General features: G+C 44.1%; 1 protein-coding gene and 1 pseudogene across 1 annotated transcript; both read left to right on the top strand.

Annotated features, from left to right (window-relative positions):
• Positions 1–12,582: 12,582 nt before the first annotated feature.
• On the top strand, positions 12,583–48,459 carry LOC135515518 (focadhesin-like; annotated as a pseudogene).
• On the top strand, positions 15,915–17,032 carry LOC135516554 (cadherin-related family member 5-like). Its single transcript, XM_064940906.1, has 3 exons — positions 15,915–16,038; positions 16,863–16,928; positions 17,028–17,032. The coding sequence occupies exons 1-3, from the start codon at positions 15,915–15,917 to the stop codon at positions 17,030–17,032; spliced, it is 195 nt and encodes a 64-aa protein (XP_064796978.1).
• Positions 48,460–65,128: the final 16,669 nt, after the last annotated feature.

Consider the following 65,128-nt stretch of genomic DNA (forward strand, 5'->3'; position numbering starts at 1 on the left):
AAATTAAAAAATTAAAAAGTTGACAGCTGCGCCACACAGGTTACAAATAAATGGGAGGAGATTTTCGATGTACCAATTCCGTGGCATATGGTTTATGAACTGATACAAAAAAACTACACTTAATTCAACATTTTGAGTTTTTCAATGTAAATGATAATATAAAATTCTTGCCAAAATTCTTGCCACCAACAGAATGCTACATTTATTTTGGAGCATACAACAATCTCAGCTCTGTAGATTTTGCTGCGAAGAGACAAAATCAATAGTTCATTTATTCTGGTATTTCCCATCTGTAGCTTGTTTCTGGCCACAGGTTCAGGAATGGTTAAAAAAATCATAACATGCACCTAAAATGATTTGGAAAGCCATAGTCAGTCAATAAATAATATACTAATACCCATAGGAAAGGTTTTCATCTTTAGCTCACAATCTTTGGATAACATATGATTAGAAAGGTTCCAACAATTTGTAAAACATCACAGCACAATTAAAAATATATGGCACATGGAAACCAAACGAGGGTGGTCTATGGTGATAGGTGGGATGGGCTGAGAGGGCGGTCTATGGTGGTAGGTGGGATGGTCTGAGAGTGGCTGAGGGTTGGGATCAAAGAGCTTATGTTTGGTAATATATTATTGGTATGTGACTGCTTTATATAAAAGTTACAATTTTTATTTATTTACTTCACCTTTATTTAACCAGGTAAGCTAGTTGAGAACAAGTTCTCAATTACAACTGCGACCAGGCCAAGATAAAGCAAAGCAGTTTGACACATACAAAAACACAGAGTTACACATGGAATAAACAAACATACAGTAAATAAATACAATAGAGAAAGTGTGTGCAAATGTGTGCAAATGAGGTAAAATAAGGGGGTGAGGCAATAAATAGGCCATAGTGGCAAATTAAACACTGGGGTGTTAGATGTGCAGAAGATGAGTGTGCAAGTAGCGGTACGGGGGTGCAAAGGAGCAAAATAAAAAATAACAATATGGTGATGAGGAAGTTGGATGGGCTATTTACAGATTGGCTATGTACAGGTGCAGTGATCTGTGAGCTGCTCTGACAGCTGGTGCTTAAAGCTAGAGAGGGAGATATGAGTCTCCAGCTTCAGTGATTTTTGCAGTTCGTTCCAGTCATTGGCAGCAGAGAACTGGAAGGAAAGGCGGCCAAAGGAGGAATTGGCTTTGGGGTGACCAGTGAAATATACCTGCTGGAGCACGTGCTGGGGGGGGGGATGCTATGGTGACCAGTGAGCTGAGATAAGGTGGGGCTTTACCTAGCAACGACTTATATATGACCTGGAGCCAGTGGGTTTGGCGAAGGATATGAAGCGAGGGCCAGCCAACGAGAGCATACAGGTCGCAGTGGTGGGTAGTATATGGGGCTTTGGTGACAAAACAGATGGCACTGTGATAGACTGCATCCAATTTGTTGGAGGCTATTTTGTAAATGACATCGCCGAAGTCAAGGATCGGTAGGATAGTCAGTTTTACGAGCGTATGTATGGCAGCATGAGTGAAAGATTCTTTGTTGCGAAATAGGAAACCAAATCTAGATTTAATTTTGGATTGGAGATGCTTAATGTGAGTCTGGAAGGAGAGTTTACAGTCTAACCAGACACCTAGTTATTTGTAATAGTCCACATATTCTAAGTCAGAACCGTCTAGAGTAGTGATGCTGGACCGGTGGCTAGGTGTGGGCAGTGATTGGTTGAAAAGCATGCATTTAGTTTTGCTTGCATTTAAGAGCAGTTGGAGGCCACGGAAGGAGAGTTGTATGGCATTGAAGCTCGTCTGGAGGTCAGTTAACACAGAGTCCAAAGAAGGGCCAGAAGTATACAGAATGATGTCGTCCGTGTAGAGGTGGATCAGAGAATCACCAGCATCAAGAGCAACATCATTGATGTATACAGAAAAGAGAGTCGGCCTGAGGATTGAACCCTGTGGCACCCCCATAGTGGAGTCTGCCACTAGCACAGTCAGTGTAGTCAGCTCAGCTATCACCATTGAGACCGTGTCTGTGCCTCGACCTAGGTTGGGCAAAACTAAACATGGCGTTGTTCGCCTTAGTAATCTCACTAGGATAAAGACCACCTCCATTCCTGTCATTATTGAAAGAGATCATGATACCTCACATCTCAAAATAGGGCTACTTAATGTTAGATCCCTTACTTCAAAGGCAATTATAGTCAATGAACTAATCACTGATCATAATATTGATGTGATTGGCCTGACTGAAACATGGCTTAAGCCTGATGAATTTACTGTGTTAAATGAGGCCTCACCTCCTGGCTACACTAGTGACCATATCCCCCGTGCATCCCGCAAAGGCGGAGGTGTTGCTAACATTTACGATAGCAAATTTCAATTTACAAAAAAAAAATGACGTTTTCGTCTTTTGAGCTTCTAGTCATGAAATCTATGCAGCCTACTCAATCACTTTTTATAGCTACTGTTTACAGACCTCCTGGGCCATATACAGCGTTCCTCACTGAGTTCCCTGAATTCCTATCGGACCTTGTAGTCATAGCAGATAATATTCTAATCTTTGGTGACTTTAATATTCACATGGAAAAGTCCACAGACCCACTCCAAAAGGCTTTCGGAGCCATCATCGACTCAGTGGGTTTTGTCCAACATGTCTCTGGACCCACTCACTGTCACAGTCATACGCTGGACCTAGTTTTGCCCCATGGAATAAATGTTGTGGATCTTAATGTTTTTCCTCATAATCCTGGACTATCGGACCACCATTTTATTACGTTTGCAATTGCAACAAATAATCTGCTCAGACCCCAACCAAGGAACATCAAAAGTCGTGCTATAAATTCACAGACAACACAAAGATTCCTTGATGTCCTTCCAGATTCCCTCTGTCTACCCAATGACGCCAGAGGACAAAAATCAGTTAACCACCTAACTGAGGAACTCAATTTAACCTTGCGCAATACCCTAGATGCAGTTGCACCCCTAAAAACTAAAATCATTTCTCATAAGAAACTAGCTCCCTGGTACACAGAAAAAACACCGAGCTCTGAAGCAAGCTTCCAGAAAATTGGAACGGAAATGGCGCCACACCAAACTGGAAGTCTTCCGACTAGCTTGGAAAGACAGTACCGTGCAGTATCGAAGAGCCCTTACTGCTGCTCGATCATCCTATTTTTCTATCTTAATTGAGGAAAATAAGAACAATCCGAAATTCCTTTTTGATACTGTCGCAAAACTAACTAAAAAGCAGCATTCCCCAAGAGACGATGACTTTCACTTCAGCAGTGAAAAATTCATGAACTTCTTTGAGGAAAAAATTATGCTTATTAGAAAGCATATGACAGACTCCTCTTTAAATCGGCGTATTCCTTCAAAGCTCAGTTGTCCTGAGTCTGCACAACTCTGCCAGGACCTAGGATCAAGAGAGACGCTCAAGTGTTTTAGTACTATATCTCTTGACACAATGATGAAAATAATCATGGCCTCTAAACCTTCAAGCTGCATACTGGACCCTATTCCAACTAAACTACTGAAAGAGCTGCTTCCTGTGCTTGGCCCTCCTATGTTGAACATAATAAACGGCTCTCTATCCACCGGATGTGTACCAAACTCACTAAAAGTGGCAGTAATAAAGCCTCTCTTGAAAAAGCCAAACCTTGACCCAGAAAATATAAAAAACTATCGGCCTATATCGAATCTTCCATTCCTCTCAAAAATTTTAGAAAAGGCTGTTGCGCAGCAACTCACTGCCTTCCTGAAGACAAACAATGTATACGAAATGCTTCAGTCTGGTTTTAGACCCCATCGTAGCACTGAGACGGCACTTGTGAAGGTGGTAAATTACATTTTAATGGCATCGGACCGAGGCTCTGCATCTGTCCTCGTGCTCCTAGACCTTAGTGCTGCTTTTGATACCATCGATCACCACATTCTTTTGGAGAGATTGGAAACCCAAATTGGTCTACACCGACAAGTTCTGGCCTGGTTTAGATCTTATCTGTCGGAAAGATATCAGTTTGTCTCTGTGAATGGTTTGTCCTCTGACAAATCAACTGTAAATTTCGGTGTTCCTCAAGGTTCCGTTTTAGGACCATTATTGTTTTCACTATATATCTTACCTCTTGGGGATGCTATTCGAAAACATAATGTTAACTTTCACTGCTATGCGGATGACACACAGCTGTACATTTCAATGAAACATGGTGAAGCCCCAAAACTGCCCTAGAAGCATGTGTTTCAGACATAAGGAAGTGGATGGCTGCAAACGTTCTACTTTTAAACTCGGACAAAACAGAGATGCTTGTTCGAGGTCCCAAGAAACAAAGAGATCTTCTGTTGAATCTGACAATTAATCTTAATGGTTGTACAGTCGTCTCAAATAAAACTGTGAAGGACCTCAGCGTTACTCTGGACCCTGATCTCTCTTTTGAAGACAATATCAAGACCATTTCAAGGACAGCTTTTTTCCATCTACGTAACATTGCAAAAATCAGAAACTTTCTGTCCAAAAATGATGCAGAAAAATTAATCCATGCTTTTGTCACTTCTAGGTTAGACTACTGCAATGCTCTACTTTCCGGCCACCCGGATAAAGCACTAAATAAACTTCAGTTAGTGCTAAATACGGCTGCTAGAATCCTGACTAGAACCAAAATATTTGATCATATTACTCCAGTGCTAGCCTCCCTACACTGGCTTCCTGTCAAAGCAAGGGCTGATTTCAAGGATTTACTGCTAACCTACAAAGCAGTACATGGACTTGCTCCTACCTATCTCTCTGATTTGGTCCTGCCGTACATACCTACACGTACGCTACGGTCACAAGACGCAGGCCTCCTAATTGTCCCTAGAATTTCTAAGCAAACAGCTGGAGGCAGGGCTTTCTCCTATAGAGCTCCATTTTTATGGAACGGTCTGCCTACCCATGTCAGAGACGCAAACTCGGTCTCAACCTTTAAGTCTTTACTGAAGACTCATCTCTTCAGTGAGTCTTATGATTGAGTGTAGTCTGGCCCAGGAGTGGGAAGGTGAACGGAAAGGCTCTGGAGCAATGAACCGCCCTTGCTGTCTCTGCCTGGCCGGTTCCCCTCTTTCCACTGGGATTCTCTGCCTCTAACCCTATTACAGGGGCTGAGTCACTGGCTTACTGGGGCTCTCTCATGCCGTCCCTGGAAGGGGTGCGTCACCTGAGTGGGTTGATTCACTGCTGTGGTCATCCTGTCTGGGTTGGCGCCCCCCCTTGGGTTGTGCCATGGCGGAGATCTTTGTGGGCTATACTCAGCTTTGTCTCAGGATGGTAAGTTGGTGGTTGAAGATATCCCTCTAGTGGTGTGGGGGCTGTGCTTTGGCAAAGTGGGTGGGGTTATATCCTTCCTGTTTGGCCCTGTCCGGGGTGTCCTCGGATGCCACAGTGTCTCCTGACCCCTCCTGTCTCAGCCTCCAGTATTTATGCTGCAGTAGTTTATGTGTCGGGGGGCTGGGGTCAGTTTGTTATATCTGGAGTACTTCTCCTGTCCAATTCGGTGTCCTGTGTGAATCTAAGTGTGCGTTCTCTAATTCTCTCCTTCTCTCTCTTTTTCTCTCTCTCGGAGGACCTGAGCCCTAGGACCATGCCCCAGGACTACCTGACATGATGACTCCTTGCTGTCCCCAGTCCACCTGGCCGTGCTGCTGCTCCAGATTCAACTGTTCTGCCTTATTATTATTTGACCATGCTGGTCATTTATGAACATTTGAACATCTTGGCCATGTTCTGTTATAATCTCCACCTGGCACAGCCGGAAGAGGACTGGCCACCCCACATATTCTCTCTCTAATTCTCTTTCTTTCTCTCTCTCGGAGGACCTGAGCCCTAGGACCAGGCCCCAGGACTACCTGACATGACGACTCCTTGCTGTCCCCAGTCCACCTGGCCATGCTGCTCCAGTTTCAACTGTTCTGCCTTATTATTATTCGACCATGCTGGTCATTTATGAACATTTGAACATCTTGTCCATGTTCTGTTATAATCTCTACCCGGCACAACCAGAAGAGGACTGGCCACCCCACATAGCCTGGTTCCTCTCTAGGTTTCTTCCTAGGTTTTGGCCTTTCTAGGGAGTTTTTCCTAACCACCGTGCTTCTACACCTGCATTGCTTGCTGTTTGGGGTTTTAGGCTGGGTTTCTGTACAGCACTTTGAGATATCAGCTGATGTACGTATGGCTATATAAATAAATTTGATTTGATAGAGACTGCAAGAGGTCCTCCGATTTGACATACTGAACTCCTCCTCCTCATCATCATCCTCCTCCTCCATCTCCTCCTCATCATCATCATCATCATTCAAAGCTAGATCCAAATCAATGCACATTTAAATATATGTATGCAATAATAATGAATGTCAGAAAAATAGGAAACTTTTTTATTTAATTTTAACTTCATTCTTTATTCAAATAAGATTTCATGACATAGTATGGAACTGTCAATTAGTTTCCCATACCCATTTGACCCTTACTGCATACCGTAACTGTGTTTTTGGCAGATTTGAACCAGAGGTCCAGTCTGAAAATATAGATATTGGTCATAGAGAATGATAGAGATCTCTAGTGGCCAATCTATTTTAGCATGGGCAGCGCCATTGAGGGCTTCCATCATTTTAATGTAGTCAACTGGGTGGTACTTACATCTTCATTGGCTGATCCCTCCTGGTGACCCTGTTGTAGTCAGATGTCCAGATGTCTTCTATCTATCTCTATGATATTGTTTTAACTTTTTTAGCTTGAAAGTTTAAATCTGTAATGTAAAATTATATGAGTTATAAATACTGTATGTTTTGTGTTTAGTTCAACTGGAATATGCTTTCGTGTGCACCGGTGATATTGCAGAAGTTCTACAAGCTAGCTAACATTATTTAACAGTGGCCAGCTAGCTAACTTAGCAAGCTTGACAAATGCATCAAATTTAGTTATAATTTACACATATGATCTGTTAGTTTGTACTGACAACTGTGCATGTTCTTTGCAAGTTATCAAGTCCTCAAAATTATGAACCTAGCTGAAAGTGAAAGTGATCTACGACATAAAGTTAGCTGTAGCTTAATAGCTAGCTAGCTCAGCTACATATACTTTGTATTTGCAAGCATCAACAGTGGAAGAGGCGGAGCGAGAGGTTTTACTTCGCCCAACATCTGTTCACGAAAATATGCCCACTAGATGAGGATTTCTTTCTAATGGAGGTGAATGAGAGTGTCGAATTTGGTAAATAAATAATGTAATAGCTAATTTGCTATATGAGGCTTATTTGATTGAACAGAAGTGTTGTAATTGTTAGGTTGTTATGAATGGACTGATATAAGTGGACACACAAGGCATTTTGGCAACTTAGCCAAATCACCCATTTTAGCGTGGCCATTGCAATTGGGGGCTTCCACCATTTTAAATTAGTCAACTAGGTGGGGATTCCTATGAGTTGGGAACAATCAGCCAATGAAGAAGAAAATTGACTACTTTAAAATGGATATAGACTCAATGGCCCATGCTGTCCCAGATGTAAATGGCACAGATACAAAGTCCTCTACCTAGCTCTATGGCCTGTTGTTCACACGTATCCACCCTCTCAAAGGCTAGAATGGTCCCACCTGATCTCACGTCTTAACGCCTGCCTTCCATCTTTGAGGACATGTATTTCCGTTGTTAAAGCGGTCATTTAAATATCTTGTCAATATAAAAGACAATCTTTGGCATATGAGAACTTAGCTCTGTTCCAGGAAACTCATCATGATGTTATAGATATACAGTACATTCGGAACGTTTTCAGACCCCTTGACTTTTTCCACATTTGTTACGTTACAGCTTTATTCTAAAATTGATTAAATTGTTTTATTTCCTCATCAAACTTCACACAATATCCCATAATGACGAAGCAAAAACTGTTTTTTAGAACATTTAAAAAACGCAAATGTCACATTTACTTAAGTATTCAGACCCTTTACTCAGTACTTTGTTGAAGCACCATTAGCAGTGATTACAGCCTCGAGTCTTCTTGGGTATGTCGCTACAAGCTTGGCACACCTGTATTTGGGGAGTTTATCTCATTCTTCTCTGCATATCCTCTCAAGCTCTGTCAAGTTGGATGGGGCGTGTTGCTGCATAGCTATTTTCAGGTCTCCAGAGATGTTCGATCGGGTTCAAATCCAAGCTCTGGCTGGGCCACTCAAAGACATTCAGAGACATGTCCCGAAGCCACTCCTGCGTTGTCTTGGCTGTATGCTTAGGGTCGTTGTCCTGTTGGAAGGTGAACCTTCGCACCAGTCTGAGGTCCTGAGCGCTCTGGAGCAGGTTTTCATCAAGGATCTCTCTGTTCATCTATGCCTTAATCCTGACTTGTCTCCCAGTCCCTGTCGCTGAAAAACATCCCAACAGCAAGATGCTGCCACCACAATGTTTCACCATAGGGATGATGCCAGGTTTCCTCCAGACGTGAGTCTTTGCGTTCAGGCCAAAGAGTTCAATCTTGGTTTCAACAGACCAGAGAATCTTGTTTCTCATGGTCTAAGAGTGTTTCGGTGCCTTTTTGCAAACTCCAAGCGGGCTGTCATGTGCCTTTACTGAGGAGTGGCTTCCGTCTGGCCACTCTACCATAAAGGCCTGATTGGTGGAGTGCTGCAGAGATGGTTGTCCTTCTGGAAGGTGTTCCTATCTCCACAGAGGAACTGCTCTGTCAGAGGGAACATCGGTTTCTTGATCGACTACCTGACCAAGGCCCTTCTCCCCCGATTGCTCAGTTTGGCCAGGCGGCCAGATCTAAGAAGTGTGGTTCCAAACTTCTTCCATTTAAGAATGATGGAGGCCACTGGATGGAGGCCACTGTATTCTTGGAGACCTTCAATGCTGCAGAAATGTTTTGGTACCCTTCCCCAGATCTGTGCCTCAACGCTATCCTATCTTGGACATCTCTGGACAATTCCTTCGACCTCATGGCTTTGTTTTTGCTCTGATATGAACTGGCAACTGTGGGACCTTATATAGACAGGTGTGTTTATTTCCAAATCATGTCCAATCAATTGAATTCACATCAAGTTGTACAAACATCTCAAGGATGAGCAATGGAAACAGGATGCACCTGAGTTCAATTTCAAGTCTCATATCAAAGGGTCTGAATAGTTAAGTAAATAAGATCTTTCTGTTTTTTTATTTTCAATACATAAGCAAATATTTCTAAAAACTGTTTTAACTTAGTCATTACGGGGTATTGTGTGTAGAATGCTGAGGATGTTTTTTATTTAATCCATTTTAGAATAAGGCTATAATGTAACAAAATGTGGAAAAGTCAACGGGTGTGAATACTTTCCAAAGGCACTGTATATATATACATCTGTGGAGACTGCTGAGGGGAGGACGGCTCATAATAATGTCTGGGATGAAGTATTATGCCTGTGTTTGACACCATTCCATTCCAGCAATTATTATGAGCCATCCTCCCCTCAGCAGCCTCCACTGAAATCTATTGTGTCTCTAGTAACCCCAGGCGCAGCAGTAAGACAGATAGCTAAATTAGGCCACTGTACAGTCAATGCTACACTGTTGGTAGAGTTTGTGGTGATTCTATCAAATGTATCCCATTGGAAATGTAAAGAGAATGTCCTATGTGTTCTGCCTGCCTTAACCAGTAACTAAATCGTTTTGGAGGACAAGCAACAAGCTATGTATTATTCTGCTGTCCACAAGCGGCAGGACTGTCACTTTCAAAGGCACAGGATTGACCATTTAAACAATGTAACATTGTTTACACTGGCAATGCCGAGCTAGCAGGACAGACCTGTCTACATTGTTAGTGAACAAGTTAAAGGCAGTCTAGAAACCCCTGGAATAGTTTCATTTACATGTGTTTTGTTGAGTATTATCCCTCTTTGAGTTTGGAAAATGTGCTATGCAGCACAAGTGAAATAACATAGATTTATGTACTATCTGGGGGTCAAAGCTCGACATAGACATTACATTTAACATTTTAGTAGAAACTCTTATCCATATCGACTTACAGGAGCAATTAGGGTTAAGTGATTTGCTCAAGGGCACATCCAACAGATTTTTCACCTAGACGGCTCAGGATTTGAGCCAGTGACATTTCAGTTACTTGCCCAACGCTCTTTTACCACTAGGCTGCCTGCCACTAAGCTAGACTAGACTAGCAAGGTGAATGTTTGAATGTCGTCATTTCAATCCATAAATTATTGAACACCATCTGTCTTAGGCCTAATTCAACAACCACAAATGTGGTTTTCTACTCAAAGAATATGAATGTTAGTTTATTCCTCTAATTGTCTCGTATCCACATTTAACTACACACCGCACACAATTTTGTTCTACATTTCAAACCCTTCACAACAAAATGTAATTTTATGGAACGGAACACCTTGTGCAGTGTAATAACAGTGTGGTGGATTCTATCCTCTTTTTAACACAAAGTCAAAGACACTTAACAAAGAAAGGCCTATGATCAGGTTCAACCGTAAACACCAACTTGTAGAAGACAGTTGTTAGAAACCTACTTTTATCATTGAATATGAGGACCTTACCGGGTCATAAGCTTGGGCTGCAGTCGTGTGGATGCTGCTGTGGCTGCTTTGTTAAGTCGTTGGGAGTGAATGTTGTAGCTGCGTCAGAGGCTGTGAATTGGCTGTTGCACACTGTCGGCCTGTCACTTATCAGTACTATAATATAGGGGGAACGGGTGGGGCTGGGGTGGGGTAGGGTGCAGTGGGTGGGGGGGCGTCGCTACATTGTTTCCCCCTCTGTTCAGATAACATGCAGATCTCCCTCTGGCTATCAGCCAGCCAGGCAGCCAGGGTTCGGCCCTGAGAGTAACCATCTGGTGGTCAGTCCACTCCACTCGTCTGTCCTCTCTGCCTCATTGTCCTTCTATAATGGGAAGACAACCTGAGATGGTCAAAGTTGCAATGCATTCAATGTAGCAACTAGCAAACTGCTTAGGAGCATGTCATCTTTCTGTATTTGGGAAGGTCAAGGAGTCTTGTGAACAATGCATTAAATGCATTCAAAATTATGTCAGTGGCTGTAGGCCAGTGTCACCTGTCAGAGCATTAGTTTACACTGCAGGGGACATCTTTCAAATGGATGCAGGGACAGTACCTGCTAGGGGTACCTGCATTAGGTTAGTTGTATATGACACAGCAGATGGCTCCATTCTATTTGAGTTTTAAGTTATTTGAAAGCACAAAAACAGGAATATTTATCTTCTAGGCCTAATCTTTCTCTCTCCCTCCCTCACTCCCTCCCTTACAAGCAGGGATGGCCAGAGGCCCTCTGATGCCGTGGTGCTCCTGGTAGAGCAGGCCACGCCGACAGCATCCTCAACCTCCTGCTCTCCACCAGGTACTACACACACACACACACACACACACACACACACACACACACACACACACACACACACACACACACACACACACACACACACACACACACACACACACACACACACACACACACACACACACACACACACACACACACACACACACACACACACACACACACACACACACACACACACACACACACACACACACACACACACACACACACACACACACACAGACACACACACACAGACACACACTGTCAAAACACATAATTATTAAAATGTTGTTCTCCTGCTACGACAGCCTCCCTGCCCCACCCTGTAGAGGTCTTAACATATCTTATCCATACTGTCAGACATGTCCCTCCTCTATCTCTATGTGGTTCAACACTGATAAGGACATCCTGCTACACAGCACTGTCACGTCATACTGTAGAGCAGCTGATCATTTTATACTGAAAGTCATTATGAAACTCAACCTAGCTCTCCTATAAGCCTTATTGAGACATCACTCAATCATATAAATCATGCTATATTATTCACTATAGGAAGAAAAGAAAACACAGTGCACTCCACGTGTATAGGCCTAGTGGTCATATCTGTGTAGAATCATCACTATGGTTACTATGATTCACTGTATGACACTGATGCATACGTTGTTGTTTATTTTATTTGTATTCTTTTTTTTACACCACTTTCATTAAGGTCTGTCACCATGTTAACACATTTAACGATGGTCATTTACTTGAGTCTGGGCACCTTGCCCTGTTCTTTTTACATTGTTCGGACACACCATGGGTAGTCTCACTGTAAACAAGGTGATGACAGTCATTTCACTGAGGAAGGGACACGCTGTCCTTGCTACTCCCCAGGCTGCTGCTGCTGACTATTGATCTTGCTTAGGTAATGGCCTTCACAGCAGGAAATGGAACGTCAATCAGCTTGTGACCTTTCCAGCCTCGGATATTATGGCATGCGCCGTCTAACATCATTGTGTAAATGTACAGTGTTCTTCTATTACTGAGTCAGTCATGAAGCGTGCGTTGAGACTGAGAGGGACTGGTTGGTATTTAACATCCCAGATGAAGAGGGATGTGTCTGAGTGTTTGTCAGACTGACTCAGACTGTCAGTCCTCAATGTAAAATAGTTTATTTTTGGGTCAAATTACAACGTAACAGAGATGCAGTGTTTGTATAGTGCTCTGTGGGCCAGTGTTTAAATGTTTTTCAAAATGAAGATTGGAGCTGTTTCTTCCCCATGTGCTCTCACTCATGAAGGTCCAGTATACTGTAAGTAAGTGGTTTCCAACCTTTTTCAGTTACTGTTCCACTAACTGAATTTATCTCTGCCCAGAGAACGCCTGAAGTACCTCCTCATGTGCATATTACCAGTAGGCCTACTGTCTCATGAGTCTTCTCAAGTAGCCCCTGTGGATAGGGCAAGTATAGGCTGGTTTTCTGTAAATTGCTAGTTATATCCCTGACCTGATTATTTTTTTCTTCTGTTTATTGTGGACAGAAATGTGCAGGGGTTGATAAAAGTGATAGGAAGGTTTCTCCAGATGCAAGTGGACTAGAGAGACAATGGAGCAAGCTTTCACATGTCCCTACTCCATCAGGTCAGTCCACTTTACATGCACCTACTTCATCAGGTCAGTTCACTTCACTTGTCCCTACTCCATCAGGTCAGTCCACTTCACTTGTCCCTACTCCATCAGGTCAGTCCACTTTACATGTCCCTACTCCATCAGGTCAGTCCACTTTACATGTCCCTACTCCATCAGGTCAGTCCACTTTACATGTCCCTACTCCACCAGATCAGTCCATGTTACTTGTACCTACTCAATCAGGTCAGTCCACCTCACATGTCCCTACTTCATCAGGTCAGTCCACCTCACATGTCCCTACTCCATCAGGTCAGTCCACCTCACATGTCCCTACTCCATCAAGTCAGTCCACCTCACATGTCCCTACTCCATCAGGTCAGTCCACCTCGCATGTCCCTACTCCATCAGGTCAGTCCACTTTACTTGTCCCTACTCCATCAGGTCAATCCACTTTACTTGTCCCTACTCCATCAGGTCAGTCCACCTCACATGTCCCTACTCCATCAGGTCAGTCCACCTCACATGTCCCTACTAAATCAGGTCAGTCCACCTCACATGTCCCTACTCCATCAGGTCAGTCCACTTTACTTGTCCCTACTCCATCAGGTCAATCCACTTTACTTGTCCCTACTCCGTCAGGTCAGTCCTTCTCACATGTCCCTACTCCATCAGGTCAGTCCACCTCACATGTCCCTACTCCACCAGATCAGTCCATGTTACTTGTCCCTACTCCATCAGGTCAGTCCACCTCACATGTCCCTACTCCATCAGGTCAGTCCACTTTACATGTCCCTACTTCATCAGGTCAGTCCACTTTACATGTCCCTACTCCATCAGGTCAGTCCACTTTACATGTCCCTACTCCACCAGATCAGTCCACTTTACTTGTCCCTACTCCACCAGATCAGTCCACTTTACATGTCCCTACTCCACCAGATCAGTCCACATTATATGTCCCTACTCCACCAGATCAATCCACTTTACTCGTCCCTACTCCATCAGGTCAGTCCGCTTTACTTGTCTCTACTCCATCAGGTCAGTTCACTTTACTTGTCCCTACTCCACCAGATCAGTCCACTTTACATGTCCCTACTCGACCAGATCAGTCCACTTTACATGTCCCTACTCCACCAGATCAATCCACTTTACTTGTCCCTACTCCATCAGGTCAGTCCACCTCACATGTCCCTACTCCATCAGGTCAGTCCACCTCACATGTCCCTACTCAATCAGGTCAGTCCACCTCACATGTCCCTACTCCATCAGGTCAGTCCACTTTACTTGTCCCTACTCCATCAGGTCAATCCACTTTACTTGTCCCTACTCCATCAGGTCAGTCCACCTCACATGTCCCTACTCCATCAGGTCAGTCCATGTTACTTGTCCCTACTCCATCAGGTCAGTCCACCTCACATGTCCCTACTCCATCAGGTCAGTCCACTTTACATGTCCCTACTCCATCAGGTTAGTCCGCTTTACTTGTCTCTACTCCACCAGGTCAGTCCACTTTACATGTCCCTACTCCATCAGGTCAGTCCACTTTACATGTCCCTACTTCATCAGGTCAGTCCACTTTACATGTCCCTACTCCATCAGGTCAGTCCACTTTACATGTCCCTACTCCACCAGATCAATCCACTTTACTCGTCCCTACTCCATCAGGTCAGTCCGCTTTACTTGTCTCTACTCCATCAGGTCAGTCCACTTTACATGTCCCTACTCCATCAGGTCAGTCCACTTTACATGTCCCTACTTCATCAGGTCAGTCCACCTCACATGCCCCTACTCCATCAGGTCAGTCCACCTCACATGCCCCTACTCCATCAGGTCAGTCCACCTCACATGCCCTTACTTCATCAGGTCAGTCCACCTCACATGTCCCTACTCCACCAGATCAGTCCACTTTACACGTCCCTACTCCACCAGATCAGTCCACTTTACACGTCCCTACTCCATCAGGTCAGTCCACCTCACATGTCCCTACTCCATCAGGTCAGTCCACCTCACATGTCCCTACTCCATCAGGTCAGTCCACTTTAGATGTCCCTACTCCATCAGGTCAGTCCACTTTACATGTCCCTACTCCACCAGATCAGTCCATGTTATGTGTCCCTACTCCATCAGGTCAGTCCACCTCACATGTCCCTACTCCATCAGGTCAGTCCACTTTACTTGTCTCTACTCCATCAGGTCAATCCACTTTACTTGTCCCTACTCCATCAGGTCAGTCCACGTCACATGTCCCTACTCCATCAGGTCAGTCCACCTCACATGTCCCTACTTCATCAGGTCAGTCCACTTTACATGTCCCTACTCCATCAGGTCAGTCCTCTTCACTTGTCCCTACTCCATCAGGTCAGACCACTTTACTTGTCCCTACTCCATCAGGTCAGTCCACTTTACTTGTCCCTACTCCACCAGATCAGTCCACTTTACATGTCCCTACTCCATCAGATCAGTCCACTTTACATGTCCATACTCCATCAGGTCAGTCCACTTTACATGTCCCTACTCCATCATGTCAGTCCACTTTACATGTTCCTACTCCACCAGATCAGTCCATGTTACTTGTCCCTACTCCATCAGGTCAGTCGACCTCACATGTCCCTACTCCATCAGGTCAGCCCACTTTACTTGTCCCTACTCCATCAGGTCAGTCCACCTCACGTGTCCCTACTCCATCAGGTCAGTCCACTTTACGTGTCCCTACTCCATCAGGTCAATCCACTTTACTTGTCCCTACTCCATCAGGTCAGTCCACCTCACATGCCCCTACTCCATCAGGTCAGTCCACTTTACTTGTCTCTACTCCATCAGGTCAGTCCACCTCACGTGTCCCTACTCCATCAGGTCAGTCCACTTTACGTGTCCCTACTCCATCAGGTCAATCCACTTTACTTGTCCCTACTCCATCAGGTCAGTCCACCTCACATGTCCCTACTCCACCAGATCAGTCCATGTTACTTGTCCCTACTCCATCAGGTCAGTCCACATCACATGTCCCTACTCCATCAGGTCAGTCCACTTTACATGTCCCTACTCCACCAGATCAGTCCACCCCACTTGTCCCTACCCCATCAGGTCAGTCCACTTCACTTGTCCCTTCTCCATCAGGTCAGTCCATGTTACTTGTCCCTACTCCATCAGGTCAGTCCACCTCACATGTCCCTACTCCATCATGTCAGTCTACCTCGCATGTCCCTACTCCATCAGGTCAGTCCACCTCACATGTCCCTACTCCGTCAGGTCAGTCCATTTTACATGTCCCTACTCCATCAGGTCAGTCCACTTCACTTGTCCCTTCTCCATCAGGTCAGTCCACTTTACTTGTCCCTACTCCATCAGGTCAGTCCACTTTACTTGTCCCTACTCCACCAGATCAGTCCACTTTACATGTCCCTACTCCACCAGATCAGTCCACTTTACTATTCCCTACTCCACCAGATCAGTCCACTTTACATGTCCCTACTTCACCAGATCAGTCCACTTTACATATCCCTAATTCATCAGGTCAGTCCACTTTACATATCCCTACTTCATCAGCTCAGTCCACTTCACTTGTCCCTACTCCATCAGGTCAGTCCACTTTACATATCCCTACTTCATCAGGTCAGTCCACTTTACATGTCCCTACTTCATCAGGTCAGTCCATTTTACTTGTCCCTACTCCACCAGATCAGTCCACTTTACTTGTCCCTACTCCATCAGGTCAGTCCACTTTACATGTCCCTACTCCATCAGGTCAGTAAACTTTAACTGTCCCTACTCCATCAGATCAGTCCACGTTACTTGTCCCTACTCCATCAGGTCAGTCTACCTCACATGTCCCTACTCCGTCAGGTCAGTCCACTTCACTTGTCCCTACTCCATCAGGTCAGTCCACTTTACTTTCCCTGCTCCATCAGATCAGTCCACGTCACCCGTCCCTACTCCATTAGGTCAGTCCACTTCACTTGTCCCTACTCCATCAGGTCAGTCCACTTCACGTGTCCCTACTCCATCAGGTCAATCCACTTCACATGTCCCTACTCCATCAGGTCAGTCCACTTCATCTGTGCCTACTCCATCAGGTTAGTCCACTTCACCTGCCCCTACTCCATCAGGTAAGTTCACTACACTTGTCTTTAGACTATTATACATTATCATCATCCAGTCTTGGTCATTCCCTGTGAAAATGCCACACAACTTTAGAATGAAGAAATATTATTTGAAAGGAGAATCTTAGAATATATATGATACTATACAGTATATTTGAATTTTCAGTCCACTATGTAATTTTTTACCTTTATTTAATAACTTGGCAAGTCGGTTAAGAACAAATTCTTATTTACAATGACGGCCTACCATGGATAACTTTGTCGTAATAACATCTTTCTGTAGTGGTAATAATATCATGATGTCATAATAACATTTAGTAGCCATGATAGTCAAAATATTATGTCATAACTTGTTGTAAGTTGTCTCACTGGATTTTGATGAAAATACTACTGATGTTGTACATTAGTATTTTCTTACTGGGTTTTCATGAAAATACTACTATGAGGTCATAATAATTCTGTTTCTGAGTAGTAATATTTGAGTTAGTCCTTTGTGAAGTCATGGAAATGCTGCACTGATATCATAGTAATATGTGAGTACTCTGCCTTCTACTGCAATTATGTGACTATAGATCATGCCCGTGTTCCAAATGGCACCCTATTCCCTAGTGCACTACTTTTAACCAAGGCTGGTCAACAGTAGTTGTTATAGGGAATAGGGTTTCCTATGGGAAGTATAGAATTTTTTCCCTTCGTAGCGATGCTAGTAAGTTAGCATACCGACCCCCTCCATAGGATTGTTCTCTGGCCGAGCCATCCTGTTGATAGTGATTAATATCTAATTTGGGTAACATCAACCTACTCTGATGGGCTGTTAAGGCCCAGCTCTGATTTAATTTCATAGTGGAGCAATGGACCATGAATCATGACCCCCTCAGGCGTCACCATAGGTGTCAGGAATAAGGAGCATGAATTGGGGGTAGGGTTGAATTGCGTCATTGGGGTACAAAAGGCTAGCATCTACTCCTACACTATTGATCTGGGGCCGTGTGTATCAAGATGTCTCAGAGTAGGACTGCTGATCTAGGATCAGGTCCCCCTGTACATGTGATAATATTACGTATGTTCTAAAAGGCTAAATAGTATTCCTACTGTGAGACGCTTGATACATACAGCCATAGAGTAAGTACGTGTGCACCTTGAGCCATCTAACCAGCATACAACTCTCCAAGACAGACATGGGGATTCTGGTTTTGAGAATGAATGGATATCAACCACCAGGGGTAGAGGAATCTGGAGGTCCGTCAGTACTAGGCATGATGAAAAAAAATCTCTTAGCTTTATCCAGAACACAAATGGATGCTTTTCTCAGAGTTTGCAGAGAGAACCCTCCGTCCCCTGGTCTTTGATATGTACCTTTGCCTCTGTAATCAGTGACAGAGTGGTGGGAAAATAAACTGAGTTAGGCCTATCCTTTTATTTATTTATTTCTCCCTCCCTTTCGTTTTCTCACAGCATCTCCTTGTCTTTCTCTCCATCCCTCCCTTTCTCCATATTCCTCCTCCTTTCCCTTCTTTACCTTTCCTCTCTGTCTCGCTCCCTGTCATTCCCTGGTGAGAAGATTAATATGCTGGGGGCACCAGGGTGGCGCAGCAGGCCCGTCATTGGTGGACCAGCCTGGTTTAAATGCCGGTTTAAATGCTGCGGGATTTATGAAGGATACCCACTAGGTGCCCATTGTTGACTGTCTGCCCACCGCTGCCCCCGCGCAATCTGCCACAGAGACACTAAGCCACTTAACTACCCAGCGGGACCAGGAGGATGGTGATAGGGGGGTTCAGGTGGGCCGCATTCTCCCAGGATTATGTCCTGGGTATGTCTATCTGTCCCATTAACCTCCTTGGTCCCTCGCAACCAGACAGGCTTCTCCCGTGCATCTGACCGATTTCCGATTCAGACTTGGTGTGGCACTAAAGCTGTTGGGTCTCCCTCACCCCAACCCCCACCTCCTTTCTTGTGTTCTGGGTTCATCTGGGAGTCAGTCTAACCTGCACACATTGCTAGACAGGCGTGTTCTTCAACGTACAGTCTAAAGTTAATGGGACAGTTAAAGGGACAGTTTTTTTGTGTCCAAGGTTTACTGACCTCATAACTTGTCTAATGTGGAGATGTGTTCATGTTGCACGCCATCAGGCTAGATCCAGCTGTATGCCTCAGTCACAAATGAATGGAAAAGATAAGCACTATCTTCCTAATTCTATTCAGTACTTACATTTTCGATTCATTAGGATTTAAGCTATATAACTCATATAGACTTTCTACACCACCATTGCCATCGGATGTAGACTCATCTCGACATTAGATCACTTTGATATCTGAAAACATCTGACAAACTTTGGTTTTGGAGCAAACAGTCCCTTTAACACCCCCTTACCCTCCAACCCAGCGCTCTCTATTCTGCCACTGCCAGTGAACTTGCAGTTCAACAACGGCAAGGTCAGTCCTGTCAGTTTCGCTCCCTCCATTGTCTGGCTGTGAAAGCAGGTAACGGTGGGGCTGTCTGGCCTGTCTAGAGAGAAAGAAGAAGGCCTGATGGATGAGCCGCATTGAACTGGAGGCCGAGACAAGCCACAGGGAACCTGAGGACAGGGATAGAGAGATGGTCAGACAGATTAAGCTATGGGACGCAGAGGGAGGGGGAGGTAAAGGGAAGGGGGGCGCTTTGTCCCTAAGAGTCTGTGGCAGGCAAGCTGGTCAGTCACGCTCTCAGTTAACAGAGCGAGAGACAGACTTCCTTCCCCCGGTGTTTCGGGAGCAGTGATGCGTGCAATGATTGAGGTGGGGCAGTGGTCAAGATCATGCCTGTCTGTCTGCAGGCAGTTTCTCCTTGCCACACTTCAAGTGTGGTGTTTTAACCTCAACCTTTGGTTGGTTCAAAGGTCATATCCAATCTCTCTTGACATTCAGATTTATGATTCCAAAGAGTGGGATTCCTTGTTATTGTAATCCATGAATCACTTTTCATGAAAGGTTCTTTGGGGCTTCAGTTCCACCAGGGGTTTGGAGTTTATCCACTTTTCTTCAACCACTAGACATTCTTTTTTTTCCCAGGAGCTCCTCTTCTGACCTAATTGAACATCATTGTGGATTGTTGTGACTGGAAACACCACAGGCCCTCTGTTTGCCAGTGGGCCCGTGGCCAGATCTTAGCCCGGGTACAGTCTGCCTGACGCCAGCCCTTCCCCAAACCCCAGGTGGCAGGGAGAGGGAGGGGGAAGACGGGGGTGAGGGGCGAGGGCAGGCATTAGCCTCAGAAGAGGGTTATTTGGCTTTGGCGCTCTTCCTGGTAATGTTTTTTTGCCTCTTTGTTTTGCCGTCCAGTCTCACAGCAGACAAGGCAAGATCCTGTTACAATGATAGCCAGGCCATTTGTAGGCGTTGACAGGGACTTTGTTGGTGAGAAAGGCTTCCTATGTTAACTGGTTTCTTGTAAAGCCTAAACTCCATTAACCTCTGCTTGAGGCTTAGCACCTACATACATTCAAAGTTCTGAAGCTTGGTGGTCAGAAGTGGATCCATTGTCCCGGAGGAATTTCTGTACATTTTGGACAGATCAAGTTACACATAGATTTGTAGACCGAAGAAACGTTAAAGCCTTTCGTTGTGCATGTTCTTAAGGCTAATCAGCATGACAAAAAACTCCTAGCTTACTGTTTAAATAATCAAAAGTGATAGCCTACCTTAGGCCTCAAAATAAGTTATTCAGAAGAACATCTGTCTGACAAACTCTTAGCCGATGAAGCCCAGAAGCCTCAGTCAGTCACACACATGTCTTCAAGGCCAGGCGTCTGCTGGCACGTCATATTCCAGCATTTTCTTACACACACACAGGCATGAGCGCGCGCACACACACACACACACACACACACACACACACACACACACACACACACACACACACACACACACACACACACACACACACACACACACACACACACACACACACACACACACACACACACACACACACACACACACACACACACAACCACCCAGGGAAAGATTAGGAGCCCAACAAGTGACCATAATACCTACAGTAGTACCCAATGTGCTGTAATATAATGATATAACTCAAGAAAAACAGAACATATGAAACCATTTATCCACATGTCTTCATTGGATGCAATGGATGATGGTTCTTCCTGTTTCCACATGTATGTTTTATTTATCAAAGCATATGTGTCACATTAGCTTTCAAGCTAAACACTAGCAGACCAGCACTTTTCCCATGGATGTGAAAACTGAAATCCTGACCGTGTTGCATTGTCCTCAATGAGATGAAACAGGACAGATAACTGATTATGAGTTATTGTTTAAATGTCTAAGCCCAGACATATGGGCTGATAATATACTCAGACAGTCCCAAATGTCACCCTGTTCCTGATTTAGTGCACTACTTACGAACAGGGCCCATAGTGCTGTAGTCAAAAGTAGTGCGATATATAGGAAATAGTTTACTGGTTATTTACAGCATACGAGCAAACGTAACTCATCTTCACATATCCATAGAGATTGCGTACCTGCTGGTAACCGAAAGCATAGCCAAATTAACAAATTAATGTGTTACAGGAGCAGCCCCCATCCACACATCACCGTGCTGGAAAACCGCCCCAACTGCTGGCCCGTTCTGCTGCTGGAGATTGATGACTTCATCCAGTGGGCCGCTGACAGGTTAGCTAAAGGGTTTCCGGCCTTGGCCAGACCTGGGCCAGGGGCCTTGAGTGGCCGATAAAACCTCCACAGGAACCAACTAGAAGAGAGGCCAGACTGCTCTCCCTTCTAACATTTCAAAGTAATCTGGTTGTACAGCTGGAGCGTCCTCCATAACTCATGACTGTCAGCTGGCTAACCTGTGTGATGTTTGTTTTTCTTGGAGGCATGATATTATCTACTTGAAATATGCTTTAAAGTTACATTTTACGACATGGATGTGCAGGTGTGTGTTTAACATTGAATTCTCCTGTCAGTTTGTGTGTGTGTGTGTGTGTGTGTGTGTGTGTGTGTGTGTGTGTGTGTGTGTGTGTGTGTGTGTGTGTGTGTGTGTGTGTGTGTGTGTGTGTGTGTGTGTGTGTGCGTGCGTGCGTGCGTGCGTGCGTGCGTGTGTGCGTGCGTGCATATAACACTTGCACGTGTGTGTGCATGTAGGGGTGAGCCTGCGCACGTGACCATATTGGCTCCATTCCTGCTCTACCTGTACGGTGAGCTCCAGCGGCTGCCTGAGTACGCCCTGCTCACACACAGCCTCCTCAGGGCCCCTCCAGCAAGGGGACCACACCCAGAACCAGAACCAAGAGAAGAAAGAAGACCAGGAAAAGGAAGAGGACCTGGGACAGAGCCCTGTGGTACGCCACAGAATGGTTTGCTGTCTCTATGAGCTGGTACCTTACATGCAAGTGAGACAAGATTGATTTCCCTTTTAATTATTTTGAGGCAACACACCCTTTACAGTGTAGACATGGACCTGTGAATATAATGTAGCACCGCACAACACAGTACACGGCACAATAGGTGAAAGACAAAACATATAGCAGGTATGGTGGGACCATTGACGCAACCTGTGTTATGTCTTTATCTCTAGGTGGACTGTGTGAAGGTGGTGTTGGAGCTGCGGGGCTTTTCGTGGAGGCCCTGAGCCCGGCCCTGGAGGGTTCCCTGAGGGATGGCTGGAGTACTCAGAGGGCCCATCTGGCCCTTCAGCTGCTGTGTGCCTGTCAGTTCAGCGGGGACTGCAGACTGCTACTCCAACTACTGCACCAGCTTCTCCCAGCCCATACAAAGGTGTGCCAGTCACACAAGACGAAGTAGACTAGGGCTGCATCTCACTAGTCTGAACCCACCTCCTCTCCTTCATATGCACAGATCAGAAAACAGTTTGTGTGAGTTCTAATGAGATCAGCCTCTTGCTTTTCAATGTTGCACCGCTGTTTATGGTCATGTCATACTGCTGACTCTCGGTATAAAATGAAGAACCCCCAGCAAACCGTTTCCGCAAAGACAGACGCAAAGCACAGCAGCTCTTTAGCTTGTTTTTCTGCCTGCAGCTGTGGGAGTTTTGTTAAGGTTCTGTCTACATTGCCCTGCCAGTGTATCCAGATCCGACTCCCTGTGTGATCCTAATCTCTTCAAAGCATTGGATGGGGAGCGCACACAGCTCCAAAGATTCCTCTTGTTGTCAGAGACTGAGATGGAATCTTTTGAGCTCAGTGCGCTTACGATCCCTGCATTGTCAAGACCCCTTGAGGATCTGTTTGTAGTCCCACTTCCTCTAAAGTGTGTGTGTGTGTGTGTGTGTGTGTGTGTGTGTGTGTGTGTGTGTGCGTGCGTGCGTGCGTGTGTGCGTCCGTGCGTCCGTGCGTCCGTGTGTGTGTCTGACTCTGTGTGTGTCTCTAGGAGTTCCCGGTAGAGGAGATGATAGTGGGTTTGGCTCTGATCTGTCCCAGCAGACAGGGCTTCTCACACTGGGTAATGACCCAATGCTATATCACTCTCTCAGCCTCCTCTCCTTACACACACTGTTACCTCGCTTTGTCCCTGTCTCTTATCTACAATTACTTCTACCACACACCACTCTCTCTCTCTCACTCACCTCTCTCTCTCTCTGTATTTCACACACCTCTCTCTGTATTTCACTCACCTCTCTCTCTCTGTGTGTATTTCACTCACCTTTATCTGTATTTCACTCACCTCTCTCTGTATTTCACTCACCTCTCTCTCTCTGTGTGTATTTCACTCACCTCTCTCTCTCTGTATTTCACTCACCTCTCTCTCTCTCTGTGTATTTCACTCACCTCCCTCTGTATTTCACTCACCTCTCTCTCTCTGTGTGTATTTCACTCACCTTTCTCTGTATTTCACTCACCTTTCTCTGTTTTTATTCACCTCTCTCTCTGTCTTTCACTCATCTCTCTCTCTCTGTATTTCACTCAGCTCTCCCTCTCTTTCACTCACCTTTCTCACTCTCTCTTTCCCTCACCTCTCTCTCTGTCTTTCATTCACCACTCTCTCTTTCACTCACCTCTCTCACTCACTCACCTCTCTCACTGTACTTTACTTTTTACTTCATACATTTTCCCTGACACCCAAAAGTACTTGTTACATTTTGACAGGAAAATGGTCCAATTCATGCGCTTATCAAGAGAACATCCCTGGTCATCCATATTGCCTCTGATCTGGCGAACTCACAAAACAAAAATGCTTTGTTTGTAAATGATGTCTGAGTGTTGGAGTGTACCGTTGGCTATCTATACATTTAAAAACATCTCAAATAAATGTGCCATCATCTGGTTTGCTTGATCGGACCCTTTTTTTCAATTTTCGCCTAAAATGACATACCCAAATCTAACTTCCTGTAGGACCTGACGCAAGGATATGCATATTCTTGATTACATTTGAAAGGAAACACTTTGAAATCTGTGGAAATGTGAAGTGAATGTAGGAGAATTTAATACATTAGCTCTGGTAAAATATAATACAAAGAAAAAAACATGTGTTGTTTGGTATTTTTGAAATGCAAGAGAAAGGCCATAATGTATTATTCCAGCCCAAGCACTGTTTATATTTTGACCACTAGATGGCAGCAGTGTATCTGCACAGTTTAAGACTGAACCAATGAACCATTGTATTTCTGTTCAACATTTTGTATCAAGACTGCCCAAAAGTGCCTAATTGGTTTACAAATAACTTTTCAAGTTCATGACTGTGCACTCTCCTCAAACAATATCATGGTATTAATTCACTGCAATAGCTACAGTAAATTGGACAGTGCAGTTAGATTAACAAGAATTTAAGCTTTCTGCCAAAATCATGCTAATCGCATTAGCCTGTGTTAGCTCAACCGTCCCGAGGGGGACCCACCAACCCTGTAGTGGTTTTACAGTTTTTCTCAATTGCTAAACACTAAAACCCATTGGCTGAACAAAGTTCTCAGTTGCCTGGACTCATTGAGCTAATTATACAGTCTGTTGTCAATATCTTAAAACATTTCACATGGTAAAACATTCATTTGCAGATCTCACTTAGACTTTTCAGCAAAACTCTAAACACATTCTCATTCTCAAAACACATTCTGCACTGGAATGCACATGTCATTCATACTGGTAAACACAAGTGGCAACAATCAAATACAAATAGAGAAGATATGTAATTGATTGAACACAACCACTCAAAATTGATTTAACCTGTTTCAAATGATGCGACACAACCAATGAAAGCCAGTTCAGAGAGCAAACAGGTTGTTGAAGGTGGGAAGGAGAAAGTCTGAGAATGGATACTGTAGTACAGTGCATTGTAGGCTGTATACTGTACAATGGACAAATTGTATGGCCCTGAACATTGTGCTTTCCATTTATTAACAGTACTGACTGCTCAATAGATTTTGACTGGTTTTAGGTTCATATCAACAAAGAACAAGAATTACAGTATCACAAGGACAAGTTTGTGAGATGCAGGGTACAGTACTGTAAAAATAGGGGTACAAGGAGGAGGAAGAACAAAAAGCAAAATTACAAAGAGCAAAGCAGAGTAGTAATTTCTGATCAATTTTGAGCTACTATGATAGAACCTGTTTTCGTTCATCAAAAGACAATGAAGGAAAAATATGATTTTTTTTGTTGATTAAAAATGTACTTCTCCCTGAGAATTGTATGTTTTGAACAATGTGTTTTCTATTTTTTGGTGTATTGTTTACTGACTGCTTGAGAGTGTATATCATTTTGATCACTTTGTTTATGATTTGAGAGCAGTGTTTGATTTTGAACACAGGTAAAACTGTTTTGAGGCGAATGTTTCATTTTGCAAGAGGAGTCAGAGGTTATGTAAATAGTGTTTGAAGATGAGGTTTTGTGATTATAGTTTTTTTTGATTGCTAAACGACAGTGGACACAACTGGAGTCACATGTGCAAAACTCTAACTACAGTATGCACAGCAGCAGTTCATGTGGACCAAACTCTAGTTCGTTTTTCATTGCTTGAACACAGTTTTCAAAACTCTACACACTTATCCCATGACTTTAACCACAACCTGCACAACACTGTGGATTTACAGCACTTTGTTCAAATGCTAACACACTGCTGTCAAAACTGTGAACCACACATTCAAAACGGAATAGATTTCAGCCTTGTGCCTTTCAAACACTGCTGATTGAAATTTCAGCTGAAAGGCTAAGCAGGTGTCTTGTTTTAGACTTGTTAGTGAACACACACACATATTACAGTATATATAGGTAGAGCTCAGAAAGACTCATTTTGGAAATGGAACAAGGAAGATGGGTTCGGAGGGAGAAGGGTGGCAGGGAGAGGGCGGATGCATGGAGGAAGACAAAGAAGACAAAGAGCTGTTATTTCGGATTCAATAAGGGCTACACTTATAGACCATGTTGTGAACCATGGTCTCTCATTGAGAGAGGCAGGGTTGAGGGTGCAACCCAATCTGCAAAGATCCACAGTGGCATCTGTAATGCTTTCCATCATACAAACAGGTGAGAGTTACATCCTTACAGTAAATGAAAACATTACAGGAATCTATTTTGTATTGCAATTATAGAATATTTACACAGATATATATTACAGTAAGTTTGACTGTAAAATGTATTTTTACAACAGGACCCAAAGGCTGCCCCCAACAGGGGGAAGAGGAAAAATATTTTCAGATGCGCAGGAAAATGCTATTGTTGACATGGTTGCTGTCAACAATGCAATTAAAACTGCGGGAGATTCAAGATAGAGTGCTGGCCGATAATGATATATTTGAAAATGTTAATTCTGTCAACACAACAACTATTGCTCGAGTCCTAAAGAAACACCAAGTTACAATGAAACAGTTATACACTGTACCGTTCGAGAGAAACAGTGAACGGGTAAAAGAGCAAAGATACCAATATGTCCAGGTAAGACGTCTGAGGTTACGTACACAGCTATACAAAATATTTACAGTAAAAAAAAAAACACTAGCATTTCTACAGTAAAACTGTGCACTTACTGTTTTTCAGAGAGTAATGGAGGTGGAAGCACTGGAAAGACCACATTCATTTGTATTTATCGATGAAGCTGGATTTAACCTTGCCAAAACACTGCGCAGAGGAAGGAATGTTATAGGTCAAAGGGCCACTGTGGAGGTTCCAGGCCAAAGGGGGGGAAATATCACCATGTGTGCTGCAATGGCCAATGATGGTTTGCTTCTCAACACACCACTCATTGGCCCATACAACACAGAAAGGCTTATAGCTTTCCTAGACCAGCTCTATGCTCAGCTAGTGCCAGCAGAACAGGGTGAGCCAGTAAGAAACTCAAGTTTTTGTCATAGTTTGCGATAACGTTGCTTTTCACCACTCTGCAGCTGTCACAGATTGGTTTGCAGCACATCACAGATTTATGGTTTTGTACCTGCCTGCATATTTACCCTTCCTCAACCCAATAGAGGAGTTTTTCTCTGCCTGGAGGTGGAAAGTGTTTGGTCACCACCCACATGACCAAATGTCTCTTTTGGAAGCCATGCGTGCCGGATGTGAGGACACGAGTCCAGAGGACTGCCAGGGATGGATAAGGCACTCCAGAAGGTTCTTCCCCAGGTGCATGGCAAGAGAAAACATTAGATGTGATGTTGAAGAAAACCTGTGGCCTGATGCTAGAGAGAGGCAGGATTAGCCCCTCAATTATTTGTTCGAATTACAGTATGTACTTTTAGTTTCTACCTTTTTTTTCTCATTACTGTAATTCTGTAAATTACTACAGACTATTGTAGCAAACTGCTAATTTTCATTTACCTTAAAGAATTGTTATGTTCTAAAAATTTTAAGAAATCATGTGAAAGAATGTCACTCTTTTCTTTGAAGAAAATATTACTTTGTATGAAGTCACTGAAATTGTTCAAACTGTAAAGATGAAAAGTTTGTATTTTCTGTATTGGTGTTTGATGCTAGTGTTTTTACTCTCAGTGTGTTCTGAGTGACAGTGTGTGTTATCTCAGTGAGGGTTGTGCATAGTGTTTGGCTGCACTGAGCATGTTTTGAGCCATGTGTTAAGAGTTGTGTTGCTTGGAATGAGTTTTGCAGGTGATGTGAACTGTTTAGCTCAGGTGACTGTTGGTAGTGCAGACTGTAGTTAGAGTTTTGCACATGTGACTCCAGTTGTGCCCACTGTCGTTTAGCAATCGGAAAAAACTGTAATGTTTTCAGGAAATGGAGCAAGGTTTCAGAAATTGTGGTTTAGCAATTGAGAAAAACTGTAATATAAGGAATTTGAAATTATTTATACTTTTACTTTTGATACTTAAGTATACTTAAAAACAAATTATTTTAGACTTTTACTCAAGTAGTATTTTACTGGGTGAAACACTTTTAAAGGAGTTATTTTCTGTTAAGGTATCTTTACTTTTACTCAAGTATGACAATTGAGTACTTTTTCCACCATTACCCCTTTGCAAATATAACAGCCTCCACTCTTCTGGGAAGGCTTTCCACTAGATGTCGGAACATTGCTGTGGGGACTTGCTTCCATTCAGCCACAAGAGCATTAGGGAGGTCGGGCACTGATGTTGGGCGATTAGGCCTGGCTCTCAGTTGGCGTTCCAATTCATCCCAAAGGTGTTCGATTGGGTTGAGGTTAGGGCTCTGTGCAGACCACTCAAGTTCTTCACACCGATCTCGACAAACCACTTCTGTATGGACATTGCTTTTTGCACTGGGGGCATTGTCATGCTGAAACAGGAAAGGGCATTCCACAAACTGTTGCCACAAAGTTGGACATAGAAACGTCTAGAATGTTATTTTATGCTGTAATGTTAAGATTTCCCTTCACTGGAACTAAGGGGCCTTGTCCGAACCATGAAAAACAGACCCAGACCATTGTTTCTCCTCCACCAAACTTTACAGTTGGCACTATGAATTGGGCCAGGAAGCATTCTCCTGGCATCCACCAAACCCAGATTCGTCCGTCGGACTGCCAGATGGTGAGGCGTGATGCATCATCTCCAGAGAACGCGTTTCGACTGCTCCAGAGTCCAATAGCGGCGAGCTTTACACCACTCAACACTTGGCACTGCGCATGGTGTTCTTAGGGTTTTGTGCGGCTCCTCGGCCATGGAAACCCATTTCATGAAGCTCCTGACGAGCAGTTATTGTGCTGACGTTGCTTCCAGAGGCAGTTTTATGCGTTACACGCTTCAGCACTCGGTGGTCCTGTACTGTGACCTTGTGTGGCCTATCACTTCGCGCCTGAGCCATTGTTGCTACTAGAAGTTTCCACTTCACAGTAACAGCACTTACAGTTGACCGGGGCAGATCTAGCGGGGCAGAAATTTGCTTTGACTTGTTGGATAGGTGGCATCCTATGACAGTGTGTTATGAACCAGCTCGTAGCCAGTAACAAAGAGGGAGACAACGCAGAAATAAAGAAATAATAAATATATTTATTTAATAAACTATATCCAAGTAACAATGGTGTGTGTGTAGTCAGTAGTGTAAGTAAGTGGATGCGTGCATAGATGGTGATAATGAGGGGTGTTGAGAGGTGCCAAAACAAATGAACACAAAGAACCCCTAAAATACCGCAACCAAAAACAACAGTATGTCTGCATTGAGAGAGTCTCCTCAGACTATGGGGGGGAAAGGTGTATTTATCCCTGGGACACATACTTTTGCATATATAGTGTCTATTTATCCCCTTTATCCCCCCCCCCAGGCAGATCCTGCACAGGTAGCTACTGGAAACTGCATATTGGAACCACAGTTATTGAATTTGACTGTTCAACAAAAAAAAACAAGTTCAACTAGGTTATTGATATCTGTGGTTCTGCTAGTTAATGGGGGCCAGTAGGTTATTGATGCCTGTAGTTCTGCTAATTAAAGGGGGCCAGTATGTTATTGATGCCTGTAGTTCTGCTACTTAAAGGGGGCCAGTAGGTTATTGATGCCTGTAGTTCTGCTACTTAAAGGGGGCCAGTAGGTTATTGATGCCTGTAGTTCTGCTAATTAAAGGGGGCCAGTAGGTTATTGATGCCTGTAGTTCTTCTACTTAAAGGGGGCCAGTAGGTTATTGATGCCTGTAGTTCTGCTACTTAAAGGGGGCCAGTAGGTTATTGATGCCTGTAGTTCTGCTACTTAAAGGGGGCCAGTAGGTTATTGGTGCCTGTAGTTCTGCTAGTTAACAGGGGCCAGTAGGTTATTGATGCCTGTAGTTCTGCTAGTTAACAGGGGCCAGTAGGTTATGGATGCCTGTGGTTCTTCTAGTTAACGGGGGCCTGTAGGTTATTGATGCCTGTAGTTCTGCTAGTTAACGGAGGCCAGTAGGTTATTGGTGCCTGTAGTTCTGCTAGTTAACAGGGGCCAGTAGGTTATTGATGCCTGTAGTTCTGCTAGTTAACAGGGGCCAGTAGGTTATGGATGCCTGTAGTTCTGCTGGTTAACAGGGGCCAGTAGGTTATGGATGCCTGTAGTTCTGCTAGTTAACAGGGGCCAGTAGGTTATTGATGCCTGTAGTTCTGCTAGTTAACAGGGGCCAGTAGGTTATGGATGCCTGTGGTTCTTCTAGTTAACGGGGGCCTGTAGGTTATTGGTGCCTGTAGTTCTGCTGGTTAACAGAGGCCAGTAAGTTATTGATGCCTGTAGTTCTGCTGGTTAATGGAGGCCAGTAAGTTATTGATGCCTGTAGTTCTGCTAGTTAACGGAGGCCAGTAGGTTATTGGTGCCTGTAGTTCTGCTAGTTAACAGGGGCCAGTAGGTTATTGATGCCTGTAGTTCTGCTAGTTAACAGGGGCCAGTAGGTTATGGATGCCTGTAGTTCTGATAGTTAATGGTGCCTGTAGTTCTGCTGGTTAACGGAGGCCAGTAAGTTATTGATGCCTGTAGTTCTTCTAGTTAGCGGAGGCCAGTAGGTTATTGGTGCCTGTAGTTCTGCTGGTTAACGGAGGCCAGTAAGTTATTGATGCCTGTAGTTCTGCTAGTTAACGGAGGCCAGTAAGTTATTGATGCCTGTAGTTCTGCTGGTTAATGGAGGCCAGTAAGTTATTGATGCCTGTAGTTCTGCTGGTTAATGGAGGCCAGTAAGTTATTGATGCCTGTAGTTCTGCTGGTTAACGGAGGCCAGTAGGTTATTGGTGCCTGTAGTTCTGCTGGTTAATGGAGGCCAGTAAGTTATTGATGCCTGTAGTTCTGCTGGTTAACGGAGGCCAGTAGGTTATTGGTGCCTGTAGTTCTGCTAGTTAACAGGGACCAGTAGGTTATTGATACCTTTTATATCCATTGTATTTCCATTTCCTTGTAGCAATGTGTGTGTGTGTGTGTGTGTGTGTGTGTGTGTGTGTGTGTGTGTGTGTGTGTGTGTGTGTGTGTGTGTGTGTGTTTGTGTGTGTGTGTGTGTGCATGTGTGAGTACAGTATAGTGTGTTTGTGTCATTATAGCCTGTGTTTGTGTTTGACCCCCATATCTCTCAATAACTTTGAATCTAAATCACGACACCACCATCTCCACTGTGGCTGCTGCAGCGTGCTGAAACCAAGGTGCTGCAAACACAAGATTTTACAAGCCAGAAACATAAACGCACTAGGCTAGTACATACAGTATTCATGTCCCTGTATTCAAGTCTCAGTCTTGTCACTACAATGCTAACTAGTAGTATCTTCAGGCACTGAAGTGCTACAAGTGAAGGAAGGATCAGATTTATGATCGTGTTGGAGAAAACAGGTGGCCATTACCTCTAAAAGGAGAGAAAATGTCCCCCCTCTCACTGTCCCCTAACCCCCCTTCCCCCACGATAAGCCATGCAGATGTTTGGGTTGCTAGGCAACAGGGCAAGGTCCAGGCGAACTGGGAGCGATAAGTGCGTTATGCTAATTTAGAGGTAGCAGTGGCAGAGCTGGCGCTCTCATGGAGCCGAGGGCTCAGAGAAAGACCCTTTTTCTCCTTCTTCTACCCCTGAAGGAAGGAAATTAGAAAGGCAGGAAGGAACGGAGGAAGAAAGAAAGGTGAAGAGAAGGAGCGGAGGAGTGCTTTTAACCTCTTTGCTCTGGCACGAACATTCCTGCCTTCAAATGATGAATTTGGCACCCTGGCACACTTCCATTGGTGCGTTTAAGAGGATTCCCCCAAAATATGATTAACTGAAAATAGCTCTTTCACAGAGCACTAAACTTAAGTCCACAGACTCTTAATGCCAACATTCTGGGATGAAACCAGAGGGTTTTTTATTTGGCATTTTTTATGATTCTACAGATAACAGACAGAATAGGTAGAGGGCAGAACACACACTGATCCCCTACCAAATCAAATCAAACCCACCCCAACCCCCTATGCTCTAACAGAGCACCACCCCAAAACCAGACTTAAAGCAGGCATGATATACAGTGAGTAATATAATCAAATAGTACAAAAAAATACAAAGATACTATAAAACAAAATGTTAAAAGAGTAAAAATAATGATACACATTCTAATTTGGGTTGGTTAATGGAGTTAGCTGGGTCCATGTCTTCTACAAAGGATAGGAAACGTTTCCAGGTATTATAAAATTGCAGATCCCCTAACGGAGTAGCGTATTTTCTCTAGCTTGAGATGTTGCATAACTTATTTTATCCAATGGTTAAAAGTAGGAGGAAACTGATCCTTCCACTTGAATAGTATAAGACGTCTAGCTAGAAGAGTAGTAAATACCGGCATGTTGCCCATGGATCTGTTTAGACGGGCCTCCTGTGGTGCCACTCTGGATAATGCAATAAAGCCAGAAGGTTCTGTAGGTCTCTCCAGTATCTTAGAAGATGTCTCATTGATATCCAGATATCTGTCCATTTCAGGCAAGTCCAAAACATGTCATAACGTATCAGGAGCCTGCTGGCATCGGTCCCATGTGGGATCTATTTATGGTCTAATCTGGGATCATTTTACCTTTGACCAATGCAGCTAATGAACTACTTTACATTGAATTACAGAATGTCTTAGACATATACAGTGCCTTGCGAAAGTATTCGGCCCCCTTGAACTATGCGACCTTTTGCCACATTTCAGGCTTCAAACATAAAGATATAAAACTGTATTTTTTTGTGAAGAATCAACAACAAGTGGGACACAATCATGAAGTGGAACGACATTTATTGGATATTTCAAACTTTTTTTACAGTTCAAAAACTGAAAAATTGGGCGTGCAAAATTATTCAGCCCCTTTACTTTCAGTGCAGCAAACTCTCTCCAGAAGTTCAGTGAGGATCTCTGAATGATCCAATGTTGACCTAAATGACTAATGATGATAAATACAATCCACCTGTGTGTAATCAAGTCTCCGTATAAATGCACCTGCACTGTGATAGTCTCAGAGGTCCGTTAAAAGCGCAGAGAGCATCATGAAGAACAAGGAACACACCAGGCAGGTCCGAGATACTGTTGTGAAGAAGTTTAAAGCCGGATTTGGATACAAAAAAGATTTTTTTAAATGTAACCTTAATTTAACTAGGCAAGTCAGTTAAGAACACATTTTTATTTACAATGACAGCCTACCCCGGCCAAACCTGGACGACACTGGGCCAATTGTATGCCGCCCTATGGGACTCCCAGACATGGAGGCCGGATGTGATAGAGCCTGGACTCAAACCAGGGACTGTAGTGACACCTCTTGCTCTGAGATGCAGTGCCTTAGACCACTGCGCCACTTAGGAGCCCATTTCTAAAGGGTTCACTTTAAAAATAGAATCTAGAAGGGAGGTAGGTGGGCGTGATGGGAAGTGGCTAGAGTATGAAGATACAAAACTACACAATTACAGGTGTCTAAAGAAATGGGATCTAGGAATATTGAACTTTTGTACTAACTGTTCAAAAGATGCAAAATCCATATCAATGCACAAGTCGTTCGGGGAGAAGATCCCTTTTCCACACCAGATATGAAACGCCCGATCTAATAATGATGGAGAGAATGTATGGTTCTTTAATAATGGGGCAGAAGTTGAAAATTCACTGAAACCAAACAATCACCTGAACTTGTTTCCAATGTTTTTTGTGCATTTGGAAACAGGCTCAGCTAATGCAAGTTTTGAGCAGAGTAAGGCAGAGTAATGAGGTTGGGCCGCAGGATGATATCTCCAAGGTCAACAATTTCGGACCTATAACATCAGGGATTTCTGTCATCCAATATAGAATGATTCATTGTTAGCTGCCCAGTAATAATATTGAAAGTTCAGAAGTGCTAGACCACCCTGGGTATGAGATCTCTGCAATACGCTCTTACGTATCCAAGAGTTTTTCTTGTTCCAAATAAAATCAGATATCAGTTTATGGCTTCTGTGGAGATAAAAAAAAGATTTTGTCAGAAAGATTGGAATGCATTGAAATAAGTATCAAACATCACGTAATACATTAATTTTAACAGTGTTAATTCTTCTGCCCAAGGAAATAGAAAGTAAATCCCAGCATTCAATATCCTGTTTCAGACAGAGTATCAAGGTAGGGAAATTGGCTTTATAGAGATCTTTGAAATTGTGTGTGACCCAAATTCCCAAATATTTCAATTTCTGTGGAGTCATTCTGAAGGGAATATGACAAAAAATAATTTGCATGGCAGAAGGGTTGATAAGCATCAATTACCTTTTTTGTAGATTAACGTCATACCTGGATATTTACCAACTGTATTTAGTAGAACCTGGATCTCTGGAAGTTAAAGGGTCAGACATATATAACAGCATGTTATCGGCATAGAGTGAAACTTTCTGCTCTAAGCCCCCTCTTCGAATACATTTGATAGTGGTGTTATTATGTATTGGATGGCTAAAGGCTCAATTGCAAACAGCTTAGGGGATAGAGGACAACCCTGTCTTGTCCCACGTTGAAGCTGGAAAAAGGATGAACGGTTATTTGTGTGCACTGCAACCGTAGGGGAGGAGTAAAGGACTTTGATCCAGTACATAAAAATGCGACCGAATCCAGATTGTTTGAGAGTATGAAATGGATAATCCCATTCCACTTGATCAAATGCCTTCACAGCATTAAGTAATAACAATATATCTGGTGTGTCAGATGAAGAGGGATTATAAAGTATATTATAAAGACGTCTGATGTTGAAAAAATAATGTTGATTTTTAATTAACTTTTTATGGCTGCAGGGGCAGTATTGAGTAGCTTGGATGAAAAGGTGCCCCTTGTAAATGGCTAGCTCCTCAGTCTCAGTTGCTAATATATGCATATTATTATTAGTATTGGATAGAAAACACTCTAAAGTTTCCAGAACTGTCAAAATATTGTTTGTGAGTATAACAGAACTGATATTGCAGGCGAAACCCTGAAGAAAATCAAAACAGGAAGTGGCTTCTATTTTGAAAACTCCATGTTCCATAGCCTCCCTTTATCCATTTAAAGGGATATGAACCAGATTCCTTTTCATATCGCTTCCTCAAGGTGTCAACAGTCTTCAGATATAGTTTCAGGCTTCAAGTGGTCACATGAGTTTTGCTCGCGCAACAGAGTTTGGATAGGTATTGCTTTTCCCTCTCCTACTGTGAAAGACATTTGCGGTTGATATATTATCAATTATATATTTTAAAAACAACCTGAGGATTGATTATAAAAAACGTTTGACATGTTTCTGTGGACATTATGGAAACAATTTGGAATTTGTCTGCGTTGTCATGACCGCTCTTTCCTGTGGATTTCTGAACATAACGCGACAAACAAACAGAAGTATTTTGGATCTAAAAATAATCTTAATGGAACAAAAGGAACATTTGTTGTGTAACTGGGAGTCTCGTGAGTGAAAACATCCGAAGATCATCAAAGGTAAATGATTAATTTGATTGCTTTTCTGATTTTCGTGACCGAGCTACCTGATGCTAAGTGTACTTAATGTTTTATCGTGCGATCGATAAACTTACACAAACGCTTGGATTGCTTTCACTGTAAAGCATAATTTCAAAATCTGACATGACAGGTGGATTAACAAAAGGCTAAGCTGTGTTTTCCTATATTGCACTTGTGATTTCATGAATATAAATATTTATAGTAATATTTATTGTGTGTCTATGCTATTCAGTGGTTGTTGATGACACTTATCCCGATATCGGGATTGCAGCCATAACAAGTTAAACAAGTTTGATCTGTAGAGATAATGGAGGAAAGGACTGACTCAAATTGGCAGGCAATCATTTTAGAAGTATCATTTACATCGCAATTCAGTAAAGAAATTGGCCTATATGAACCACACTGAATAGTTTTTTTGAAATAGACGCTTGTCTCAATGTTGAGGGTAAAGAGTTTGAGGAGAATGATTCTTCAAATAGAGGGGAGAGAGTTGATCTGAGAATTGTTTTAAGAATTCGCTCTGAAATCTGTTGGGTCCAGGGGATTTACCACACTGCATAGATTTAATTGCCAACGCAATCTCTTCTACAGAGGATTGTTCTTCTAATTCTGCAGCTATCTCAGGTTCAACTGTAGGAATATATAAGTTCTTAAAGAAGGTGTCGAGTAAGGTATCATTACCAGCAGATTCGGAATTGTATAATTGTGAGTAAAAGTTATGAAAGCATGAATTGACCTCTAAACGATCAATAGATTTGTTACCCAGCTCTTCAGTTATCTCAGGTATGGTCAATTATGAACATGATTTCTCTCCATGTTTATCCTTTTTGTATCAAGATTCACTAATTATATTTTCAGCTTATCAAGTTGAAAGAAGATCAAACTCTGTTTGAAGTGTCAAACATTGTTTTAGTAAATCTGAGGATGAAGAGTGTGAATATGCCATTTCCAAATCCAAGATTTTATTTGTAAATTCTCCTCGACGTTGAATATTGCACTTCCTTAATCTTGCGTTTGTACAAAATAATTTGGCCCCTTAGATAAGCCTTCATATAAAAACAACAAAGGTTTCTTCTGATGGCAGTCGTGAGTTAAGCCGCCAAGGGCGATAATTAGGCTGTGTATTTGGCCTAAGTAGTTTCAAGCGGGGGACGATCGGAAATTACTATAGCTTGGTAATCACACTCCGTGATAAGCGGCAGAAAGCGATTGTCAAGGAAAAAGTAGTCTATACGTGAGCTCTTGTGAACTGGTGAGAAAAAAAATACTCCCTAGCTGTGGAATTATGGAAACGCAACGCATCAGATATGCCATATGTCTTAAGACATAGTTTCTATTCTGGATACTGTCTTTGATGAAGATGATACCTTCGGAAAGCTACGATCCAGATTGGGCGACAGTACACAATTCATTTCATCACCTAATATTAGGTGGTGTGTCCATATTTGGTAATCGAGAAAAAACATTTGTTAAGAATGAACTGTTATCCCAATTTGGTGCATAAATGCTAGCCAAAATAACACGTGTATTCCTGCTACAATAATGAAACGGCCTGCTGAGTCTGCCACTTGACATCACGAACAGTATGTTTTTACTCAATAAAATGACTGTTCCTCTAGTTTTAGAAGGAAAATTGGAATGATATGATTTACCGATCCACTCTCCTTTTAAACGAGAGCGGTAGAAAGTGTGGAGATGTGTCTCCTGAAGAAAGGCGATATCTACATGAAGGTGATTTACATGAGAAAGAACCATTTTATGTTTCACTGGGTGATTTAAAGATTTAACATTCCAGCTAGCAAAAGTGACTGAGCAACCAGCTGTCTATCTCATGATATTAGGTCTAGCCATGTAAAGTCAGGTGGGAAAAGGATAGAGGCCGTATTACAATAACTGAGCCATTACATTAAAAAAAATTTAAAAAGCAAATAAACCCAAAAAATTAAGTCTGGTATGAAAAAGAAAACCCATCCTGGTCACCTAATAAAACAAGGTAACAGCTAATCCCCATACAAAGAAATCCACACATAATGCGCTTGTAGTGGGGAACACTAGACCTATCGAGTAGAGAGCCTGACTGAAATAGGATTTAAAACGGATTTAAAAAGTGCAAAATCAATAAATAAGAAATATTTATTTACAACCCAAAACTATGCTGTTTTAAAATAAAGTATAAAACATTTTATAAACCACATCTTACAGCAATACCACTAAATTAGCGGCAACGTCTTTAAAGAAATTATGTAACCTAACAATAGAACTGTGCTTTATCTACCCTGGATACTGGTACCGTCCATAAATAGGAATGAGCAGCTTCATGGTAATGAAATAAAACATTAAAACAAAAGGAGAATTGACTCACCAGAACTAAGGCACTAACATTACTTAATAATAACAATATCAACTGATGCCACTGGCAAAGCTATACTGTATTTATAAAAGAGAGACTGAGTCAGCAGTGGTAGACACATTCGCCCATTACCGTAATCGCCAAATAGGTGAACATTCAGCCATTTGCTTCGTCCGACCTCAGTAGAATGTTCGCCTTTACGAAGGTCATTGCCTTATGGGGGTCTTGGAACTTTTCTCGGTGCCGTTGTATATTATACGGACGCCTTGCAGGAAAGGCTACACCATACCGAACGTCGGTTCTTCCACAGATTCCAACTCTTGACATCATTGAAAGCAGCACGGTCACGAGCAACGCTGGGGACATCGTCTGGGAAATAGAGATGGATGTTCCATTGCATCGAAGTGGGCCAAATTCTCTGGCACCACGAAAAAAATCAATACAATATTGATAGCAGTGTAGTTTAGCCACAATGACGCAAGATTTTCTGCCTGGCTTTCTTGCTTGAGAGCCCCGATGTGAGCGGTCTGCAAGGATGTCTTTATCCAAATTGAGGGCTTCCTTCATTAACTTTGAGACTGATGAAGTGGAACTTGAGCCCGGGTCCTCAGTTACCCCCATGATCCTGATATTGGATCTTCACATATGACCTTGTAAATGTATGCATTGTTCCTTAAGGCTAGCCACATCAGTTTCAAGCTTCTTAACCGTGGTATGTAGCGTAGTCGTGTCGTCCGAGCATGCTGACAAGCCTCGTTCCATGTCGGAGACAGTTTTCTTAACTGTATCCAGTTCAGTACGAACTATTGCTGTATGCTTTGCAAGTTCATTCTTGACTGCTTGTAACTCCGACTTAATAAAATGAAAGTCCTCACTGAGTGCCTTCTTGAGTTCCGACTTGAGCATAGATTAAATGTCCGCTCTGAGGGCAGCAAGAATCTCAGCCTTCAAATCCTCGGTGTTCATTTTTTCACTGAGCCCTGAGGGGAGGAGCCGCTGCTCCCACTTGTTGAAGAACTCGAGCTCTTCGTCTTGGGCCTAGTGTTTTCTCTTTTGCCAGTGACTCCGCTGAATTTAAACTTTTGCAGGTTATGTGCCATTTCAGCATTAAAACAAAAATAAAAGTTGAACAAAGTAAAGCACGTCATTTAAAGGCTGTGTTTCCTAGTTCTTTTTGGGTCAAAGTGCAAAGAAAGTTTTAGATAAATGCAATTTCAGCAGGAGCTCGGAAAAATGTGATCTACTCCATGGCTTCCTCACTAGCGCGGATGAAACCAATTTAACAAAAATTCTCCCAAACCAGGGGCCAACAGAGTTAGGTGGAGACATGACATAAAAACATGTATAGTAGTGATGAAAGTGAAGAATGGTAGGCACACAGAGTAATGCAGAATACTATCAATCCAATACATCCAATTTGTGCTCAGTGGTAAGGGGTATTCTTCATCACACCGTGGTGTCCATAAGACCATGTTAATTGGCCAAATCATGAATGGTTCAAAAGAAGGAGCCCTGCGATCCATGGGGAGTGGTCTAAGGTTACAACCCTGTTAATGGGGGGCACAGGGAGGGGTGAGGGTTACACGTACGTCCCGCAGGACTCAAGGAGTTAATCCTGCACTGTCTCAGTTCAGAGGTTAGAACAGCTGTTGGGGGTAGGAGGGGCTATATGATTTTAGGAGAGAACCACTGAGCAATCCCATTCCAGAGGTTGGTATTAAGCCTAATCTATACCTTACGTACGCAACACAAGAAGGCAAGGACGTTCCACGTTCCACGTAGCAAAAACATGCAAATATGTGCAGCGTATTTTTGTAACTCGCCGCCGCCAGTTTGGCATAGCTCATTGCTTTTTGAGTTGTGTACATTCTATCTGGCCACAGGTTCTGTCTGGCCACATTTGACCCTAGGGACTGCTGTTTGGCAGCCCTGCACATTACTGTATGGCTGTATGTTGGATATGTGTGCATTACCTCATTTGTCCTGATTGTATTATTTTATATATATAGTACCAGTCAATGGTTTGGACACACCTACTCATTTAAGGATTGTTCTACATTGTAGAATAATAGTGAAGACATCAAAACTATGAAATAGCACATATGGAATCATGTGGCAACCAAAAAAGTGTTAAACATTTTTAGATTTGAGATTCTTCAAAGTAGCCACGCTTTGCCTTGATGACAGCTTTGCACATTCTTGGCATTCTTTCAATCGGTGTCATGAGATAGTCACCTGGAATGCATTTCAGTTAACAGGTGTGCCTTGTTAAAAGGTAATTTGTGGAATTTCTTTCCTTCTTAATGCATTTGAGCCAATCAGTTGTGTTGTGACAAGGTAGGGGGTATACAGAAGATAGCCCTATTTGGTAAAAGACCAAGTACATATTATGGCCAATTGTAAGGCCTTCATGGTCAAATTGCTGCAAAGAAACCACTACTAAAGGACATCAATAATAAGAAGAGACTTGCTTGGGCCAAGAAACATTATCAATGGAAATTAAACCGGTGGAAATCTGTCCTATGGTCTGATGAGTCCAGATTTGAGATTTTTGGCTCCAACCATCGTGTCTTTGTGAGACGCAGAGTAGGTGAATGAATGATGTCCGTATGTGTAGTTCCCACCATGAAGCATAGAGGAGGAGGTGTGATGGTGTGGGGGTGCTTTGCTGGTGACACTGTCAGTGATTTATTTATAATTCAAGGCACTTAACCTGCAATAGATATCCCAGAATTCTGCAGTGATACACCATCCCATCTGGGCTATTTGACCAAGAAGGAGAGTGATGGAGTGCTGCATCAGAGGACCTGGCCTCAATAATCACCCAACCTCATCACAATTGAGATGGTTTGGGGTGAGTTGGACTGCAGAGTGAAGAAAAAGCAGCCAACAAGTGCTTAGCAAATGTGGGAACTTCAAGACTGTTGGAAAAGCATTCCTCACAAAACTGGTTGAGAGAATGCCAAGAATCTTCAAAGCTGTCATCAAGGCAAAGGGTGGCTACTTTGATGAATGAATATAAAATATAAAATATATGTTGTGTTCAAACTTTTGACTGGTACTGTATATATTATTGAAGGATATGAAACAAAAGCAGTTATACAAGTTCAAGTTGTAAATCCTGTTTGTGTTCTATGACAAATGGCTTCATTTTCCTTTAGTTTCCTTTCCATATTCTCTTGTCTTGGCATGGGAGGATGATACCTCCACTAGAACTGACACTAATTTGGCTTGGGTTGTCTGTTCTGCCCCCAAGGCCCTACACGTCTGTCAGGATTTGTGGGAGGGAGAGAGAGAGAGAGAGAGCTTAGTTAGGAGTATTGGAATGGCAAGAGCCTCCAGGGAAAGACTCTGCTATAGTACAACTCTCTGTCTGCCTGCCTGTCTGCCTGCCTGTCTGTCTGCCTGCCTGTCTGTCTGTCTGTCTGTCTGTCTGTCTGTCTGTGAGAGGTTTGAAGGAAGGAATGAGAGAGAGAGTGGGAGAGAGAAACAGAGAGAGAGGGAGGGGGAAGGGTGAGAGAGACAAAAAGTGAGTGAGTGAGATAGAAAGGAAGGAAGGATTAAGAAGCTCCTTGAGAGAGAGAGAAATAGTGAGAGACAGGAAAACAGAAAGAGAGTAACTCAGAAAGGAAAGAACAGGGAGCTCCTTGAGAGAGAGAGAGAGAGAGAGGGCTGGGTTACACCAGTGCTGGAACACAACTTTCGAAGTTCAAAGCCTGACGATTCCTTCGCCACTTCCTTTCCCTGTGCGGGGGCGGCGGGCCAGATGGATCGGGTGTGACAGTGTGCAGCTTAGTGCGGCCCGTAATGATGAGCAAAGACCTCGGCAGGATAGTAGAAATGTTACCCCCATTTACTCCCTCTCTCCCCCATACAATAAAAAAGTATTTCAGGTTGCATGCTCTCCTGTCTGTCTGTCTGTCTGTCTGTCTGTCTGTCTGTCTGTCTGTCTGTCTGTCTGTCTGTCTCACTCACGTTCTCTCTCTTCCTCTTTCCCATATTTCTCTCTTTTGCTTTCTGTCTCTCTCCCTCTCTCTCTCTCTCTCTCTCTCTCTCTCACTCTCTATCCCTCTCCCTCTCTCACTCTCTCTCACTCTCTCTCTCTCCCTCTCTCTCTCTCCCTCTCCCTCTCTCCCTCTCTCTCTCTCCCTCTCTCTCTCTCCCTCTCCCTCTCTCTCTCTCTCTCTCTGTGTCTCTCTCTCTCTCTCTGTGTGTCTCTCTCTCTGTCTGCTCCCCATCCCTCCTTTCTGTTCTGTTGTTTAAGCGGGGGTAAGGAGTGAGACCCAGACTTGTTCCACGCTGTGCTCTACTCGCTGCCAAACCTTGGGAGCCACAAGGTACTTCGTCGTATCCCCAGACACAGGGGGATATATCCTCAACGCAGTGGGAAATTACAGACTTTTATCTGATATAACTAGTACGTCAAAAGATGGCCCTCAGTTTTATAGAAGACCTCCAGCTAAAGAAATGATGGGGTTTTGAATGTCTCATGCTGGAAATGACATGTTAGTACTGTGGTCAATTGACATATATTCGGATCAAACACTCAATTTGGCTCCATTATCAGTTTAGTACAAATGCTAAAGTGTTAAAATATAATGTGAGGTAAAGAAAATGTGAGTGTGTGTGAAATAGAGACTGAGTTTGAGTGTGTAAACATGCTGAGGAATAGATTACTCAGGTTTGCATCATTGTCTTTCATTGAATAAGATGCAAAGCCTGCCAAGAGAGCCTGTTTCGTGTATACTAATTAATGCATGAGTGTCTTTGAAAAGTGTCATGGTTGTTGTGTGTGTGTGTGTTTTTGTTTGTGTGTGTGTATGTGTGTGTGTGTGTGTGTGGTATTCTCCTCTGACGTGTGTGTGGCTGTGTCAGTTGTGTGTTCCCTCCATTGTACTCTCAGTGTTCTCCCTAAACCCTCCACTGTCTCTTCAGTGTTCACCCTAAACCCTCCACTGTACCCTCAGTGTTCTCCCTAAACCCTCCACTGTCTCCTCAGTGTTCTCCCTAAACCCTCCACTGTCTCTTCAGTGTTCACCCTAAACCCTCCACTGTCTCTTCAGTGTTCACCCTAAACCCTCTGCTGTCTCTTCAGTGTTCACCCTAAACCCTCCACTGTCTCTTCAGGGTTCTCCCTAAACCCTGCACTGTCTCCTCAGTGTTCTCCCTAAACCCTCCACTGTACCCTCAGTGTTCTCCCTAAACCCTCCACTGTCTCCTCAGAGTTCACCCTAAACCCTCCACTGTCTCCTCAGTGTTCTCCCTAAACCCTCCACTGTCTCCTCAGTGTTCTCCCTAATCCCTCCACTGTCTCTTCAGTGTTCAACCTAAACCATCCACTGTCTCCTCAGTGTTCTCCCTAAACCCTCCACTGTACCCTCAGTGTTCTCCCTAAACCCTCCACTGTACCCTCAGTGTTCTCCCTAAACCCTCCACTGTCTCCTCAGTGTTCTCCCTAAACCCTCCACTGTCTCTTCAGTGTTCACCCTAAACCCTCCACTGTACCCTCAGTGTTCTCCCTAAACCATCCACTGTCTCCTCAGTGTTCTCCCTAATCCCTCCACTGTCTCTTCAGTGTTCACCCTAAACCCTCCACTGTACCCTCAGTGTTCTCCCTAAACCCTCCACTGTCTCTTCAGTGTTCACCCTAAACCATCCACTGTCTCCTCAGTGTTCTCCCTAAACCCTCCACTGTACCCTCAGTGTTCTCCCTAAACCCTCCACTGTACCCTCAGTGTTCTCCCTAAACCCTCCACTGTCTCCTCAGTGTTCTCCCTAAACCCTACACTGTCTCCGCAGTGTTCTCCCTAAACCCTCCACTGTCTCTTCAGTGTTCACCCTAAACCCTCCACTGTCTCCTCAGTGTTCTCCCTAAACCCTCCACTGTCTCCTCATCGTATGAGGTACAGTACCACTCTAAATGGTCAAAATGGTTTCTTATGAATGTAGTGCATTTGAAATAGATATAAGCAACACCCGAACCTCAGACCAAGACATTTTCATGCACATTAATAATTTGATATTAAACGGATTATTGCAGTAGGCAGATTATGCATGCGTCTGCTTATCTTAATCGGGGTAAAGTGAAAATTGAAGTAAGCATACACCGATTGAAACACCTGGTTTTCAGAGCAGTCTTTTGAATTTTTAGGACATGTTAACACCTTAATCAGTGTTCCAGCAGTGTATTTGATCTGGGCATATGCTAGCACCAGCCGAGAGCCTCCCTCTTAATAAAAAAGGGAAGTGAGTTCGGAACAACTGAGTGTAGCATAGTAAAGGTAAGCCTCACATACAAACTTTATATGTCCCGAAATCAGAATCAAATATGCTTCCCAAAAAAGTATGTTTGCTGTGGTGGAACATTTATTTTGATTGGCAATTTTTGGGCATTTATCAGAGTGCCATCAGGTAATCTGATGTCAGATGTGTCCATGTAAAAAGGGTTATTAGGGGAATCGTTCTTCTTGCAAATCGAACTGACTATGCACAGTAATCGCATTATTGTGTGCATGTAACCATACTCATTGGTTTGTCACCCTACAGAAACTCAAAGACAGGTGGTTAGCTTTCTCCGGGGCTTTGCTCTCACAAGGTTGGTGAAACCAGAGAAATCAGCATACATTTTTCATACACAGTTTTTTCACTACACTCATGTTACAGACACACAACATTGACACATTTGTGTGTGTTCCAGGACTCTAAGGTAGCCGGTTGTGGCTACAAGACTTCAGAGTTCCCAGAGGCAGCACACACACTCCTTCACCTCCCCAAGCAAGTGAGACAACACATTCAACCATCCAGCAACGTTACAGTGTTGACGTTCTGCTTCCTTCCAAGTCTCGATAGATAGGAATTTAGCCAAAAGAACATGTCAAATATTTTGCCCATCGAGTCTTGCTATGCTGTTTTGTCTTCATATTTTTTAGCCAATCATGTGTTTGGTATGCTGGTTTGTCTCCCTGGTAGGCCAGGCCTGTCAGAAAGCTTCCTGAAAGTGAGGTGGAGGAACAGGGGAAAGAGAAGGCTCCTTGGCCTAACATCCCTCTGAGTCCTACCAGGTAGAAGTATCTGGTAGTACCTGTACCTGTCCAATATATCCCACATCTCTTACTACCTTGGTTCTTTCTCCTTTCAAGTTTAAAAACAAGTCAATAAGCAGATAAAGTCATATAATGAAAAAGGAAAGATGAAAAAAAAATACTAAAAATGATTGTCACATAGACCTGGTAGGTGACGTGAAATGTGTTGTTTTACTGGGTCAGCCAAAGTATTACAGCACACCTGGAGCAAATTAGGGTTAAGTGCCTTGCTCAATGGCACATCGGCAGATGTTTTATCTTGTCGGCTTGGATATTTGAACTGGTGACCTTTCAGTTACTGGCCCAACGCACTAACCGCTAGGCAACCTGGGGCGGTATAGCTGAAGTAAGATAGCTGATGTCAGTCCTGTAATACACGCTACAACGGCAGTATCGAACACCGTGCCAACTTTCGGGGTTTCGGGAACTCGATTCAATACGGTATTTAAAGTATTCTGTGTGAAACTATTCAGCAATACTCACCAAGGACGGTCTCTGTGCTGAAACGCAACACCACAGAGCAGTTGACTCAAATAAATCTGAAATTCGTCCCGATCCTTCGAGACAGCCGCTTTTGCCAAATTCTACCCCTCTCCAGTTGCCTGCTCCATTGTAATTTAATGAAGCGTGTCATTTATATTAAATGATAAGGAATTCTGAAAAGTAAATCAACACTCAATGTCCTTTTGCCGCCTTGCTTTGTTCACATATGCCCCCGGCCACTCTTTCCCATCTCTTCCCTTCTCTGCCTCATTAAAATAAAGTGTGTTTGTTTACACCATAGTCTCCCATTGTGTGTGAAACTGTGAACACTCTTCCCTGGTCTTACACTGGCTGGGGACATCCATTATGACATCCATTATATAGGCCTGAGTTTAAATAGTATTTGATTGAGGCTTCCAGCTCGCGCACTTGAGCTCATCCTGACATACCTGGTGAATGGGCCAGGTGCTCCACAGGGTGTACCGTTCTGCCCTGACAGGGGCCAGCCTCCGGTCAGACCAGGGGAAAACCGTAGCGGGGATCCCGGGCGTCATGCTGAAAACCTATGACAAAAACAAACAGCCTGGTCTCAAGCCTGGCAGGTAGGAAGGAACACACGTACACCCGCAAAGAGAGAGGTTCGATAAGATCTCAATGAAGTCACCTGAATTGAAATATAAGGATACATTTATAAAAATTATGAATCATCCAGTCAGTTAAATGTATGCAAAATAAACTATTATTGACTGCATGATTTACTATTCATTTAGTATACTATTCATGAAAATAAAGGTAACATTTCTCAAATGAATATTGAACATTTATTTGACTAGGACCAGGTTAGCTAGGTTTTCTGCAAATTATGGTTTATGTGATTAATGTTTGTATGTTCCAGCCGGCCTCCTTCACTCCTATGACCTGCCTGTCCAGACCGACAACCAATCAACTGCTTCTGCTTCCTCCTCAGCACGGGGAGGAGCTACCAGCAGATGTTAGCCCATGGTTTTCCAAACTCGGTCCTGGGCAAACTCCCCCCTTGTTGCACATTCAGTTTTTTTATTTTTTTTTACCAGTTTTCTCCCCAATTTCGTGGTATCCAATTGTTTTTAGTAGCTACTGTCTTGTCTCATCGCTACAACTCCCGTACAGGCTCGGGAGAGACAGAAGGTTGAAAGTCATGCGTCCTCTGCTACACAACCCAACCAACTGCTTCTTAACACAGCACGCATCCAACCCAGCCAGCCGCACCACTGTGTCGGAGGAAACACCGTGCACCTGGCAACCTTGGTTAGCGTGCACTGCGCCCGGCCCGCCACAGGAGTCGCTGGTATGTGATGAGACATGGATATCCCTACCGGCCAACCCCTCCCTAACCCGGACGAAGCTAGACCAATTGTGTGTCGCCCCTCGGACCTCCCGGTCACGGCCGGTTATGACAGAGCCTGGGCGCGAACCCAGAGTCTCTGGTGGCACAGCTGGCGCTGCAGTACAGCGCCCTTAACCACTGCGCCACCCAGGAGGCCCTCACATTTAGTTTTTTTGCCCTAGTGCTGCACATCTGATTCAAATAACCATCTGAGTATTTGATTCACCTGTGTAGTGCTAGGACAAAAAATGTGCATGCCTTGGGGAACGCTGTGTTAGCCACTATCTTTCACAATGTGAGCTCTCCTCTGTCCCTCTCTCTCTCTCTCTCTCTCTCTCTCTCGGTGTAGACACCTTTCAATTATTCCCCATCCAGCTCATATTTCTTCTCCCTTTCCTTCGCTCATGCTCTCTCTGTCTACTCACATTCAATCTTTCTTCTTTTTCTGCTGCCCTTACTTTTTCAGTTTGTATTTGTCTCCTGTCTCTCTTTCTTTCCATCCCTCTGCAATCATCAGTGGCTGTCTGTCATGTCCATGCCTGAGATATTTGGCTCTCTTGAGGAAAATAACCTGACCATTTCTTCATTTCTTCAGATGTATTATCTTAATTTGAGCCAGTTTGCTACAGCAGGAAAATAATCCCGCAACAACAGGAATATAATTATTCTGTGGATTGTAATTAAGGGACATGTTTGTAGGGGTTGATACATTTTTTGTAAGGGGACATCAAGTCTGATTTTTCAAAGTAGAAATGACAAACTCCATAAGCCTTTTTAAATCTCAAGCACACCACAGGTTTTACATGTCCTGCATTACAGGGTGTTCAAATGTAGATCCTACATCTGTACACACTTACAGAGGTTTCATCTGGTGACCACCTGTGATGCACCCGACAGCCATGTTTCAAATTGACAGTTGGTTGTACGCTACAGTAACAGTCTAAGGCATCCTCAACATGCTCCACAAACGGTTTATTTTAGCAGTCCATTCAGCCCAAGTGTTTTCTATATGAGAGTATATTTTCTAAATGAGTTTGTGTAAATACAGGCTTCCACGAGCCAGGCAAAACGCCTTCCATGAAAACTCTACACCAAAGAGTGTTTTTGTGTGGGATGATCTTCGATCTTTGGAACATGTTCAGTTATGTTCATATGAACATGTTAAAAGATGGACGACCTACGTCCACATGTTTCTGTTAATTTGTACACATACTGTGCTGAAACACATGTAGATGTATGCACATAGACTGTCCGTCTTTCTCTTCTTCTCTCCGTGGTCAGGTGACCATTCAGCCTTCAGAGTGGTATCGTGCCCGTCTCCTATCACCGGCCTGGCAAGGGGTCAGGAGGCGAGCTAATCACGCCATCCTACAGATGTGTGTGTGTGTGTGTGTCGTATGAATGCTGCATGCCTTTCTGTTTATCTGAGTTAGCTGTTCAGTTTATGGTCATGGTTGCAGTATGAGTACGGTTGATTTGCGATCATGTTGCTGTCATACAGATTCTATTAAATTACTAGAGGGGCTATGTCATCAACCCTAAACGTTCCAGGATGGGGTGAAAATGGCAGCCATATTGGTCAGGGAGAAATACATACCAGTCTAATTGGAATGAATGGCAGTAGAGGCATAATCCTGATTTGACTTATGTAGGAAAATAAAAGTAATGCATGTGATATATATCAGAAATTGTGTAATAGAATTATTGTCAATCTAAAATGTTGTCATATAGCAGTTTATACATGTTTTATATCAATTATTTGTATAAATAGTTTCTATAATACATGTAAACTGACTATAAATGTCCAAGTGTTTGTTTTCTTGCTATCATGTGATACAATATCAGTACTTGTTGCATTTACAACTTGTCTAAATCCAATCATCCACTGATTTTAGCCAGTGTACTGCTGTGGCTTGACTGCATTGTTTGAATGGAATGTTGGCACAAGTGGAGGCTGCTGAATGGAGGACGGCTCATAACAAGTGGCTGGAACGGAGCGAATGGAATAGTATCAGACACACGGAAACCCCATGTTTGGTGTACCATTCCGCTCCAGCCATTACCACGAGCCCGTCCTCCCCAATTAAGGTGCCACCAACCTCCTGTGGTTGACATACTGGCAGTATGGCATATCACATGCATACATCTAACGTGTACATGTGGAGCACGTGGGGATGTGGGATACTTACTCCCCAGCCCGAAGTGTCCCCTCTTGAGCCAGTGAATAGCTAGATGTTCTTTTCACATGGCACCTGGTGAGATGCCTCAGAGGAGGAGTCACGTGCTCGCAGGGTATCGGCCGATTGTGGTACTTGCTAAGCAAACAGCATGACATCTTTTACACATGCGAATAGAATTATTTACATTTTAGTCATTTAGCAGACGCTCTTATCCAGGGTGACTTACAGGAGAAATTAGGGTTGAGTGCCTTGCTCAAGGGCACATCTGCATATTTTTCACCTAGTTAGCTCGAGGATACTGGCCCTATGCTCTTAACCGCTAGTCTACCTACCACCCATTCCTCTAAAACTGCATGACTAGCTAACTACAAAACATACAGTGCAGATAAATTCTTCAAATTCATTATTTTACACAATATTTTATCACAGCATTGGCAAACCATGGTTGACCAACCCCCTGACCCGAATGGCTGGCCTTTATCCCATCATAAGAAGGTTCATGTCCATTCTTGCATTCTAATTCCTAATTCTATGTTTGCTGTGCGGTTATGCTTGTTGTGTGTATGTGGTTGCTGTGTGGTCATAGTTGCTGTGACCGTGTTCATTAGGGTAGTCGGGCGGAGCTGGAGATGCAGCAAAACGGGAGTCCAGAGCTGCAGTACCAACAACACTGTGCCTGGCTCTGGTACACACACACACACACACACACACACACACACACACACACACACACACACACACACACACACACACACACACACACACACACACACACACACACACACACACACACACACACACACACACACACACACACACACACACACACACACACACACACACACACACACACACACACACACACACACACACACACACACACACACACACACACACACACACACACACACACACACACACACACACACAACCATCCAGGGAAAGATTAGGAGCAAGTGACCATAATACCTACAGTATTCCCCATTGAGCTGTAATATAATGAGATAACTAAAGAAGAACAGCACACATGAAACCACACACACACACACACCTGTCTTTAAACATGCCACCCTACCTGACACCCTAGACCCACTCCAATTTGCTTACCGCCCAAATAGGTCCACAGACGATGCAATCTCAACCACACTGCACACTGCCCTAACCCATCTGGACAAGAGGAATACCTATGTGAGAATGCTGTTCATCGACTACAGCTCGGCATTCAACACCATAGTACCCTCCAAGCTCGTCATCAAGCTCGAGACCCTGGGTCTCGAGCCCGCCCTGTGCAACTGGGTACTGGACTTCCTGACGTGCCGCCCCCAGGTGGTGAGGGTAGGTAACAACATCTCCTCCCCGCTGATCCTCAACACTGGGGCCCCACAAGGGTGCGTTCTTGATTACCAACAACGACGAGACGGCCTACAGGGAGGAGGTGAGGGCCCTCGGAGTGTGGTGTCAGGAAAATAACCTCACACTCAACGTCAACAAAACTAAGGAGATGATTGTGGACTTCAGGAAACTGCAAAGGGAACACCCCCCTATCCACATCGATGGAACAGTAGTGGAGAGAGTAGCAAGTTTTAAGTTCCTCGGTATACACATCACAGACAAACTGAATTGGTCCACTCACACAGACAGCATCGTGAAGAAGGCGCAGCAGCGCCTCTTCAACCTCAGGAGGCTGAAGAAATTCGGCTTGTCACCAAAAGCACTCACAAACTTCTACAGATGCACAATCGAGAGCATCCTGGCGGGCTGTATCACCGCCTGGTACGGCAACTGCTCCGCCCTCAACCATAAGGCTCTCCAGAGGGTAGTGAGGTCTGCACAACGCATCACCGGGGGCAAACTAACTGCCCTCCAGGACACCTACACCACCCGATGTTACAGGAAGGCCATAAAGATCATCAAGGACATCAACCACCCGAGCCACTGCCTGTTCACCCCACTATCATCCAGAAGGCGAGGTCAGTACAGGTGCATCAAAGCTGGGACCGAGAGACTGAAAAACAGCTTCTATCTCAAGGCCATCAGACTGTTAAACAGCCACCACTAACATTGAGTGGCTGCTGCCAACACACTGACACTGACTCAACTCCAGCCACTTTAATAATGGGAATTGATGGGAAATGATGTAAATATATCACTAGCCACTTTAAACAATGCTACCTTATATAATGTTACTTACCCTACATTATTCATCTCATATGCATACGTATATACTGTACTCTATATCATCGACTGCATCCTTATGTAATACATGTATCACTAGCCACTTTAACTATGCCACTTTGTTTACATACTCATTTCATATGTATATACTGTACTCGATACCATCTACTGTATCTTGCCTATGCTGCTCTGTACCATCACTCATTCATATATCCTTATGTACATATTCTTTATCCCCTTACACTGTGTATAAGACAGTAGTTTAGGAATTGTTAGTTAGATTACTTGTTGGTTATTACTGCATTGTCGGAACTAGAAGCACAAGCATTTCGCTACACTCGCATTAACATCTGCTAACCATGTGTATGTGACAAATAAAATTTGATTTGATTTGATTTAAAGGGCAAAACAAAAATTCCAGTAAAACAGCAGCGATTGACAACGTTATTGGTAATAAATAATATTTGTATGACTACTATGAAGATTTGGGACATACCTTCTACAGTATGCGAGCCTGGCTGCTGCTGTCCCCCTAGGGCCTCCAGCAGCTTGTCCAGGGTGAGGGCCACATGGGCCCTGTGTTCTGTCTGTCCACTACCACTCAGGGCCTCCAGCACCAGGCCCACCTCACAGCCCGCACTGAGGGAGAATGGGAGGAGAGGAGGAGGGGAAGGGAACATGTTAGGGTGTACATTGTTGAAGGCTTCCCTCAAACAAAAATTCACTTGTACTGTTGAATAAATAAAATAACACCCAAAGCCACTGATGGTCACAATACCAACAATCATCATAACATAACAAAAACAAAACAAAACAGACACATCACATCTCAAGAGTAATTTCTGACAAACACAACAAACCACCCCCTCTCCACACCCTCCGTCCCATGGCAGACCCTCCTACCTGAGCCTCTCCTGGTGCAGGCATGACAGCAGCATCCCCCAGGGCCAGAATGGAACAGGACGGCCTAGGAGTCGTCTGTTGGGCGAGCCGGGAAGCCCTGCCCTCAGGGTGGCTAGGACCTGGGGCACACTGTCTTTGTGCCAGGCCACCAGCACGGGCACCACCAGGGACAGGAGTGGGCGATGGCACTGGCTGTGTTCTCCTCTGAGTACGACTGCTGAGATGGGAGGGATGAGAGAATGTTATACTTCGATAATTCATCTTCTTTTTTTCTTCTTTTTTTTGACAACTAACAATACATATAAAGCCTCTCCAGCCAGACAAAATTATATGCATTAAACCTATAGAGCATAAATTAGTTTTTCTATAGCCTCTAGATGTCAATAGTATTTTGTTTTATTCCTATAGTGAATAATATAGCAAGGTTTATGTGATTGAGTGACATCTCAATAAGGCTTATAGGAGAGCTAGGTTGTTGTTGTACAGTGCTGACGTGCAGGAACCAGGGGAAGACTTGTCCTCTGGGCTTGTAACCCCTGCTGACGATACTGCGGAGAGTGAGTGTCCTGGACCAAGGCCAACCAGGTGGATGGGGCCAGGATCTCAGGACACACCTACAGCACACAACACAGGAGGGAGAGAGTTACAGCAACACCCAGTGAGAAAAGCAGTCCTGCTTCAGTTCATACATGGAATGATGAGGTAAAACAATAGATTCCTTCTGGTTTGTGTCACACCCTGATCAGTTTCACATGTCCTTGTGTTATTGTCTCCACCCCCTCCAGGTGTCGCTTGTTATCCCTGGTGTATTTATCCCTGTGTTTCCAGTCTCTCTGTGCCAGTTCGTCTTGCATGTTCCAAGTCAACTGGCGTGTTTTTCCCGTGATCCTGCCCTTTTCTATTCTTTTTAACTAGTCCTCCCGGTTTTGACCATTGCTTGTTTTCTGGACTCTGTACACGCCTGCCTGACCATTCTGCTTAACCTGACCTTGAGCCTGAATTACTTGGTTGTTTTTTCTTCAAATTCATTATACAAGCACCACTAGGAACGTATATACTGTACTCTATATCATCGACTGCATCCTTATGTAATACATGTATCACTAGCCACTTTAACTATGCCACTTTGTTTACATACTCATCTCATATGTATATACTGTACTCGATACCATCTACTGTATCTTGCCTATGCTGCTCTGTACCATCACTCATTCATTTATCCTTATGTACATATTCTTTATCCCCTTACACTGTGTATAAGACAGTAGTTTAGGAATTGTTAGTTAGATTACTTGTTGGTTATTACTGCATTGTCGGAACTAGAAGCACAAGCATTTCGCTACACTCGCATTAACATCTGCTAACCATGTGTATGTGACAAATAAAATTTGATTTGATATATTCCACTATAATGTAGCCCATCTTCCATCAGAGCACATTTCATTGGTCCCTGCAGCAGACTGTGACCTATTTAAAACTACAGAAGAACAGGGACTTGACCTTTGTGGAGATGGTCATTTTCTGAATCCCTTCCTCTGTGGCCTCCACCATAAAGCCTTGTCATTTCATCCCTCTCCCTATAATCACAAACATCTCAGCTCTTAACATAGATTACTCTGCCCTTTACTGCTGGGGAAAACACAAATACCTGGTCAAAATATATTTACTTGTTTCTCTCACTGAATTACACTACAAGATTGACAATAGTTTGTATAGTTGTTGCATACAGTTTCACCCAGAGCAACTTACATTAATGCTTGCATACATTTTCCATATGGGTGGGACTTGAACCCATGATCCTGACATTGCAAGCACCACGTGCTACCAACTGAGTCACCCAGGACCACTTTTTTACTAATTATGAATGGCACTGTGATATGAGGAAAATGTGCACCGCAGATTCTTCCAGAAAGATAACTGAATTTCTTCAGATGGCCGAATTTCTTCAGCCTCCTGAGGTTGAAGAGGCGCTGCTGCGCCTTCTTCACGATGCTGTCTGTGTGAGCTAGGTTGTTGTTGTACAGTGCTGACGTGCAGGAACCAGGGGAAGACTTGTCCTCTGGGCTTGTAACCCCTGCTGACGATACTGCGGAGAGTGTCCTGGACCAAGGCCAACCAGGTGGATGGGGCCAGGATCTCAGGACACACCTACAGCACACAACACAGGAGGGAGAGAGTTACAGCAACACCCAGTGAGAAAAGCAGTCCTGCTTCAGTTCATACATGGAATGATGAGGTAAAACAATAGATTCCTTCTGGTTTGTGTCACACCCTGATCAGTTTCACATGTCCTTGTGTTATTGTCTCCACCCCCTCCAGGTGTCGCTTGTTATCCCTGGTGTATTTATCCCTGTGTTTCCAGTCTCTCTGTGCCAGTTCATCTTGCATGTTCCAAGTCAACTGGCGTGTTTTTCCCGTGATCCTGCCCTTTTCTATTCTCTTTAACTAGTCCTCCCGGTTTTGACCATTGCTTGTTTTCTGGACTCTGTACACGCCTGCCTGACCATTCTGCCTAACCTGACCTTGAGCCTGAATTACTTGGTTGTTTTTTCTTCAAATTCATTATACAAGCACCACTAGGAACTATTCAGAACTAGTATGCCTTGACACCACATCATTGACCCCTTGACACCACATCATTTACCCCTTGACACCACATCATACCCCTTGACACCACATCATTTACCCCTTGACACCATATCATTTATGCTCCCATAACGTGTGGAGTATGTTCTTCCCCAAGCCCTCCCTCTGTGTCAGTGGGCAGGTTGCTCTTGTACTTGTCCAGCACCGCAACCAGACCACTCAGAGCCAAGATAGAGAGATTCCCTGCACCATCGGACTGCCCCTGTTGCCACGAAAACACAGGTGTAGCACCGGATGACCATGACAACCGTAGCAGGACTGATCGCCCTCGTCAACCATACAGCTTGGCTATGGGCTAGTGCTCTTCCATCATTGTGTTGTATTAACCCACCTGGTTCAACTAATCAAGGGTTTGAAGGATGGCATTCGCCCAGTCTAGAATAGTCCCACTGTTTGGTTGAGACCAAATGTATAAACAATAGACAAACAACTGGTGAAATCACCAAGCATAATTGTAACGTTAATATCATTGCAAAAAGTTACATTGTGAATGCAAACATCTGAAACACCGTTTGAAATTCAATGGCAGTGCCAAGGAGACAAACGGGGGACAGACTCACTTTGCCACAGATTTGACAACATCGGTCAGCTGTGTAGAGGGAGAAAGAGAGCAAGGGGATAGAGGGAGAGAGAGGGAGGGGATAGATGGAAAGGATAAAGGAAGAGAGAGGGAGGGGATAGAGGGAGGGGAGAGAGAGGGAATAGAGGGAGAGAGAGGGGATAGAGGGAGTAGATAATAGAGGGAAAGAGGGAGTGAGAGGAAGGGCATATAGGGAGAAAAAGGGAAAGAAGGAGAGAGAGGGAGGGGATAGAGGGGATAGAGGGAGGGAGGGGATAGAGGGAGAGATGGAGGGAGGGGATAGAGGGAGGGGATAGAGGGAGAAAAGAGGGGGCAGAAGACAAGGAGGATAGGAGGATAATTTAGTCTATTGCTTGATGGAGGGGGAATGGGGGGACATTTCATCTCCTCATGCCTGATTTATGATCACACACACACACACACACACACACACACACACACACACACACACACACACACACACACACACTGTTTCTTTTCATCAGAGCACAGAACATCACTCACTTGGCTGGGTGAAATGGCGGATGTCTGCCCCAGTGAGAGCATCCACTAACCCCGATGTTCCTGCTGGAATGTGTGTGTGTGTGTGTGTATGCATATACAGTGTATATGTACACATATCGTATAGGAATGAGCGTGTGTGTGTGTGTGTGCCCACACACATTCACATGCACACAGTAGATGGATGTGTTGCTTGGCACATGATGCACAGAGCCTGCCTGTCTCTACCATGCGCTGTGTCTAGGCCAGCCAGTCATTCAATCACCAGTCTAGAGAGCTTAGACAGTGGACCATCTGGGCTTGAGATAAAGGGTGGGGCTCTATACCATGGGGTGAGGAGTGCAGGCCAGGGTTAGTACAGTGTGTGTTCCATGTGCCCTGGTCAAAAACAGTGCACTATATCAGTTATCTTTCTGGAAGAATCTGCGGTGCACATTTTCCTCATATCACAGTGCCATTCATAATTAGTAAAAAAGTGGTCCTGGGTGACTCAGTTGGTAGCGCGTGGTGCTTGCAATGTCAGGATCATGGGTTCAAGTCCCACCCATATGGAAAATGTATGCAAGCATTAATGTAAGTTGCTCTGGGTGAAACTGTATGCAACAACTATACAAACTATTGTCAATCTTGTAGTGTAATTCAGTGACAGAAACAAGTAAATATATTTTGACCAGGTATTTGTGTTTTCCCCAGCAGTAAAGGGCAGAGTAATCTATGTTAAGAGCTGAGATGTTTGTGATTATAGGGAGAGGGATGAAATGACAAGGCTTTATGGTGGAGGCCACAGAGGAAGGGATTCAGAAAATGACCATCTCCACAAAGGTCAAGTCCCTGTTCTTCTGTAGTTTTAAATAGGTCACAGTCTGCTGCAGGGAGCAATGAAATGTGCTCTGATGGAAGATGGGCTACATTATAGTGGAATATATCAAAACAAATTTTATTTGTCACATACACATGGTTAGCAGATGTTAATGCGAGTGTAGCGAAATGCTTGTGCTTCTAGTTCCGACAATGCAGTAATAACCAACAAGTAATCTAACTAACAATTCCTAAACTACTGTCTTATACACAGTGTAAGGGGATAAAGAATATGTACATAAGGATACAGTGCCTTGCGAAAGTATTCGGCCCCCTTGAACTTTGCGACCTTTTGCCACATTTCAGGCTTCAAACATAAAGATATAAAACTGTATTTTTTTTGTGAAGAATCAACAACAAGTGGGACACAATCATGAAGTGGAATGACATTTATTGGATATTTCAAACTTTTTTAACAAATCAAAAACCGAAAAATTGGGCGTGCAAAATTATTCAGCCCCCTTAAATTAATACTTTGTAGCGCCACCTTTTGCTGCGATTACAGCTGGAAGTCGCTTGGGGTATGTCTCTATCAGTTTTGCACATTGAGAGACTGACATTTTTTCCCATTGCTCCTTGCAAAACAGCTCGAGCTCAGTGAGGTTGGATGGAGAGCATTTGTGAACAGCAGTTTTCAGTTCTTTCCACAGATTCTCGATTGGATTTAGGTCTGGACCTTGACTTGGCCATTCTAACACCTGGATATGTTTATTTTTGAACCATTCCATTGTAGATTTTGCTTTATCTTTTGGATCATTGTCTTGTTGGAAGACAAATCTCCGTCCCAGTCTCAGGTCTTTTGCAGACTCCATCAGGTATTCTTCCAGAATGGTCCTGTATTTGGCTCCATCCATCTTCCCATCAATTTTAACCATCTTCCCTGTCCCTGCTGAAGAAAAGCAGGCCCAAACCATGATGCTGCCACCACCATGTTTGACAGTGGGGATGGTGTGTTCACGGTGATGAGCTGTGTTGCTTTTATGCCAAACATAACGTTTTGCATTGTTGCCAAAAAGTTCAATTTTGGCTTCATCTGACCAGAGCACCTTCTTCCACATGTTTGGTGTGTCTCCCAGGTGGCTTGTGGCAAACTTTAAACGACACTTTTTATGGATATCTTTAAGAAATGGCTTTCTTCTTGCCACTCTTCCATAAAGGCCAGATTTGTGCAATATACGACTGATTGTTGTCCTATGGACAGAGTCTCCCACCTCAGCTGTAGATCTCTGCAGTTCATCCAGAGTGATCATGGGCCTCTTGGCTGCATCTCTGATCAGTCTTCTCCTTGTATGAGTTGAAAGTTTAGAGGGACGGCCAGGTCTTGGTAGATTTGCAGTGGTATGATACTCCTTCCATTTCAATATTATCCCTTGCACAGTGCTCCTTGGGATGTTTAAAGCTTGGGAAATATTTTTGTATCCAAATCCGGCTTTAAAATTCTTCATAACAGTATCTCGGACCTGCCTGATGTGTTCCTTGTTCTTCATGATGCTCTCTGCGCTTTTAACGGACCTCTGAGACTATCACAGTGCAGGTGCATTTATACGGAGACTTGATTACACACAGGTGGATTGTATTTATCATCTTTAGTCATTTAGGTCAACATTGGATCATTCAGAGATCCTCACTGAACTTCTGGAGAGAGTTTGCTGCACTGAAAGTAAAGGGGCTGAATAATTTTGCACGCCCAATTCTTCAGTTTTTGATTTGTTAAAAAAGTTTGAAATATCCAATAAATGTCATTCCACTTCATGATTGTGTCCCACTTGTTGTTGATTCTTCACAAAAAAATACAGTTTTATATCTTTATGTTTGAAGCCTGAAATGTGGCAAAAGGTCGCAAAGTTCAAGGGGGCCGAATACTTTCGCAAGGCACTGTATATGAATGAGTGATGGTACAGAGCAGCATAGGCAAGATACAGTAGATGGTATCGAGTACAGTATATACATATGAGATGAGTATGTAAACAAAGTGGCATAGTTAAAGTGGCCAGTGATACATGTATTACATAAGGATGCAGTCGATGATATAGAGTACAGTATATACGTTCCTAGTGGTGCTTGTATAATGAATTTGAAGAAAAAACAACCAAGTAATTCAGGCTCAAGGTCAGGTTAGGCAGAATGGTCAGGCAGGCGTGTACAGAGTCCAGAAAACAAGCAATGGTCAAAACCGGGAGGACTAGTTAAAGAGAATAGAAAAGGGCAGGATCACGGGAAAAACACGCCAGTTGACTTGGAACATCCAAGATGAACTGGCACAGAGAGACTGGAAACACAGGGATAAATACACCAGGGATAACAAGCGACACCTGGAGGGGGTGGAGACAATAACACAAGGACATATGAAACTGATCAGGGTGTGACACAAACCAGAAGGAATCTATTGTTTTACCTCATCATTCCATGTATGAACTGAAGCAGGACTGCTTTTCTCACTGGGTGTTGCTGTAACTCTCTCCCTCCTGTGTTGTGTGCTGTAGGTGTGTCCTGAGATCCTGGCCCCATCCACCTGGTTGGCCTTGGTCCAGGACACTCACTCTCCGCAGTATCGTCAGCAGGGGTTACAAGCCCAGAGGACAAGTCTTCCCCTGGTTCCTGCACGTCAGCACTGTACAACAACAACCTAGCTCTCCTATAAGCCTTATTGAGATGTCACTCAATCACATAAACCTTGCTATATTATTCACTATAGGAATAAAACAAAATACTATTGACATCTAGAGGCTATAGAAAAACTAATTTATGCTCTATAGGTTTAATGCATATAATTTTGTCTGGCTGGAGAGGCTTTATATGTATTGTTAGTTGTCAAAAAAAAGAAGAAAAAAAGAAGATGAATTATCGAAGTATAACATTCTCTCATCCCTCCCATCTCAGCAGTCGTACTCAGAGGAGAACACAGCCAGTGCCATCGCCCACTCCTGTCCCTGATGGTGCCCGTGCTGGTGGCCTGGCACAAAGACAGTGTGCCCCAGGTCCTAGCCACCCTGAGGGCAGGGCTTCCCGGCTCGCCCAACAGACGACTCCTAGGCCGTCCTGTTCCATTCTGGCCCTGGGGGATGCTGCTGTCATGCCTGCACCAGGAGAGGCTCAGGTAGGAGGGTCTGCCATGGGACGGAGGGTGTGGAGAGGGGGTGGTTTGTTGTGTTTGTCAGAAATTACTCTTGAGATGTGATGTGTCTGTTTTGTTTTGTTTTTGTTATGTTATGATGATTGTTGGTATTGTGACCATCAGTGGCTTTGGGTGTTATTTTATTTATTCAACAGTACAAGTGAATTTTTGTTTGAGGGAAGCCTTCAACAATGTACACCCTAACATGTTCCCTTCCCCTCCTCCTCTCCTCCCATTCTCCCTCAGTGCGGGCTGTGAGGTGGGCCTGGTGCTGGAGGCCCTGAGTGGTAGTGGACAGACAGAACACAGGGCCCATGTGGCCCTCACCCTGGACAAGCTGCTGGAGGCCCTAGGGGGACAGCAGCAGCCAGGCTCGCATACTGTAGAAGGTATGTCCCAAATCTTCATAGTAGTCATACAAATATTATTTATTACCAATAACGTTGTCAATCGCTGCTGTTTTACTGGAATTTTTGTTTTGCCCTTTAAATCAAATCAAATCAAATTTTATTTGTCACATACACATGGTTAGCAGATGTTAATGCGAGTGTAGCGAAATGCTTGTGCTTCTAGTTCCGACAATGCAGTAATAACCAACAAGTAATCTAACTAACAATTCCTAAACTACTGTCTTATACACAGTGTAAGGGGATAAAGAATATGTACATAAGGATATATGAATGAGTGATGGTACAGAGCAGCATAGGCAAGATACAGTAGATGGTATCGAGTACAGTATATACATATGAAATGAGTATGTAAACAAAGTGGCATAGTTAAAGTGGCTAGTGATACATGTATTACATAAGGATGCAGTCGATGATATAGAGTACAGTATATACGTATGCATATGAGATGAATAATGTAGGGTAAGTAACATTATATAAGGTAGCATTGTTTAAAGTGGCTAGTGATATATTTACATCATTTCCCATCAATTCCCATTATTAAAGTGGCTGGAGTTGAGTCAGTGTCAGTGTGTTGGCAGCAGCCACTCAATGTTAGTGGTGGCTGTTTAACAGTCTGATGGCCTTGAGATAGAAGCGGTTTTTCAGTCTCTCGGTCCCAGCTTTGATGCACCTGTACTGACCTTGCCTTCTGGATGATAGCGGGGTGAACAGGCAGTGGCTCGGGTGGTTGATGTCCTTGATGATCTTTATGGCCTTCCTGTAACATCGGGTGGTGTAGGTGTCCTGGAGGGCAGTTAGTTTGCCCCCGGTGATGCGTTGTGCAGACCTCACTACCCTCTGGAGAGCCTTATGGTTGAGGGCGGAGCAGTTGCCGTACCAGGCGGTGATACAGCCCGCCAGGATGCTCTCGATTGTGCATCTGTAGAAGTTTGTGAGTGCTTTTGGTGACAAGCCGAATTTCTTCAGCCTCCTGAGGTTGAAGAGGCGCTGCTGCGCCTTCTTCACGATGCTGTCTGTGTGAGTGGACCAATTCAGTTTGTCTGTGATGTGTATGCCGAGGAACTTGAAACTTGCTACTCTCTCCACTACTGTTCCATCGATGTGGATAGGGGGGTGTTCCCTCTGCTGTTTCCTGAAGTCCACAATCATCTCCTTAGTTTTGTTGACGTTGAGTGTGAAGTTATTTTCCTGACACCACACTCCGAGGGCCCTCACCTCCTCCCTGTAGGCCGTCTCGTCGTTGTTGGTAATCAAGCCTACCACTGTTGTGTCGTCCGCAAACTTGATGATTGAGTTGGAGGCGTGCGTGGCCACGCAGTCGTGGGTGAACAGGGAGTACAGGAGAGGGCTCAGAACGCACCCTTGTGGGGCCCCAGTGTTGAGGATCAGCGGGGAGGAGATGTTGTTACCTACCCTCACCACCTGGGGGCGGCCCGTCAGGAAGTCCAGTACCCAGTTGCACAGGGCGGGGTCGAGACCCAGGGTCTCGAGCTTGATGACGAGCTTGGAGGGTACTATGGTGTTGAATGCCGAGCTGTAGTCGATGAACAGCATTCTCACATAGGTATTCCTCTTGTCCAGATGGGTTAGGGCAGTGTGCAGTGTGGTTGAGATTGCATCGTCTGTGGACCTATTTGAGCGGTAAGCAAATTGGAGTGGGTCTAGGGTGTCAGGTAGGGTGGAGGTGATATGGTCCTTGACTAGTCTCTCAAAGCACTTCATGATGACGGAAGTGAGTGCTACGGGGCGGTCGTCGTTTAGCGCAGTTACCTTAGCTTTCTTGGGAACAGGAACAATGGTGGCCCTCTTGAAGCATGTGGGAACAGCAGACTGGTATAGGGATTGATTGAATATGTCCGTAAACACACCAGCCAGCTGGTCTGCGCATGCTCTGAGGGCGCGGCTGGGGATGCCGTCTGGGCCTGCAGCCTTGCGAGGGTTAACACGTTTAAATGTTTTACTCACCTCGGCTGCAGTGAAGGAGAGACCGCATTTTTCCGTTGCAGGCAGTGTCAGTGGCACTGTATTGTCCTCAAAGCGGGCAAAAAAGTTATTTAGTCTGCCTGGGAGCAAGACATCCTGGTCCGTGACTGGGCTGGATTTCTTCCTGTAGTCCGTGATTGACTGTAGACCCTGCCACATGCCTCTTGTGTCTGAGCCGTTGAATTGGGATTCTACTTTGTCTCTGTACTGACGCTTAGCTTGTTTGATAGCCTTACGGAGGGAATAGCTGCATTGTTTGTATTCAGTCATGTTACCAGACACCTTGCCCTGATTGAAAGCAGTGGTTCGCGCTTTCAGTTTCACGCGAATGCTGCCATCAATCCAAGGTTTCTGGTTAGGGAATGTTTTAATCGTTGCTATGGGAACGACATCTTCAACGCACGTTCTAATGAACTCGCACACCGAATCAGCGTATTCGTCAATGTTGTTATTTGACGCAATACGAAACATGTCCCAGTCCACGTGATGGAAGCAGTCTTGGAGTGTGGAGTCAGCTTGATCGGACCAGCGTTGGACAGACCTCAGCGTGGGAGCTTCTTTTTTTAGCTTTTGTCTGTAAGCAGGTATCAGCAAAATGGAGTCTTGGTCAGCTTTTCCGAAAGGGGGGCGGGGCAGGGCCTTATATGCGTCGCGGAAGTTAGAATAACAGTGATACAAGGTTTTTCCGCCCCTGGTTGTGCAATCGATATGCTGATAAAATTTAGGGAGTCTTGTTTTTTAAGTCTGCTCGCCTTTAATAAATCATTTATAAGGTTTATAGATCATGTTTTTTAATAGTCTGCTATCCTTTTATAAATAATTATTTCTGCATTAGTAAATGTCAGGATGCTCTCCTTCCTTGATTCTTTCCCTCTCAGGTGTGGGGTGGTACCCTGGATCTTACTGGCTGGGCCTTCCGAGTGGTGCAGCGGTCTAAGGCACTGCATTGCAGTGTTGCAGTATCACTACAGCCTGGGGTTTGATCCCATGCTGTGTCACAACAGGCCGTGACTGGGAGTCCCATAGGGCAGTGCACAATTGGCCCAGTGTCGTCCGGGTTGGAGGAGGTTTTGGCCGGGAGCGGCTTTACTAGGCTCACCGCACTCTAGCGACTCCTTGTGGTGGGAAGGGCGCCTGCAGGCTGACTTCGATCATCAGTTGAACGGTGTTTGCGAGGACACATTGATGCGGCTGGCTTCTGGGTTAAGCGTGCGGATGTTAAGAAACGCGGCATGGCAGGTTGTTTGGGAGGACACATGCCTTGACCTTCACCTCTCCCAAGCCTGTTGGGAGTTGCAGCGATGAAACAAGATCGTAATTGGATATCACGAAATTTACTCTGGAGCAGGTGGTTCATGGCCTGTCATCCTGCGCACACGGTAAGGCTGAAGACATCAAACCCTGCCTTCTGGCTGCCTGGATCAAGATCCTACTGTCTAAGGTTCTGGCTGCTGTCAACAGCCTGGTGCCTCTGGTGGGAGACTAGACTAGCCTCCATTAGGTAAATATTTTTACATTTGAGAGGGGATTAGTGGAATGTAACGCTGTACTGTACAAATACAAAAGGTAATCCTCCGAAATGAACAGTTTTTAAACATCCCCCCAGATGGAGCCCAACGTCTACTTATGGCAGTGTGTCCTGAGTGTGTTCTGAGGGACAGTGTGTGGCTGGTCTCTCCCTTCCAGCTGAGCAATGAAACTGAGCAGTTCTCTCAGAAGCAGGACAGACTGAACAAGGTCCTTCGGGGCATCACAGAAGAAATAGTTCCAAAAGCTCACAAGAAACAAACAACCATCAAACCCTGCTCCTGTCTTTCCCCTGTAGATCATGGCGTTCTCTGGGGCCATAGGGCTGCATTGTGACAGTGCATTTCTGGTAGGACACCTCCACCTGGCTCACTTCTGCAGCAGCCACAGCTGCACAGTAGGTGAGGACCACACAACATCATACCACAGAAGTATAATACCTACAGAAAAGTGGCTCGATAGAGATCCTCCAAATCAGTGACTCTATATGTACTTCTTGTATTAAACCCCCCTGGGAACAAAATGCAGAGTGTGAGACCTCCATGAATTCTTCCTACACTGTCCCCTCTCCCCAGATGCATACTCGAGGCCACTTGTACGAGGGCCTCTCCGTGTGGATGAAACACGGGTCTGAGGACAAGCTCCAGATGTATGGGGAGACCCTGGGTCAGCAGCAGTTCCAGCAGGACGTCTACCCCCAGTGCCTGGCCCTCTGTTTGTCCTTCCTCCGGGCCCTGGTCTAGGCCGTTGCCCCGTCAGCCCCGGTAAGCCCCTGCATTAATCCGACCCTGCCCCTAACAGCAAACCTTTTTGTTCTAGTCACAAATTACTCAAGTAATCATCAATTACCTTTATTAGTTGAATCCGGTGTGCTTGTGCAGGTTTAGAATCACAACATGTCATGTTGAGGGGTACTTGAGGACTAGAGTTGGTAAAGACTGGTTTATAGCAAGTATACTTTGTTGGTGTGTCCAAACGACTGCAGTGACTATTGAAGTTGAGGGGACTCATAATAACTGTTCTTTACAGCATGACCACTGTCAAATGTTGGGACTCCAGGCAGGTGAGTACAATATTCTAACCTGCGCTATTCGCAGAAACATGTACACAACTGTGGAGGCTGCTGTGTGGAGGTCGGCTCACAATAAT

The sequence above is a fragment of the Oncorhynchus masou genome, chromosome 27, assembly GCF_036934945.1.
Source record: "Oncorhynchus masou masou isolate Uvic2021 chromosome 27, UVic_Omas_1.1, whole genome shotgun sequence".
Taxonomy (NCBI): domain Eukaryota; kingdom Metazoa; phylum Chordata; class Actinopteri; order Salmoniformes; family Salmonidae; genus Oncorhynchus; species Oncorhynchus masou.

What these genes read in the sequence shown, in the direction of transcription:
- LOC135516554 (XM_064940906.1), top strand. Translation starts at nt 15,915, where the DNA reads ATGTTACTTGTCCCTACTCCATCAGGTCAGTCCACATCACATGTCCCT. An exon ending in ACTTGTCCCTACCCCATCAG is followed by an intron (nt 16,039 to 16,862) that starts GTCAGTCCACTT and finishes CTGCTCCATCAG; the next exon opens with ATCAGTCCACGTCACCCGTC.